General features: G+C 33.9%; 6 protein-coding genes across 6 annotated transcripts; 2 read left to right on the top strand and 4 right to left on the bottom strand.

The window, feature by feature from the left end:
- Positions 1–8,826: 8,826 nt before the first annotated feature.
- Positions 8,827–9,507, bottom strand: LOC143532581 (uncharacterized). The gene has a single exon (XM_077027600.1). The coding sequence runs from the start codon at positions 9,505–9,507 to the stop codon at positions 8,827–8,829; it is 681 nt and encodes a 226-aa protein (XP_076883715.1).
- Positions 9,508–9,936: 429 nt separating this feature from the next.
- LOC143532582 (ethylene-responsive transcription factor 9-like) lies at positions 9,937–10,401 on the bottom strand. The gene has a single exon (XM_077027601.1). The coding sequence runs from the start codon at positions 10,399–10,401 to the stop codon at positions 9,937–9,939; it is 465 nt and encodes a 154-aa protein (XP_076883716.1).
- An 18,214-nt stretch (positions 10,402–28,615) lies between these two features.
- Positions 28,616–29,089, bottom strand: LOC143532584 (ethylene-responsive transcription factor 9-like). The gene has a single exon (XM_077027602.1). The coding sequence runs from the start codon at positions 29,087–29,089 to the stop codon at positions 28,616–28,618; it is 474 nt and encodes a 157-aa protein (XP_076883717.1).
- Positions 29,090–40,941: 11,852 nt separating this feature from the next.
- LOC143532585 (uncharacterized) lies at positions 40,942–42,102 on the top strand. The gene has a single exon (XM_077027603.1). The coding sequence runs from the start codon at positions 40,942–40,944 to the stop codon at positions 42,100–42,102; it is 1,161 nt and encodes a 386-aa protein (XP_076883718.1).
- Positions 42,103–52,437: 10,335 nt separating this feature from the next.
- On the bottom strand, positions 52,438–52,815 carry LOC143532586 (uncharacterized). Its single transcript, XM_077027605.1, has one exon. It carries the CDS (start codon positions 52,813–52,815, stop codon positions 52,438–52,440), a length of 378 nt encoding a protein of 125 aa, XP_076883720.1.
- A 2,911-nt stretch (positions 52,816–55,726) lies between these two features.
- LOC143532587 (putative myosin-binding protein 5) lies at positions 55,727–58,307 on the top strand. Its single transcript, XM_077027606.1, has 2 exons — positions 55,727–55,803; positions 56,480–58,307. The coding sequence occupies exon 2, from the start codon at positions 56,622–56,624 to the stop codon at positions 58,305–58,307; it is 1,686 nt and encodes a 561-aa protein (XP_076883721.1). The 5' UTR covers positions 55,727–55,803; positions 56,480–56,621.
- Positions 58,308–72,089: the final 13,782 nt, after the last annotated feature.

A 72,089-nucleotide genomic window follows, 5' to 3' on the forward strand; every position in this document is an offset into this window, starting at 1 on the left:
ACCCATACCCATCGGGCATACCCCACCCATTTGTTTCAGGTTTCGGGTATACCCGTCGGGCTCGGGCTTTTTTGCCATTCCTGTTTAAGGTTAACAAGTTGTCTCAAGTTATCCATGCACCAATACTACTCATTGAAGTGTTCTCAAGCGCCTCATTCGGTATCTTCATGTCTCCATACACATGTGTATTTTGCCACTTCACAAATCACCATTACAACTTCATACATTTATTGATGCTGATTAGGCAGGTGACAAAAATAAATACCAAAGTATCACTTATTACATTGTATATGTAGGCTCAAATCCTATTTAATGGAGCTAAAAACATCAAAGTACATAAGTTTGTTCATTAATCGAAGCCGAATTGTGCGGTTGCGTTGCCGATATATATGGATCAATTCATTCCTGCATGAAGTTTACATCGGTCACAGCTCACAAGTCCAACATTTTTTTGTGACAACTTCATATTTCTTTCCCGCATGAACACCTAGTACCTGACTTTCATTTTATTCGTGAGAAGGTCCATGATCATCGTAGGAGATGACCAACTTGCGGATACGTACCCTTACTAAACCCCTCTTGTGGTCAGTATTTCATCATTTAATTTATAAGATTACTCACTACAAGACCGCCATTCGTGCGGGGATGTTAATGGAAAAGGATAATTCAAATTATTCCCTCCGCTAGCTATTATATATTGTATACTAGGTTAGCTACCCGTGTAGCACACGGGTTAGAATAAATAAATTTATTTAAATAATAACATAATGTAAAATACAAAAAATATGTTTAAAAGATATAATATATATTATATGATAGAATAAATTACACATTACACAATATAGAAATAAAAAGTTAGAAAATTCATAAATCTTTGAATATTTCTTTGTACACAATATTTGTAGTTTAATTTGTAATTTTATTTTCTATATCAAAACTTAGTAATTGCACATTATTTCTGTTTATAACTCTAGATAATACAACACATAACTGACAATGAGTTAAAATAAATTGTCTAAAAAACAAACCAACCATTTATAATGATTGACCTTAGCTTTTATTAATCTTCAATGTAAAATAAAAAAAAGATGAAAATTTCATACTTTGAAATTAATAATTTTATCTAATGGTATAGGATTTTTTTAAGAATAAAAATACGAGTTCTAATATTACTTTCGGATATGATTTCCCCTTCTATAACGCGGTTATCATATTATATGTTCATATGTAGTTTAGTTTCATTGCATAGACCAATTTTCTAGTTAATATGTTAAGCAACATCACTTCAACATCAACTTTTAGGACTAATCTATAACTTGACAACCTTAAATTTTGAGGTCATTTAAAACATCAGAAAACTAACTTTCTTGTAACGTATCACTTTATGTCTGATAAATACCATATGAAGAATGATAATACTTTTTTATCTCACGAAAACATGGATAGCAAACGCTTGCTAATTTCTTGAATGACTCATTTTTCGCTGCAAGTATACCTCGCTCATAAAGAAATCTATATTTTTGAAATCTTCAATAATAGAAGAATATGCAAAGTCAATTTATCATATGATTAATAGTGTGCTAATGTCTAACATTTGTATTCCAAACATAAGTTGTTTTACCCATCTGAAAAACCAAAACATGTAGTTTAGTGTTTATATTTTTGTGGATTTTTAAGATGATGAACTTAACATAAATGATGGGTTGATTAAATAGTAAATTAGAAAAGAAGTTGTAAATGTCTATTTTTTTAAAGCAACCCGTGAACCGAGACTCATTCAAATCATAAACTGTTTTGACCTAAACCATGTTTGATATTCTAGCCGGTTAAAGAAACCCGCTCGTGTAAGTTAACATAAACACTTAGAATACATCAATATTGAATTTGTCTTTTTAGGGTTTGAAAGAAAAAGACTTGTAATTTAGTAAATAATAATATATATTTAATAAGTTAAAGTTTATTGAAATTTAATATAAATTAATCTTGACTCTTCATCCAATAATATATATCATTTCTTATAAGACCTTAATTTTTGGATTCATTATTCAAAATCAACGTGAAAATGGTTACTTATAAAAACCTAATATTAATAACTAATATAAAAACCTAATAGTAGGGTTGGGTTTGCTATCCAAAAGGAGGGTTGCGGCTCAGGTTGTTGTCCGCATACCTGCCACTTCATTGTAAATCGTTTGGTTGTTTTTGATTATTAATGAAAAAAAGTTATTACTATTAAAAAAATAACTAATATAATATATTTATATAAAACAAAATAGCATATTTATGTTGGTATTAAATTGTTTAAATCAGGAAAAAAATATTGAAAAGAGAAAATGAAAGATTAAAAAGTAAAAAAATGAAATACAAAATAATTAATAAGAAAGAACAATGTCAAATGTATTTAATATGAGAGGGAGAAGGAAAAGTTTTTGTAAGAATTAATTTGATGATGGCATGTGACACTTAGTAAATTTTATTTATTATATAGTATAGATTAAATAGTTTCTTTGTAATTGAAGTTGCTATATGTCAAGGTCAAAGTCACGGCCATGGCCAAGGTCAATCCTCTTTTTTTTTTGAACATACAAGCTTTCCTCCTACTATTTACATTATACCGCCAATGCCAGGAATCGAACCCTGTACCTCTCACCAAAAGGCCAAAGCCTTTACCAACTTGATTGCTCTCTTTGATCGCCTTTCATCATGTATTAATGTGTACTTCATTCTTGTGAATAAACAACATTTCTTATCATATCTTCATACTAACTTGGGTACGTTTTGTTATCCGGAGAATATGAGTTAAGCTTGATCTCCTTCCTAACTTTCTCAACTGAATCAAATATATTATTGAAAAATTTAGTGTTTATTTGTTTTTACCTCTTCACATGAATTACATCATGGATAAAAAAAATTGCATTAACTACCTTTTTATGAACCATGCTTTTTACCAACTTGGCTATGTTTTGTTAACTAAAGAAATGAGTTAACCTTGATCTCCTTGACAATTGATAATTTAATTGTTTTTACCTCTACACAAGAGTTACATAGTGGATAAAAAACTTGCACTAACGACCTTTTTTATGAACCACTTGCCGCCTTGAGGTACCGAAGAAATAGTCAACAATTTCAACCAAATTGCTATAAGATGAAAATTGAATCTTTACCGTGCCTATATTTGTGATCATGCATCAAAGAAACAAGAATGAAGAGCATGGCTTATTGATTCGCGTATAAGCGTATAGCCGTATACCATCCAATACATACACACAGAAGATGGAACTTGCACTGCACCCCTCTCCTTTCCAATGCCTCCATAGTGGGAATCCTTTTTTTTATCGCCCGCTAGCTACCAAAAAAATGGCTTTTTGGGTATCCAGTTATTTAATATGCGGGTATAATTCTCATCAACGAACATTTAAATTTGTATGTCATCTGGAAGAGAGTTAACCATGAAATCTCTGGATACATTCTCTAGCCACACACATTTGTCCTTCCTTTTGTTAAAACTTGATTCAAGATATTGATGAGCGCGGGAGAAATTTTGTGTTAATTTACAATGTTTAATGATTTTGCATTTTTAGGTGATTTATCATGTTAAATGCAATGACTTTGTCTCGTTGTACAATTGTATGTGATGGAAGCTTAAACAAGTGTTTCGAAACGTGCTAGAGCGGGTTTCTCATCACCCGAGAAAGTGGAAAGCGTGAAGAAGTGATAAATGAGAATTTGGATGAAAACCCAAGGAATAAGTGAATTTTGGGTGTTGTGGCAAGAGGAATCTAAATGTGGTGATGCTTGGGCATCACGACTTGTGTTCCATCCATGGCACACTTAATGGGCATGGATGCATACGTCGGTTCGTACACGAAAAAAACCCTAATTTCACCTATATAAACTTAATTGTGAAAGCTGAAATAGCTACAATTTGGCTTTGGGGGCTACTAAAGATCATAATTTATTCTAAATTTGGGGTCGAGTTTGTAACCACTCTTAACTCTACATATGCATCATATCACTTATTTTTCTCTCTTTCACTCCATCTTACCTAAAGAAAATAGTTTAATCCTTTTAACTCCGTATCACCCCTGCTAATTGGTAATTAATATATTGTTCTTACCCTTTTAATCCGTGAAAAACATAATTCATGGCCCATGTTTAACTAATATAACACAAGTGGGGAGTAGCTTAATTCATCTTTAAAGCGTCATGTCAATTTTAATTTATGTTGGGGTTTGAGTATACCTCATGGCCTAATAAACAACATTAGTACTGTTAGGTTATGGGGTATGTACTCTAACCCGTCTTAATTCCATATAAGCTCCACATCACTCATTTTTCTCTCTTTAACTCCATCTCATCCAAAGAAAATGTTTTAATCCATTTAACTCCATTTCACTCATATTAATTTTTAATAAATCAATACATAATTACTACATATTGTTCCTTAAAACCCGTGAAGCATAATCCATGGGTCTTTTTAACAAACTTAACACAAGTGAGGAGTGGTTTAATGCATATTTAAAGTGTCATGTCATCTTAACTTATGTTGGACGTTAGAGTATACCCATGGCCTTATCGTTGATTCATTATTATCGGAATCAATGTATACCGGCATTTATTTTCATGATTTTCACTTGAAGTAAAACACCAATTTGCAACTATTTAACAAGCCAGTATACATGCATAAAATCTGCAACTATTAACAAAAATTTTATTTATTGGTGTATATATTTTATCGAACAAATGATGTTACAAAATTACCTAGCATACCATAAAAAAACCGTTGGCCAACCATCATCACAGTGGTCAAAATAAAGTTGCCGGCAGATTCAAATAAAACAGAAGAGGTTTCTTGGTTGTCTTTGATATGTGTGAATCAATAGCGGATTTAGAGAGAGAAAGAAGCTAAGAATTAGGTCAAACAACTGAACGATATCTCATTAACTAACTAACTGACTGTTAAGTACAACGACGACTAACTAACAACACTTTTACAGAATTACAAATTCAACCCTATACTTCTACAAAATACCAACAAGACCCCTCTGACTTATTGACTTTATTAACAACCATAACAATGCCTCTCCCTTCAAAGCATTTTGACCCCAAAATTAGACTCCAAAATTGAAATCTGGAAAGCGCGCCTGAAGATGTTCAACATTCTCCCAAGTTGCCTCTGAAACAGGCACATCTTTCCATTTGATTAAAACTTCCACAACAACATGATTACCTCTCTTGACCATTCTCTTGTCAATTACTGCAGTTGGAACAAACAAGAACCTGGGTTGATTTGGTAACGGAACCACGACTGAGTGATTACCTCTGGCAAGTTTGAGTAAAGAAACATGGAAAATCGGATGGATTTGGGCATCAGCAGGAAAGTCTGAACGGTAAGCCACGTTTTCCACTTTCTCAATAATAAGAAATGGCCCATAATATTTAGGGCTGAGTTTGGGAGCTTTAGGTAGTTTCAAGGAATTTTGACAATAAGGATGAAGTTTTAGGAATACCCAATTGCCAATATCGAATTCTCTTTCTGTGCGTCTCTGATCAGCAATCTGTTTCATTCGATTCTGAGATACCAACAAAGATTGTCGAAGTTTCTTAATTTGGGCCTCCCTATCACAACACAATTGATCCACAGCATCTACTTGGCAATCCTTAGGTATATAGGGCACAAAAATAGGAGGCTTGTACCCGTAGAGTGCCTCAAAAGGAGTTTGATTAATGGCAAAGTGGAAGTTAGTGTTGTACCACCACTCTACTAAAGGAACCCACTTTAGCCAATTGGAATTAGTGCTTAATGTCATAGATCTCAAATAGGATTCAATGCACCTGTTAACCACTTCCGTCTGACCATCCGATTGAGGATGGTAGGCTGTAGACATAGCTAGTTGTATCCCATGTAATCTTGTGAATTCTTTCCAGAATTTACTTAGAAACAATGGATCTCTATCAGAGACTATTGTTTGTGGCCAGCCATGATACTTGAAAATGTTATCCAAAAAAAGTTGAGCTATTGTAGTCGCTGTGTAGGGATGGCCCAAAGGAATAAAATGGGCATACTTGGTGAACCTGTCAACGACTACCAAGATGGTGTCTTTTCCCTGAATTTTCGGAAAACCTCCCACAAAATCCATTGATATATCCGAAAATACATGTTTAGGAACTGGTAAAGGTTGAAGTAAACCTGGATAAGCCACATTCTCATTCTTAGTCCTCTGGCATACTTCACAAGTTCTTATAAACTGTCTGACTTGCTTAGAAAGACCTCTCCATTTGAACAACTGTCTGATTCTTTGAATGGTGGCATGTACTCCTGAATGTCCACCCATAGGAGAAGCGTGACACAAAGTAATGATTTCTATCTGTACAGAAACAACATTACCAACCACTATTTTATTATCTTTAAGTATCAACTTACCATCCCATTTATAATGGTTCACTATTTCACCCAAAAGTAATCTTTGCAACTTAGCTTGTAACTTCTTATCGGTCTGTCATGTATCTTTGATTTTAGAAAATAAAGTGTCATCTAAGGTAGATAAGGAGATAGTGAAAAGGGTCGGACCGCTGACCCTAGACAATGCATCTGCTACCTTATTCTCAACCCCTTGTTTAAAGACGATTTCATAGTCATACCCCATCATCTTGGAAAGCCAAACATGTTGTAGGGGAGTGGTCAATTTCTGATCCAATAGAAACTTCAAACTCTTCTGATCATTCTTGATAACAAAATGACCCATAGACAAGTAATGATGCCAATATTTAACCGCAAAAATAATGGCCAGAAGTTCTTTTTCATAAACTGAAAGAACTTGTTGTCTAGGAGATAATGCCTTACTTATGAATGCCAAAGGATGGTTGTCCTGCATTAATACAGCCCCAATGCCTTTGGCTGAGGCATCTGTTTCCAACACAAAGGTTTTAGAAAAATCAGGAAGAGCTAATACCGGGGGAGAGCAGACTATGTGTTTAAGTTGCTCAAATGCTGCAGTAGCTTCTTCAGTCCAAGTAAAACTATCTTTCTTCAGTAGAGCAGTTAACGGTTTTGCGAGTATGCCATAAGATCTAACGAATCTTCTGTAGTAACCAGAGAGACCCAAGAATCCCCTTAGTTGTTTCACATTAGCTGGCACAGGCCACTTTTGAATAGCCTCAATCTTCTTTGGGTCAGTAGCCACACCTTTTGCAGATATGATGTGACCCAAATACTCCACATTAGAACCTCCAAACGAGCACTTAGAAAGTCTTGCATATAGTTTGTTGCTTCTTAATAGCTGCAATACTTCCCTTAGATGAACGACATGTTACTCTAGTGATTTGCTGAACACTAAAATGTCATCAAAAAACACCAAAATCGATTTCCTGAGTTGGGATTTAAAAGTGTGGTTCATAAGGGATTGGAAGGTGGCTGGAGCATTGGTTAAGCCAAAAGGCATAACCAAAAACTCAAAATGGCCTTCATAGGTTCTGAAAGCGGTTTTATGTACATCATCAGGAAACATTCTAGTCGGTGATATCCGGACCTGAGATCCAACTTAGAGAATATAGTAGCACTTCCCAACTCATCCAATAGTTCCTCAATTAGAGGAATTGGGTAACTGTTTTTAATTGTGGCATCATTGAGTTTCCTATAGTCTATGCACATCCTCCAACTCCCATCTTTTTTCTTAACCAAAACTACAGGGGCTGCAAATGGGCTACTACTTCCTTGAATTACCCTTGTGTCCAGTAACTCTCGAGTCATCTTTTCTATAACATCCTTTTGTGCTGCCTGGTATCTATACGGTTTCTGATTAATTGCCATATTTTCATCTTTGAGTATGATTCTATGATCAAATGCTCTAACCGGAGGAAGACTAAAGGGTGTTTGAAAAACATCCTCAAATTCCTTTAAAAGCCCTTGAATGCCCTCTTGGTCATTCAATTGAGATACCACAGTTTTATGTTGGAAATGATCTTCCCCACTAACAGTTTGTAGGCTAAACAACTGAGAATTGACCACTTGATCCTTCGAACTCAACAACTGATCCATTACTTCCAAAGAACATAAAGATAGTTTATTAGAATTACTACCTTTTAGCTGATAAACTTTGTCATCTACTTGGAACTGCATAGTCAGATCTTGGAAATTCCACACAATATTTCCCAAGGGAATCAACCATTGAATACCTAACACCATATCATAGCTAGCCAATGGTAATACGAGCACATCTGCCTTAAACCATAGGCCTTGCATTTGCCATTGGAAATTTGGACACATTTTAGCACAGTTAAGTTGAGTACCATTTGCTACTCCCACCTTCATGCCCCCAATATCCTTAGTTGTACACCTCAACTTGTTAGCCAATTGTTCATCCATAAAATTATGGGTTGAACCAGAGTCAATTAAGATGTGTAGTTGTTTAGTACCTATGTTACCAACTACTTGCGTAGTGGAACATGAAGGTACACCCATAAGAGCATGAATGGAAATAAGAGGGTCATTTAGGCCGGATTCTGTCACATTAGTATCTACAAGAGGAATAATTTCTTCATCATCACCTACTAACTCAATAACAAACAACTGCTTATTGGGACACTTGTGGGCTGGTGTGAACTTTTCAGTGCACCAAAAACACTCTCCTCTTGACCTCTTTAATTCCATTTCCTTAGTGGATAATCTTCTTGAATTAGTGGTTTTGTTCTGAACAATGGGTGCAGGTAGTAAGGGTAAATGAGAGGCATTCACAGGAGGTTTGAAAGAAGAAATAGGGGTGGGACTTAAAGTGTTAGCATGAGATGAATAGTTTCTGATAAAGGACTTAGGCATATTAGAAATGGCTATATTTGTTTCTTGGCTAACATATAAGCTTGTTTCATACTTTTAGGATCAAGAACCCTCACCAAACCACTAAGTTCAGGTTTCAACCCTCTTAAGAATATATTAACAGCATATTCTTCCGAAATAGTGACCCTTAACAGATTCTCATCAAACTTATCACAATAATCTTCTAAAGTACCAGTTTGAGTTGTAGAAATTAAGATACCCATACCATCTTGAAACAAGGTGGAAGAAAAACGATCAATGATAGTTCTCGAGTATTCAGACCATGTTACTCCAGTGATGAGTCGGTTCTTGATGAAATTATTGTGCCACTTAATTGCTTTTCCCTCCAAATTGATAACTGCATACCGGACTTTATAGGCTTCAGGGGTATCATCCACATCAAAATAATGCTCACATTTAGAAACCCAATCCTCCACATCCTCAGTACCATCGAATTTAGGAAACTCAATCTTCCCAAACCGATATAAACGATCAGCTCTTGAGCCATTGCTTGTGTCAAAATTGACACCAGAGGGACCCTCGGAATGCTTAGGGCGCCTAATTTCCTCGAGCACTTCTCGAATTTCAGCGAATGATTGGCGCGTCTCATCCATAAACGAACTAATTTTTCCCAGTGTGTTTGAATGTTCACGAACAATTTTATCAATTTCCGCCTGACTTCTGGTAGTCGTCATAGTTATGACGGAAGATTTTGATTAACAGAAGGAATTGAGACTCAGGTGAAGAATTTTGATTGAACAAATTCAATTTAGGGCAAATTGAAGGAAAATCAGAAGAAATTGATCCACAATTGATCAATTTCGGCTAGAATTGAATAGAATCAGAAAAGAATCGATCGATCAAATGATCAATTCCAAGATTTGTGAAACGAAACGAACGAATTGAGAATGAATTGTGGACGAGTTTGATCAAAAATGGTACAGATGGCCGAGAATCGGTGCTCTGATACCAATTGATATGTGTGAATCAATAGCAGATTTAGAGAGAGAAAGAAGCTAAGAATTAGGTCAAACAACTGAACGATATCTCATTAACTAACTAACTGACTGTTAAGTACAACGACGACTAACTAACAACACTTTTACAAAATTACAAATTCAGCCCTATACTTCTACAAAATACCAACAAGACCCCTCTGACTTATTGACTTTATTAACAACCATAACAGTCTTTATATTTGAATCCTGATCATTATCATTCTCATTCACCACATGATCACCTACGAATTGCTTTTCGTAACCGAAACTCAAAGCCAAATCACCTCCGGCAGGAAAGTTAATATCATCATCTTTCTTCTCAACCATCCGCGGTGAAAATGCAATGAAGCCGAAATTCATCTTCGCCTTCGCACCCCGGAATCTAAAAGCGGCCGTGTCGTATGCCAGCGCGGCCTTCTCGGCTGTGGCGAACGTGCCGAGCCACAGCCGAGTCTTCTTCCACGGATCACGCATCTCTGTGCAGTAGCGTCCCCACGGCCTCTTTCGGACGCCGCGATAGTGAAATTCCTTTGTAGCTGTTTGTGTCGGAGCGGTCTCATCGACAGAGATGCTACTGTTGTTATTTTCCATCGCTGGTGATGGGTATGAGAGTATGAGTAGAGAAAATTAATGAGTTATGTGTTTAGGGTTCCAGATGCATATTTATACTCTCATAGGTCATGCATGCATGATTATGGCCTTATGGGAGACAGAGAGGCTAGTTTTTAACTTTTTACACTTGAAGTTTTTAAACTGACCACAAATTGTAAGAATAAAGTTAGTTGTGGTTGCTATTTTTGTCGAATGGATCACCTGAGATCGTGTTTGTCAACAATGGTTTGCTAAATCTTCTGTCTTTACTCTTTACATCACGCACGTCATTTCTTAATAGTATCATGAAAGTCAACACACAAATGTACTTTATATGAAAATGTTTCATAAACTTATTTAAAATAAAATATTTTAACCTTGAATTAATTTAAAATCTTTTATATCAATATATGAACGGTTGCAATAACTGATCTAGAAGAAAAAAAAAATCAAGGGTATCCCAAATTATTATATTTATTCACCATACATTCATACAATAATGATAAAAAGAATAATAATAACTAGGGATGAGCGTTTTCGGTATGGGTACCGATTGGTACCGTCTGTACTAAGTTTTGAGTTTTCGGTATTGGTACGGTACGGTACCGGTATTTTTCGAATTTTTCATGTAATACCGGTACCGAATCGATACCGGTACTGTACCGGTATCGAACCGAACATTTCGGTACCGGTATACCAACAATTTCCGAATTTCGGGATTGGGATTTTCGGTCCCGGTACCGGTCGGTACCGGGACCATCCCAATCTCATCCCTAATAATAACAAATAAAGTTAAACAAATATCTAACTGATTCGTCCTCTTCAGATTTGTAAATTTGAAATCAAGCAATTATATCGCATGTTAGACAACCCACTATCACAACTAACACAACCCAACCTTTTTATTAAAAACTAATTTCTCTCTCTTCCACCTACACAACCCCACCCAATCTAATATTTCACTCACACTCACAATCTAACCTAAACCAATATTTTATTAACCAAATAAGATTTATGATTATTATTTATCATATAAAAAAATATTTGAGATATAAAAATAATATTTTTAGAAACTAATTAATTACTTATATTTAATATAAAACAAATAATTAAAAGTAATAATTAAAAGAAAAAGAAAAATATTAAGATTAAAAAAAAATATATTTGGCATTTGGCATCCTAGGATAACATTTAAGATTAAAAAAAATATTAAAGTAATAAGAAAATATTATAGATAATGAAATGTAAATTTGACACGAGGTCGAAGACTCGCGCAAAAATAAACCAAATACGACTAATTAGATAGTGGTAAATGGGTGTCGAACACGAAAAGTTTGTGGAATATGTGTTACTGAGTAGCTTACAATCAAACTAATATAAATGTAAACGACAAAAAAAAAAAGTAAAATTCAGGTTGGTTTGATTTGATTTTATAAAATAAATAAACTAAACGAAGGTTGTAAACAATTGATTAAATGAGCATTCCTCTTGGAGTTCGGTTATTGCGCAACTCTTTTGTTTAAGTTCAATGGATAAATTATAATATCTTGATTTCGTGTAAGTGTAATTGTTTGTGATTAATCAAGAACTAAGTACTCGGATTCCTAGAACGCGAGGTCGTTACTTGGTAATCAATCAATATAATCTTAACCCTAATTTCTTCTACTAAATCTCGATTGTCAACAACACCAAGAACGTATAGAACGAAACTAGGTTAAACGATATGGACAAATTACAAACAATCAAACAAACAACGTGATTATATTAATCTAAACGATTTGATAATCAATCCAAGTGCAAGAACAATAAACAAAAAGAGTATTGCAATAACCTTACAACCAAGAAAAATACTAGAAGTTTTAGCCACACATAATTGAGATTATCATACCAAGTTTAATCCGAAGCAATCCAAGATTATGATGTTAATCCTTGATTAGAAACACCCAAAATGTTGTTCCAAGGCACCAAAATCACCCCACAACAATGTCTAGATCGCCACTCCAATAATGGAGCTCAAAAGACAATTATAACATAAAAAACGAGTTGTAACCGCCACAGTCGTGCAGGCCCCACCGTAAGCTACGGTGGCCACTGTAGCTTACGGTGGTTTTGAAAACCACTACGCCAGGTTCTATTTGTTTACGGTAGGCTGCTACGTTGGAACCCTACCGTAGCTTACGGTGGCTACCGTAAGCTACGGTAGCCTCAACTCCAAAACAATTGTTCTTCTTTGACTTGTTGACTGCTATCACCAAATCTCAAGTCCTCTGCTCCTTTCCATCATAGTTCACTTGAATCACCATTTTTAGCACCTGTACCTGCAAACACGCACCATATACAGTAGTAACCTAAATCCTTGAAATAACATGTAAACGCTCATGTTTTGCTTAGGATTACTACATTTAAGGGTGACTTTACAATCCACCCATCAATAATTAAAAGAAAACGGATAATATAATGTAAATAATTAAAAGAAAAGAAAAATATAAAATAAAGAAACATATTAAAATAATATAATGGTTGGGTTGCAACCAAGGGTTGTGTCCACAACCTGGTTGTTCTCATTTTTTGTTTTTAAATTAAATATATTATTTTTATTTTTGTCTTATTTGCCACATTGCAATCAGTTGAGGGGAAAAATCATGATAGTGGGTAGTCTTAAACAAATACCTAAATGCATAACTAATATATAATAATTCTACATTCGCTCTCTTACGGATTTCAATTGTTTGAAATTTAGTCATTATATTGTATAGAGAACATTCCGAAACAAGGCTTTTATATATCAATACTTGTAGCAACAAGTAAAATGAGAGAGAACTTAATAAACGGTACACCGAAAGTTATTTTAATCACAGTCGTTGGTTAATAATATTTTTTTTTATCAACTGATTCAACCTACAACAAACTAAAAAAAATGACTGAATTAGTTATTGATGTTTCTATAATTAAAGAAGTTGCAATTTTTTTAAGACAAGAAAAATAGATAAAGCATGAATCGGCCTAAATGCTTTTAGAAATTAAAAGAAGTAGATTTCAAAATAGACAAAAACATATATTTACGAGTTTTTTTTCTTTTTTTTTTCATAAATTTACTTGAAAACTGAATACTTTGTCCTCAAACTATACAGTAACACATATGACTATAATATATGATCTTGGTAATGAAATGTTTTGATTGTAGAGTTTAAGTTTAAAGCTTGCGATATAGTGATACACTAAGCATTGGAAATAACAAAATAACAATAAAATATGGTATGCTTTTTACTAAAACAAAAACAAAATAAAGACTTTTGAAAATTTCATCTTCTCTTTCACAAAATCCACCGGGTCCCATGTCCGTATATCTTTTCCAATGACACGTTTTTTCTTTCTTTTTTTTTTCATCTTCTTCCATTGAAGTCAAAACTCTCAGGGAATCCTATATCAAAATTGTGATTTTGTTTGTAACCTTAAAGTGAATTTCATGTAGGAAGTCGTTCGTGTATAAAAGTAAAACACTTTTAACAAAATGATTATAATATAAGGAATCAATCTATCTAGGAAATGAAGTAAATTACAACATGAATTACATCGGAAAAAATCAAAATTACAATACAATTGAAATAAAATAATGCAAGAAAGGTGTAGAAGAAGAATGGTGTCGTAGGCTTTGTGGGCGAGGATCGTGTTTTACACGGCGCCCTTAAAACAAATTCCGGGTCTCTCCCCGTTTTGTTTCCCAGGGTACAACGACCTAAGCAATATGTACTGTCGGGGAGGGCTCTAGCACCCGAATAGTACCTTAAAGAAAATGATGAAGATGATCAAGAATGTTGGAAATTTTTAAGGAGAAAGTTGGAGAAAACACAAGAGAGAATGTGTTAATTTTGTGTTTTTTGTGTGTCTACAACCAAGGAGCTCCCTTGGTATTTATACTAGTAGAAAGTTGAAACTATTCAACCATCATTAACCAAAACTTTAATTTTTTTGACCAAATTAAAGGAACCATTAACCAAAACTTTAATTTTTTTTGACCAAATTAAAGGACATTTTAATGGCTTTGACTAATTGACTAACAACCTTGAATAAAATAATTCAAAGTTTAAACATATATATATTTTTTTTCACAAAAATTTTTCAACAATCCTCCACGTGTGAAAACAAAACTTATTCATTTCCACATATTTTCCAACATCCCCCACATGTGAAAATAAAACTCATTCATTTTCACATTGAGATCAATCCATACATGCAAGTTTCTTAGATTCAATTCAACGGTTAAGCATTGCAGGATAGGTATGTGTTACCCTTTGAACCTTCCTTTGTTAAGCATACTTAGTCTCCTAGCGGTGTGTAGACACGATGTCTTTGAACATACCCCCATTTATGTAGACGACAATACACTTCACACAACACTCTCCCTGGTCTGGCCAACCCCTCACTGTCATGTCCTATTATGGTCCTAGAACACTAGCCTGGTTCTGCGAGAGCTCTAGGATTTTTTCCCCAATATCCATTCGAACCAACCCTAGTTCTCTCTCACATAGGTGATTCTCGCTCGAATCATTAAAAGCAATAGGTTTGTTGATTTCCACAAATCATTAACCTTTATTATGCTTATCCTTACAACATGTGTCACTGATTGGAATGGACTAGGACGTGCGCGCACGCAACGCCCTTTAGTTTGGTTTGGGGTACTCCCCCACAGTGGCCACCCTTGGTTTCATGATTAAGTTATCCTATTGAACCTAGATCTTGGGATCTCTAGTCAACTAGGTTAGGTTTCCCTCATGTCCCCTTTTCCCATGGGCTTTAGTCCCATTCCTTTTGACGACTTGTTAACTAACTCTTTGCTTAAGCTTTTTGTTAACGGATCTGCAATATTATCATTTGAATTCACATAGTCAATCGTGATAACACCCGTTGTGAGTAGTTGTCGTATCGTGTTAGTCTACATCGAATATGCCTTGATTTGCCATTGTACATCACACTATGGGCTCTACCAGTCGCTGATTGACTGTCACAATGTATGCAAATAGCCGACAAAGGCTTTGGCCATATTGGAATATCTTCCATAAATTGACGTAGCCATTCTGCCTCTTCACCACATTTATCCAAGGCGATAAACTCCGATTCCATCGTGGATCTAGCTATAACCGTTTGCTTAGAAGACTTCCAAGCAATAGCTGCACCACTAAGTGTGAATACATATCCACTTGTTGATTTAGAATCTTTTATATCCGAAATCCAATTTGCATCACTATATCCTTCGATCACAGCTGGATCTCGATTATAATGGAGTCCATAGTCTCTTGTGTATCTTAAGTACCTTAGAACCCGTGTTATACTTTTCCAATGTTCCACGCTCGGATTACCAGTATATCTACTTAGCCTACTCACAACATAAGCTAGATCGGGTCGAGTACATGTCATAAGATACATTAGACTACCAATAATTCTTAAGCACTCTAACAGAACAACACCCTCGCCTCTATTTTTAGATAGATGGTGGGTCGTATCAATTGGAGTTGACGCGACACACGTGTCATCCTTATTGAATTTCTCAAGATAAGACCATTTTGAGTTCTAGTAATTTGAACCCCAAGAATCACGTCCGCGAGACCCAAGTCTTTCATGTCAAACCTCGCTTTCAACAATTTTGTAGATTTAATCATAGTATCATTACTCCCAATGATAAGCATATCATCTACATAAAGACATAAAATCACATAACCTCCTGGTGTGTCCTTCACATAGACACATTTGTCACACTCGTTTATTTTGAAACCATTGTCAATCATGACATGATCAAACTTTAAGTGCCATTGTTTTGGAGCTTGCTTCAAACAATACATTGATTTGACTAGCTTACATACTTTGCCCTCTTTCACTGGGGCGGAGAAACCCTCGGGTTGCTCCATGTAAATCTCTTCATCTAAATCGCCATTTAGAAATGCGGTTTTTACATCCATTTGGTGAATTTCCAAATTTCGTAAGGCCGCGATTGCAAGAACCAACCTTATTGAGGTTATTTGCGTGACCAGCGAGTAAATATCAAAATAGTCTAGACCTTCTTTTTGTCTGTACCCTTTGATCACTAACCTTGCCTTGTATTTATCAATACTTCCATCGGCTTTCATCTTCCTTTTGAATATCCAACGATATCCAAGGGGCTTACAACCCGGCGGAAGATCTACTAACTCCCAAGTATGATTTTGCAATATAGAATCTATCTCGTTCTTAATTGCTTCTTTCCATTGAGGTGATTCCGCGGAGGTAACCGCCTCGCGGTAGGTATTGGGCTCACCCTTAACCATGTAGCTCACGAAATCAGGACCGAAGGATTTTTCAATCCTTTGTCTTTTGCTTCGTCTAAGCTCACCTTCCTCAGTTTCGGGTCGTTCATGTCTCTCATCATGAACAGTATCGTCAATCGCTCTTTATGTACTTTCTTCATCAACCGCTCTTGATGAACTCGCATGTGTTTTCCTTAAACAGGGAAACACATTTTCGAAAAAATCGTTGGTCCTCCACTCAACAATAGTGCCTTCATGTACATTGGGATTCTTGGACTCATGTACAAGAAACCTATGCACATTACTATGGTGTGCATATCCAATGAATATACAATTCACGGTTTTAGGTCATATCGTTAGTGCCTTTGGTGGCGGAACCGTCACCTTGGCAAGGCACCCCCACACTCGAATGTATTTGTATGAAGGTTTTTTACCCTTCCATAACTCATACGGAGTCACATCCGTTTTCTTGCGGGGTATCTTATTCAAGATATAATTGGTCGACAGAATAGCCTCCCCCCACAAGTAATAGCTCACGCCCGAGCTAATCAACATGGCATTCATCATCTCTTTTAATGTACGGTTCTTTCGTTCCGCAATGCCATTTGATTGTGGAGAATAAGGTGAGGTACACTCATGTATTATGCCACTTTTTTCGCATATTTCCGCAAATGATGAAACATATTCACCACCCCTATCACTTCGCAAAGTTTTTATTCTCCGTTTTTGTTGATTTTCAACCTCATCTTTATACAAGATAAACTTGTCTATTGCTTCATCCTTACTTTTAAGTAAGTATACATAGCAATACCGAGTACTATCATCAATGAACGTGATGAAATACTTATTTCCACCTCTTGTGGGAGTGGCTTTTAAATCGCACACATCGGTGTGGATTGAATCAAGGGGTTCGGTTATTCGTTGAACCGATTTGAAAGGCTTTCTCGTTAGTTTAGATTCAACACATGTTTCGCATTTATATCTTGAATCGATTTTAAAACATGGAATGCTATTTAATTTAATTAAACGTCGAATTAAATTAAAATTTACATGTCCTAGTCTACCATGCCAAACACAAGAATTAGAATTTGACGACTCAATCATGTAAATAGAAGTAGCAATTTTATTCATAGAATTTTTGACAACAATTACATTCAATTTGAACATAGCATTGTCGGCATAACTCTTGCCGACAAACATTCCATTTTTCGATAAAATAAATTTATCCGATTCAATCATCAAGCGAAATCTGTGCTTGTTGAGCATCCATCCCGAGACAAGATTCTTGCGAATCTCGGGAACATAGAGAACTTTAGTCAATGTGAGCTCCTTGCCAGAAGTCCACTTCAAGACCACATCGCCTTCCCCCATGATGTCCGCAGTCGCTTTATTCCCCATGTAAAGCTTCTGGTCACCCGCCGGCTCTTTGAAATTCTTAAAGAGTTGTTTGTCGCCGCAAACATGGCGGGTTGCGTCGGTGTCGACGTACCACCCTTTGGGAGCGTCTCCCACAACGTTGACTTCCTCGATGAAAGCCGCTTCCTCGGTAATCATCGCCACGAGAGGAGTGCCATCCTCGTCCACCAAAAGCACGCGCTCGCGTTTCAGTTTCTTGCACCGGATCACCCGGTGCCCCATCTCGTTACAGTTGTAACATGGTCCTTGGAAAGGTGGAGGCTTCTTTTTCACAACCCCTTTCTTCACGCCAAGGTCCATTTTCGCTTTCTCTTTGTTACCTTTGCCTTTGCCCTTGTTGCCCCCTTTGGAGGATTGACCGTACTCGACTAAGTTAGCCTTGGCGGAAACATCCACTAGGCTACCTTTTTGAGCTCTCTTACTGTCTTCTTCTATCCGAAGTCGAACGATAAGATCATCAATAGTCATCTCCTTTCGCTTGTGTTTAAGATAATTCTTAAACTCAACCCAACTATGAGGCAATTTTCAATCATCGCTGCCACTTGAAATGTCTCACTAAGTGTCATTCCCTCGGCAAAGATGTCGTGAAGTATAACTTGCAACTCTTGGACTTGACTAATTACAGTCTTAGAGTCAACCATTTTATAGTCCAAGAAACGGGTGACAACAAATTTCCTTGTTCCCGCATCCTCCGTTTTGTACTTTTTGTCTAAAGACTCCCATAATTCTTTGGCAGACTTTATTGAAGAGTACACGTTATATAACGCGTCAACTAAACCGTTTAACACACAGTTTCGACATAATAATTCCGAATGCTTCCACGCATCTACCGCACTCAAAGTTTGAGCGTCGGTCCCCCCCTCCGCGTTAGTGGCTAGGGGAGCGGATTCTGTCAAGAACTGTGACATTCGTCAATTTCGGGTATTGTTTGTATTCGTTTTTGTATTTGTTTATTATGTAAACCGACCCGATTTGTAAACCGAAGCTTATGTTATAATCAAAATGATGGATTTATGTTACAATATTGTTTCACACTTGTTGGGTCTTGAAAACATCCTATTTTTATTTTTATTTTTATTTATTTTTATTTTTATTTTGTTGTTTTGTGTTTTTGTCTTGATCCATTTTGCATGAAAACTTTTGTGTCTCACACCCATATTTGACCATCAACATTACCCTATATATACACCACCTTTCCTCTTCATTTTCCCTTGCTACAACTCCAAAAAAAAAACTCTCTCAAACATCAAAGATTCAAGGTTATCTTCTTAAGTGTTCTTGAAGGTTTTTAGTCTTTCATCTTAATTAGTTTATGTAGCCTTATTAATACTTGTTTATGGTTGTGCAACATATATATAATATACACCCCTTGTTTACCTTTGGTAGTTACTTCTCTGATTCCGGTCGGTGAGGTTTCGGACCTCATAAGGCAAGGCTTCATGGAGGACTTCGTGTCCTTGATATATATACATCTATATAACTTGTTCATACATATTAATCTTGCTTATTTTAGTTTGTTGGTAATGTTTACAAGTTCCATGGTTATGGGTTTTTAAGAGTCTATGCTTCGGTTTAATCGTAAATAGCTCTAAACCGTAAACCGAACTTTGTTACTAGTTTTGTTAAATAATTGTTTAAACATACTTATTGTTAGATCTAAGTTTCTAAAATCATTTTTACAAATTCTATGGTTATGGGTTTGTAGAATCTTACCTCGATCTTAACCCGAAACACGATCTGAACCGAAAACCAAACTTTTGTTTAAATACTTTATTGTTAACTTTTGGTTGTAAAACTTAAAGTATTTTTATTTGTACATTATTATACAAGCTCTTTAGTGTTTGGATATGTGGAAACCATCTATGAACTTGTTGTGAGATGGAAACCGAACCAAACCGATTCTTGCTCGCTTAAGACACACAAGTGTGTTTTTTTTAGCCATCAAGACTTGTATATTTCTTTAAAAATAGTTACAAATTGATTTTTAAATTTTTTCTTAAATACTTGGAAATGTTGGATCCAACTTAATCTCATAACAAAGTTTGGACCGACAAAACCGAACACTCGCTTAACGTGCGTTGTTAGTTCTAAAACAATGAAACTACATACTTGGTTAAGTCTTATTAAATTTTATTGAGTTATTTCATAACATTCAATATTTTGGAAAGTTGACTTTGGGTTTGACTAATTATCAAGACCCGAACCGACAACCCGAACACTCGATAAAAAAAAACCGTTTTAGTATATTTATTCCAAAGGGATTTGCATTCTTGCATTTTACCCACCTTATTAGGTTGAGTAAATATTAAGGTTAGATACTTTAACCCGGTTTCGAGCAAACTTACATTTTTAAAGGGTTATTATTATAAATTCTTAAATAGTTACATTTTAAACCTTGAACTTTAATTAGTTACATTTCTCAACATTTATTTTGTTTAAAGACCTTCAAGACAACCTTTCTAAATTCAAGACTTCTTTTCTTTTTAAGCATTGTGCGTTAAACTCGTCGTTCCGACAAATCTCCAAATTATCATCTTTCAAGTTTACTACTTGAAGGTGAGTTCTTCATACCCCATTTTCCATCTTTTATTTTGGGGGTGATATTTCATATTTATTCAACACAATGCTTTATATTTGAATCTTAAACCACAAACGTAGTTGTATACTTTACCTAAATAATTGTTCGATTTGGTGTTCTATGCTTATATGCCTATGTGTTTATCGCTTTTGGTTGGTGGAATTATAAAATCCTAGACTATTTGGCATCCCCTTATAGCAAGGTGTCGTTAACGTAATGCAATTAACGATAACTATAAAATCCTAGACTATTTGGCATCCCCTTATAGATAGGTGTCGCTAATGTGTTTAGCGATATCTATTTATCCAAATTACCACTTTTATTTATCGTTTCGTATCCAAGTTGTGTGGCTATCTTTATTATATACTAATATGATTAAACTTATGAATTGCTCACCAACCTTTGTGTTGACAAACTTTATTTTATGAAATGTTGCAGGTTTGCATCTTGGTTGATTCATGATTGTGAAGAAAACGACATCAAAGACCTTAGGATATTAGTAAAAATGAACAATATCAAATTTGCCATTATTTTGTGATATCTTGTTTATGGTTATTTTATGGATAATTGTTATGTGACATTTTCGATGTTGTGAAATGAAATGAGTTTATTAAATACTGTCACTTTAATTAGTGTCATGTGCTTATGGACAATCGTTACACCTCGGCATGTTCCGCCGCCATTGGTCGGGGTGTGACAAGAACCTCGCAAGGTTCAAGATGGTCAAATAGAAGAACAACTTCTGTTGCCACCGTTTAAAGTGCAAACCCGAGAACTTCACGGGTTTTTCAGCATGATTAGCCATGGTAGTCGCTCCTACCATAACGGACAAAGGTGTACCGGTAACCTTGCTCGATGACGGTGATGCCATTTTTTCTGAAAAATAAACTATGCTAAGTTAGTTTTTCGGAAATATTAATAGTGGTCGCTCCTACTAAATTAAAGTTACGCAAAACTTTTTAATCCGAACTCTCGAATTAACCCACCGAAGGTGTTCTAAGTCCAACTTCGAAGGGACCGAACAATGGGTTTTTCCAAGAGTTTAGCGTTAAAAAATCCGAATTGTAACCAGTTTCTGTTTCCGCAAAGTCGCTCATTTGAATAGAAACGAAAAAAAAAATGTTTTTTAAAAACACAACCGCGTGAAACAAAACTAGTTTGAGTCACACGAGAATGTTTTGAATACACGAACGGTGATTTTTAAAAAAATTGTTTTAAGATTGTAGGAAACCGTTCGCGTATAAAAGTAAAACACTTTTAATAAAATGATTACAATACAAGGAATCAAACCTATCTAGGAAAGCAAGTAAATTACAATACGAATTACGCCGGAAAAAATCAAAATTACAATACAATTGAAATAAAATAATGCAAGAAAGGTGTAGAAGAAGAATGGTGTCGTAGTCTTTGTGGCCGAGAATTGTGTTTTACACGGGGCCCTTAAAACAAATTCCGGGTCTCTCCCCGTTTTGTTTCCCAGGGTACAACGGCCTAAGCAATATGTACTGCCAGGGAGGGCTCTAGCACACCCGAATAGTACCTTAAAGAAAATGATGAAGATAATCAAGAATGTTGGAATTTTTTAAAGAGAAAGTTGGAGAAAATAAAAGAGAGAATGTGTTAATTTTGTGTTTTTTGTGTGTCTACAACTAAGGAGCTCCCTTGGTATTTATACTAGTAGAAAGTTGAAACCATTCAACCATCATTAATCAAAACTTTAATTTTTTTGACCAAATTAAAGAAACTATTAACCAAAACTTTAATTTTTTTTGACCAAATTAAATGACATTTTAATGGTTTTGACTAACTGACTAACAACCTTGAATAAAATAATTCAAAGTTTAAACACACATATATATATATATATATATATATATATATATATATATATATATATATATATATATATATATATATATATATATATATAGTTTTTTTTCACAAAAATTTTCCAACATTTCATATACCTTAAATACGTTTTTGCATAGTTTAAAAAATTGGATCGATCTTATTGAAGTGGAGGCCTAAAGTCTTATCATGTTTATAACGACCCTTTACACAACGTTTCACCAAATTAAGAACCAGTCAAAAATTAACGTCACCACCTCTAGCTTCTAGTCCTTCGTCAACAGTTAGGACCAGCCACAAATATGAGAAACCTGCCATACAAGTTTCAAGCCATTGTTCCAAAGGTTTCAACTTTCAAATTCTACCACCTAGTAGCCTATTTGAAGACACCATTATGCTTCTCCACTCAGGCCAACTTAATTATACCAAGTCATGCAACACCCCGCAGATGTCAACATAGAACTCCAGAGACATATATGTGGTCCGTTTGAGCCGGACCACAAGAACTAATTTTCTATAACAGTATTAATAAATAATAATAAATAAATAAATAAATAAGGGGTGAGTAAAAATGTTTGTATTCACACAGGCGCACGCCTGGTTAGTGAGCGTGTTTGTAAGGTCAAATATAATAAAACCAATAATAGTTATCTTTTCAATATTTTATACTAGATTAAGGTATATATCAAAAATATAAAAATCAACTTTGCTTATATATTTGCCTATTAATTTAGTTTGGTAATCTTTTAATATATACTTTTTTTAGAGACTAGTTTTATAATAAAATATAATGTTTATATCAAGACAAGTTGAAAAACCCATCAAATGTGTAGTTTAACTTTGTTAATAGATGGTTGTCATTATTTGGTTGCATTCTAACCCAGACGAAAGAACATGAATAAGGCTTGTTTATATTTACTGTTTACCTTTTAACTGAATAAACAAATAAAAACAGAAAGATTTCTTTTATTCATATACATTTATTAAGAAAAGACACGTGTCAAAGTTTGTATATGTATGCTCATCAATGTCGTAAACGAATAAAAACAAGCACAAACACAAACACATATAAAAGAACATAACTATCACACATAGACGACATTAAAACTACACAGTAATATACAGATTAAATTATAACATTATATGATTTAAGTATATCTAGTATTTTTAAAGTAAAGAAGTATTCAGATTAAAGTCTAATTAAGTTCGTTTATATACATTAATTTAATAAAACAAAATGACATAAAGACAACTTTTAGTTCAGTTAATTACTAGAACAAACATAAACACGTTGGAATATGAGTTTACGAAAATTAAAGTAGACTACACTAGTCTACCTATATTCTAATAAAGTAAAATAAATGTGGACACTTGTCATGTTTTGGTTAATTCTTATAATTTTTTCCATTTAAAACTAATATACCCTAATATATGTAATAAATCAATAACTATTCACTTTCCTTTTACACTATATTTATATAATATCTATATATTTTTGTAAATAAAAATATTAACATATTATTTTACTATATATTTCAAAATACTTGGTGAATTCCAAAAATCAACAACAAATCATCTTTTTCAAATGAAAACTGTTTCAGGTTTTTTGTGTAAGTTAAATTTAATTTTATGGGTCAAAAGTTGGTAAATAGATTGTTTGGTACAAGTTAACTACATTTAGGTCAAAATTTGTTACGGGTCAAAAATGAAAATTTTGAGTATTTTTAAAAGTTTGAGCATGCAAATAGATTTATCGTCAAATTTGTTATGGGTTCAAAATGTTGACTTTAAAATGTCAAAAGTATGATAGTTAGAATTTTAAACATGATTCGAGTTTCAAGTTTATTTTTAAGGGCATTTTTTGAAATAATCAAAAGGTTCGGGATTTGGCAAGTTGACTATTTTTCCCTCAACTATTAAAATTTAAGAAAAGATTTCTAACACTTTCGACTTGCCATCCTCATGCCTATCAATGCTTCTAACTTTTATCAAATTTGAAATATTTATGTTAACATTAATTTTTCCTTCAATGGTGATCAGAACGTTGTATGAGAAGCATGTCATGCAAAACTATGCTAAAATGAAACAAAATATTCACAAAATCAAATGGGTTAACATGTTATTTTTTGTGTTGTCATTATGAAAAAGTCAAGAAGCCCTCTAAAACTTATCAAAATCTTTTTTATGGTGTAGCTCAGAAAAACATAGTTTTTGAAAAATATCCATTGCTACAATTTAATATCATACTTTCCTTTGATAGGTGGTAAATTAATAAATATATCAATAAAGGTAACGCCTCTTTTGTATTTAGGCTGAGTGCTTAGAACTACTACCGTATAAAAATTTTATTTTCGAAATTGGTTTACGAACAAAATTATTTCAATTATACATATATGACAACGAGAATGAATTTTTCAATAGAAAGAAGCATTCTCGGGTACGATTTTGCACGGGTATTTTTTTATTAAGTTCATTTAAAAAAATCATTTTGTGATATAAATAAAATCAATTTATGTACACATTGTATAGATACAAATACAGATGTAATACATTTTTTCATATACGTTATGTAATTATTTATTTTATTTATGATTTTATAATTTGAATTATCGCGTGTGTGAAATGGGCTCTAAACCTAGTAAATAATAAAGGTTAATGATAATAAGTTCACATATTTCCCCCCAAAACATATTTCTTTCCTCAAAAGGGAAAAAGACACATAAGATTAGTCACCTCCACTAATAAAGTCACCTCCACTATATACCATCACTGTCATCTTGAATGTTGGTGCAAACCCTTGCTCAGGAAATTAATGAAACACGATGTAGAATTTGCAATCGCTCGAAGCGGCCTCGAAGAACACTCGGAAAGCTGATTTCGTTGTCACTGCTTTATCGTCAAATTGATAAACAAGTTAATTTATACCAAGTCAAAGCAACCTCATTCATAACAAAATTAATAAATTAGACCCGAGGCACGGTTATTTATAAATTTAGACCAAACTTATGACCAAAATAGTAACAATGGCCGTAGAAGATAGGTAATATAAATGGGCAAGACTATTTATAAAATTTGACCAACTTATGATCAACATAAAAGATAAAAACAAACTTATTGTAAATTGGAAAGTAGGGTGACCACCTTTGATAAAAAAAAAAAAATCTCTCTTAATAAGTTAATCTCTTTGAAAAAGTAAATGGCCGCAAACAACCGGAATAACCAACACGGTAACATTTTTCAGTTTTGAAAATGCCACCACAGGATATAATAGAAAACACTCTGGTTATCGAGCCGGACAACAATTTGGTTGGCGAACCGTACAACGCTCAGGTTTTCAAACTGGACAACGCTCAGGTTCTAGAAGATGGTCTAGCGGATGATGAGCCGGATTACAATTGTAACGATATGGAGAATATTAATTGACCAATTGTAACACCTTAGACGAATCCCACATCAGCCATGGACATGTGTAACACCTTAGACGAATCCCACATCAGCCATGGACATGAGAGATCCTAATAAATAGTTTATTAGGAATGGTCTACCTCTTAAATGGTCACCGCGTTTTTGGCTTAGTTTACCGTGGAGGAGATGAAAACTCCATAGCTAATTAAGCGTACACAGATTCGGTATGGCAAAGTATTTCAAGGTGGAAAGCTATACAGACCCGGCACCACAGCCAAAGAACATGAGTGTCATCCCTTAACATCATGAAAAACGCTCGGACTTTAAATACACATGATCTGAAAGTGAATTCAATGATTCGGGTATCCGTTGGGAATGGAAATCAAATTAGGCTATGGCTCGATTTTTGGATTGGTGACGAACCTCATTGTGAAAGATTATCGAGAATTTTCACTTTAATAAGAAAGAAACAAGAAGTTGTTTCCAACTCGATTGTGAACATATGTGACATCTCAGTATCGAACTTATTACGACTAAGACTTCCAGATTCGTAGGATGAAAAGGTAGAGTGGCAGTATGTCAAAATCTTTTCAATATTAATGTAATGTTAACATGCACATGTGCTCTTGGGAGTGGAAATTGGATGAAGGTCAAGGGTTCTCGGTCAAGTCTATTCAATATGCGATGGATCATCACTCAAACAACACGATGGATAATCAATACGAATGGAATAATTGGGTGCCTATCAAGGTTAATGCAATCAACCGACGACGGGCTTATAAGGAGAGCATCCCTTCAAGATTGGCGGAGAATTGTTCACGCCCCTTCAAGTCTTTGCTCTTTATGCGAAACAGAAGATGAGACGGATGAACACCTCTTGGTATCATGTGAACTTGCAAATATGGTTTGGTCCGTAATTAGTGTAAGATTGAACAATTATTAGCGCCTTTTACATATAATATCATGGATGCTCACAAGTTTATCTAAAAGGGGAAAGAAGATTATCGGGCAACACTAATTAAGGGCAACACGCTGGTGCATTTAAAAAGCACATGCTAACAAGGTTTTCAATAATGAGGAGGTGACTATACAATCCATCATTGAAGGCTTAGGCACACAAGCAATGGGTTATTTATGATTTATAAGTAGAGAACATAACTCGACCATCACTTGATCCCAGTGACGTAAATTAAAGCCAATTTTCATACAATTATGTAAGTGCAATCTGTTTTTTTCCCTTAAACTATGCTTATATTATACATACAAATTTGTTATTATAAAAATGTTACTCTACATTTTATCAACTTAGAATTTTGTTAAACTGTATTAATTATTTGTATGACTAAGACTGTCCCTTGATTCCTGGAATCAGGACATACATGTCATGTGTACTCAACTATGTTAAATTATAATCGACCGTATATAAGAAACCATAAATTATAGGGTTTTTTTTACCATCACCACCACCATCATCGTTATCATCGTTACGTCGGTTTTATTTAATGAAAAAAATCTATTTGTTTTAAGGAATCTTGTTACTTGTTAGAATTGCTTTATGACGTAAGGCGTGATAGAATTTTATTTATAATTATGTAATGGACAAGTGACATGTTAGTGATTAAAATTAGTCTTTAAAAAAGAAATTAAAAGCATTTTTAAATTAATGTTTTAAACATGTTTATCATCCCATATTTGAGTTTTAATATTATATATTATTTTGATTTGTGGAAAATGCTGGGGTAGTGGGAACAAAACGCGGTTTGGTTGACATTAAGGTGGCATATATAACTTTATAACTATAATGAATAATCAACTAAAAATAACTAAATAAATAATAAATACAAGACTTATTCATTTGGATTTTTGCATAAATAGTTTCTGTCATGAATTTTATTAGATATAATAAATGATAAAAGCTCATTTAAGGTGTGTTTTCCAAACAAATGGTAATATGATATAAAGATACACATGGAGTTGATTGGCAAATCGTGTCTTATCATGTTTAACAGATTAGAGACGATGGGATTAATATAAATATTAAACGTGAAAACAACTCGTTTAATATTCGGGTTTTTTGGTGGTTATGAGCATGACGGTTATATGTTTTTATGTATAAAGAAGGAGAAATAATGAACTCTGACCAATTAGTATAAAATTATATAGTGCATTTTTTTTTTACTAAACACGTCTTATATATCGTGTCTAAATAGGTACCCAATTTCTCAGCTCTTGATGGAGGCCATGGCCGGCCCTGTGAGGGGCGGGGTGGGCAACAATATGATGATCTTCTATGGAGACTTGTAACTTTTGAAAAAATACGCACTCTTGGGTTAGTGAGCCTTGTGCGCCTGCACACATGCCTAAAGATGGCCCTGAATTTATGTCCATTTATTCGTTTGTTTTTGTTTATGTATTATTATTTGTTTGTGCATATTCATGAAATTAATGAGCGACACAATTTGGTTTTGTTGTGTTCGAAACCGTCCATTTGTCCAATAGTAGCTAACTGTGATCAGGGGCACATCTAGTATAGGTTAAGATAGCCGTGCTACCCTCAACTTTCTTGGCCCAATCCTTTTTTCATCATGTGACATGATCATTAGTTCGATGCTTGTAAGCTTAATTAGGATATATTAGTGTTTAACTATTAATCAATATAATATTACATGGAATCATAGGAATGAAGTTACTAAAACGTCGCAGGCAGGTTTAAATCAAACAGAAATGGTTTCTTCGACGTCTTTAATGTTGAATCCTCATCATTCACCACATGATCACCTACCAATTGGTTTTGATCATAACCTAAGTTTATAACCAAATCACCTTCTGCAGGAAAGTTATTATAACCATCTTTCTTCTCAACTACCCGCGGTGAAAATGCGGTAAGGCCGAAATTCATCTTGGCCTTTGCACCGCGTAATTTGAAGGCTGCCATGTCGTATGCTAACGCGGCCTCCTCTGCGGTGGCAAACGTGCCGAGCCAACGCCGAGTCTTCTTGCGCGGATCACAAATCTCTGCGGCGTAACGTCCCCACGGCCTCTTTCTGACGCCACGATAGTGAAACTCTTTTCGCGACGTAACTATCGGTGGTGTTGGTGTAGGTATTTGTGTCGGAGCGGTCTCGTCGGCGGAGAGGTGGTGGTGTAGAGTAGTGGTTGTCATCGGCGGTGAGTTGAGAGAAGATGAGTTGTTAAATTTTATGGTTTGATCGAGATGTTTATTTATACACTCACGGAGTCATGGGTGCATGCATCATTGAGGGAAACAGGGGCTAATTTTTGTATTAACACTTGAACTTTTGGAAGTTGATAAATCGACCACAAAGTATCAGTAAGTGTAGCTATTTGTGGTCAGTGACGGATTTAGAATTTTTTTTTATCTGGTTCGCTATTTTAAGATGCTCTAAATATATAAGAACGCGTATAAAAAAATTGGGTCGGGTTGACAATTCGGATTGGTTTAACGGTTCGGGTCAAGTAAATGCTCCACTACGGTTCGAAAAACACCTGGTTCGCTAAAAAAGTCGCTATTAAATGCTCCACTACGGTTCGAAAAACACCTGGTTCGCTTGACCCGGTACTCAATTAAATAAATCCGTCCCTGTTTGTGGTTCTTAATTTCTACAAGTGGACCACCTGATAACTTTCGTCAACAATGGTTGCTAAATTAATTTATACGTCACGTCAATTTTTTTAAATAAGAATCACAACACACTTATATTGTATGAAATGAAACTATTTTTCAATCGAAGTTTGTATCAAAACATGCATTTACGTTATATGTAAATATATATTTATATGTAACATTAGTATCAAATATAAAAATGAATTATCATGCAAAGCGTGGGAATCGAAGGAGGAGAAGCGCGTGATGCTAATTTGGTAATTACGCAAATCGCATTACTACGATACTAACATGTTAAACAATTTTATTACACTGTATGGTAATTTTATTACACTGTGTGCCATAGCGTAATTACGCTATTGATGTAATTAACAAATATGAGTGGAGTTTAGGATCTCGCATTAGCAGATCATGTTTTTAAATTTTCTTATCACCTAAATCTGGGTATAATAAAAACCATAGAGTAATTTAAATGTCATTATACATGAAGAGAGAGAGAGAGAGAGAGAGAGAGAGTGAAGCATGATCGATGACCAACCCTTTAAACCGTGTCGTAGAAGCAGAACGCAAGCCATAGTAAATAGTCGCACGCTATGAACAACGCGATACAAAATATTTTAAATATAATCAATGATTAACAAGTTTATCTTCAATTGGATACGAAATTTATCCTTTTGCTGTATAAGGATATATAAAGGGAGAAATAAATGACTGGGCCCAAAATTTAGGTTTAATTGATCGGTCATGGTATTGGTGTACTGCTCTTTAGCCCAAATCAACTTGGGTCATGGTCAGACATGGTGTACTGCTTCTTTAGCCCAAGTCAACTTGGGCCTGGTCTATTTTGTGAGCATAAAAAATACAAAAGAAATATTTCACAAAAACGGAAGATAGAGTACACCCAACATGGGGCTTAATATTTTTGGCACTATGGTTTTATGAATGCCATATTAGGTGAAGCAAAAGAAAAAAAAATGGTGTCTTGTGTAGTAGAACAAAAATGTAAAATACCGAAATTCCTTCGGTACAATATTCGTTTTATAAGTTAGATCAAGTTCGGTTTTGCTATTTTAAACTTTTAGGTGTGTCTAATTAAGGTGTAAATGTGTAAATTGAATTGATAACTGTAATTAGGTTTATATGATCAAGAGTTAGATACATACCCCATATTTACATAAAGTAACCTCCAACATTGCTAGTCTAGCACAATTAAACTCTATGTGTAGGAGCGGGTTTATGAAGATGTCTGATGTTTGATTTTCATTGGAAATGAATTGTACTCGTAGTTTGCTTTGTGTAACTTTTTCACAAACAAAGTGAAAATCAACTTCAACGTGCTATGCTCTTGCATGAAGGACTGGATTAGTAGCGAAGTAGGTTGCATCAAGATTATGACACCAAAAAGTTGGAGTAGAAGTTGTTCTGCCCCAAAGCTCTTTCAGCAATGCATCTAAACAGGTTAACTCGGTTGGATTGTTGATTAGAGCTTTGTATTTTTTATTCTATAGATGATAAAGAGATTGTCTTTTGTTTCGTGTGATTCAAAAGATAAGGTTGAAATCCATGTATATAGCGAATCCCTTGTGGATCGACGGTCATCCAACCAACCAACCTAATGATATGTCACAACATTTACTTATTTATTAAGTAGAGCCGTTTCTTCGAATATATAACTAAGGCTTGATAGACCAATACAACATCCTGAGAGACTATATATATTCCCAATCCCAATAAGAACATTTGAATGCACATACATTTTTTCAACAAGATTGATGGTGCAATTCAGGCTCATGATCTACACCGGCAGTACCACTACTTTTTGTTATATTCTGGAAGACATACATGTTCTGTTGATCAGTTCTTCACGTATGTAATAGAAAACATGAATGTTATAATAAACCCTTAAGTAAAACATACCTGTTACAGTAGGGAAAGTAGTAACCGCCCGGAGAAAGATGTAGACGACATGATTGTCAGCTTGACCGAGTTCCCCTTTAGGATGTATATTAGTGATGGGGATTAGGGTTCTTAAGAAACCGAATTATGGAGAGATAGGGGTCACGAATTTCTTGATGTGAGAGTTAGGTTTTTCTTATTATGATGTTAATTAATCTCTTCCATATATTTATATACACCCAAGGGGAAACCCTTAATTAGCAAGTAATGGTAATATGGTCCATCAACAATTATCTAGCTAATTATTAATAAGGTATGATTTAATTAATTTTTATCTATTATTATATAAATGATAATGATAGCCACACATAAATATATATATCTATATATTTATTCTTACATTCTCCCACTTGGCCGAATAATCATTTATTATGAGTATTAGATTAGTCTGCAGATTTTAACACTCATTTTAGCTTTAAACTCAAACTGGAGCAGAGAATACAGTCATTGAATTGAACATCAGCTCAAGACCCTCATTAATCATACTGCAATCCTTGTTTAAAACCTAAGTAGTTATGATCAAAATTTTATAAGTAAGCCCTTCAAATATTTGATTTGTATATTAATTTGTCTATATGTCATTACGCATGCAGAACATATTAAGAGACAAACAAAATCAAAACTGATGAGGAAAATTAATATTAGTCAATAATAATTGGTCATTCATATAACGATATACTGTTATACATGGTCATAAATAATCTCGTCTTTATTATAAGCGCTTTCATAAGACTTATGGGTAATAGACCTTCAGTTATAGGATCCTTAAGCATATCATGAATGTATTCTATATGAGAATTTAATTTCCTCAAATTCGTTCATAAACGAATAATTTATTTCATATCGAAATTTAATGCAGCACCTCTCGAACTGTCACTGTTTGAGAAAACATGGTAACTGACTTTATCACAATAAGTCTTCAATACATAATTTATATGGAGTTAATAAACTTATGAGTCCAATGATAAATTTTCAACAACATTTATTGACAATTGCGTTGAGATTTAATCAACATATTATGTCATTAAAATTTATATTGTTGTTATCAGTTTATTATGACTCCTCCATGAGATAGAAAATATATCCCAAAATTACATTTTCTTATTTTTTTTATGACGAAGTTTAGAGTAATTAACCGGTTTTAATTCTCACTTATTCTTTTAAATTGTAGTCCCTCGTTTCCTTTTAAATATATTTTAATACTCTTTTAGATGCTTCACATTAATCTAGACATATCTAGTGTATTGCAATTAAAGTAATATCTGAACGAGTATAGACTTGTACCTATATAAGGCTTCTACTTAATGAAGCATAAGGAAATAATCTCAGTAATCATATTATCCTCTAAAGGAGAGCGTTATTGTGTGTTACATGCACAAGGACCCTTTTAAGTTAATACTTATAGAACAAAAATAATGTCCCTTCGGGTCTATCTCAGTATATTATGATATCTATCACGTAAGAGATATCTCTTGAGATTTATCGTATCAAAGTATGTACAAACAATACTTAGACTTATGTAACATATGCTTGTCAAAAGAATGTCATCTATATAAGGACAAGTTTGTTTTTAGTTGCTCCCACTCATCTTGAGGTAGGTACATTGATCCACTTAGTTGTTGATGAAAACTATTGTATAAAGGTTTCATCACATTTCTAATGTTTGCATTAACCCATAAATGGAATATATTGACTTACAGGACTAAGTGTTATTTGACCTTCAGTTTAGAACTTCAAGTTGCTTTATGAACATGTAAATATGCAAGCCAATTGTTAGGAAAAGTTGTTTAAATGTTCATGTAATGTAGCTCTTAAATATTATAAGCTACTTGAACAACAATGATGATCCTCAAAGAAATCTTTTGTAATATGGGAAAGATTCTTTGATGATTTATTCCCTCTTGAATATAACCTTTAATAATCAATCGTGCTTCTTAGTGTCTTAACGTTTGTATTAGGATTTAGTTTAGTTATGAACACTCTTAGGTGCTTCAACCAAATCCCAAACGTTATTCTGACTTATAGAATTTAATTTATATATCTAATAAGAGTTTTATTCCATTCAGAAGATTGATTGATATTAATGGTTTAATTAGAAAATGTAGGATCAGTAAACTTTTCATCATCCATTTCAACTTTAGTTAAGGAGGTTATATAATCATCAAAGTTAGTAGGTTTTTAAAACCAAGATGACCTCCTGAGTTAATTATTGGGTTTTTTAGAAGTTTCAGTTTTTATGAATTAGCTCTTGTTTAGGTTGCTATCATTTTCAGGATTCTAAGTGTGTAAAAGTTGGTGCAGTATAGTGTACAAGAGGTGTAATCGGAGTTAAATTTGGAGTAAAATTTAATGACTCTTTTCCCCCCTCCTCTTGTACTTCTGATTAGTCATTTTAAGGACTTTTACTGCTCCCACTGACCTTAGAAACCTTTAGGAAATTAGCATGCTTAGGGTCAATATTTAAAGACCAATAGATTCTAATGGAGAAACTAGTCGTTGTAGTTTCTCTTGTTTTGAGGATTACTTTAGTTATGATAAGAAATCTGATTATGCCCATATTTAAGTATCAATGAAACTTTTGTAAGAGTATTGTTGAATTCTAAGGAGATAAGTTATGATAAAACAATTTTGTGTTAGAGCAATGTCTTGTACAAGAGGTGTAATTTAGCTAATACCAAATTTTCACCCCCCATCTCTTGCAAATCTTACAAGTTATGATTAAGACACTTAATGCTCCCACTGATCTTCGAATCTTTTTGAAAACTACATGAGAAGTTTCAATGATGTACGTGACGTAGGAACATTTCATTCATATACTAGACTTGGTTTGATTTCCTTAACGTCCATATGTCATAAGAAACTTAGGGACATATTTAGAAGGAAGCATGTTAAGTATATATGAATGGATCTCTTTAAGACCGTGGACCATAGAAGTCAGATTATATACAAGTAAATAGTCGTTAAATGACAACTTATGTCTGAATATTCCATTTGGAATAAGTTCTACGAATGTCAGTGAAATATAACTTTGGGTGGACCCATGTTTATTCCTTAAGCCTAGTATTATTGTTATGGCATTTAACACATGATTTTAAAATCACTTAGAATGAGATTATATGAAAAATCATCCTCATCAACCATGTCATGATTTCTCATGAAATTTTGGTTTCAATGGATGACTTTTATTGATCTCATTATCTTTTGTTAAAATTTTAATTTTCAGGATAACAAAAGTTGTGAAAGTATATAGTATCATCTAGTTCTAAAAAATTTCAATCCAAATATCGATAACAAATAATATGAGAGTTTAATGTAAGAGTGACTTTATGTTGGCTATGCAAACCTCACAACTGTCATAACGTAGCTTAAGTATTGATACTAAATTCTGATTAAACACCAGAATTTATAAGGTATTCTAAAGCATAACTAGAACAGTTTATTATGGTTTATGATAACTTGAACATTTAATTTTGTCACCGACACTCATGTTAGTTATTCGTTGATTTTTAGTAAGGAAACATATAAAGAACTAAAATCAACCTATCATGTGTTAATTGGAATGTAGAATTAGCAGACTTAAATATCATGAATATGTGACTACTGATTTTAGCTAACAGTTCTTTTAAATTATGGAAAATCTCATTGCTTATGCCTAGTAAAATGACATATATATGCAGTGAGGCTTCTCTTTAGAGAACTTAAAACTAGAAGTTATACTTGTATTTTGTCTATGAACCTTAGAATTGTCCTTTTTTAGGTTTTAGTGGTGGTGAGTTGAATAACATCTTATTTTCCAATACTAGATATTTCTTTTCTTGTACATATGTTGCTAATCAACACACTCATTTTCCTTTGGTACTTCTGAGTGTTATAGTTGATTCTTAAGGCATCAAATTGTACTATTGAAAAATTTAGTGTATAATGTACTGGAAAAATTATACTTATTTTCATGTGTAAGCCCTGAATTTTATGGGTCATGTCATGATATTGTACATTATGATGTATTCAATAATGCCATTTAACCTTATAGTTAGAATTTAGAAGAAATGCATGCATCTTAGGAGTTATTTTGATTATTTTCTAGATATTAGATTAGTTTTAGGGAAAACTAAATCTAGAATAACTCTATTTGATAGCATGAGTTTATTAATTATCATAAGAGACATTGTGTTTGACTCATCTCATTTATCATGCTCTAGGTTTCTTCTTTATTACTATTATTAGAAGGAGCAATTTGATGGTAATGTTTTGAGAAATAATAAAAATGAGAAGAGCTAAAAGTTAATAAACTCTTTATGAGGCAAAACATATTGAGTTTGAAATTAGAGTGGATGATTTGAATGAGAGTAATTTCTAGGAAGAAAATTATAGTGAGTAATGTAATGGGATATTCAAAGTAAGATAGATTAATTAAAATGATCATTAGATTAATAAAGGATCATTAATTGTGAGGATCATTATATTTTGTTGAAGATGTGATATGTCTATTATTAACATCAAACTAATAGACAACTTAAATTAAAAGTTCTACTTAAATAAAAAATAAATCACCTTTGGGCAGAATTAAATTTTATTTAAGTATATGTGCAAAACAATTGTAACACATCACCTTTGGGCAGAAGTGAAACAATCATTTTAATTATGCACGAGTTAGTTTTGCTTGAATTAAATGTAACTCATCACCTTTGGGCAGAAGCGATACATTTAACTTATGTTATGCTAAACTAACACGGCTTGTATTAAGACTTGAATGATATGCTAGATGTATGCATTACCTTTGGGCAGAAGTTTACATCAACAGTTTATTCAAGTTTAAGCCTTTCTATGCTTTGTAAAATCAATCAATATATATATATATATATATATATATATATATATATATATATATATATATATATATATATATATAAGTGTCTTACAAAACATTAATTAACTAATAGCAAATCGTGTTTTCGGTTTTATGAGATCTCGAAAATTGTGAGTTCTCGGTTAACACTTGAGTTTTCGGTTTTAGGAGATCTCGAAAATTATGAGTTCTCGGTTATCCCTTGAGTTTTCGGTTTTATGAGATCTTGGTTTTTTTTAATGAGATCTCGGTTTTATTAATTAGATCTCGGTTTTAACCAAGATTTTGGTTTTAATGAGATCTCGGTTTTAACCAAGATTTCGGTTATAATGAGATCTTCGGTTTTAACCAAGATTTCGTTGAACACTCAAATCCAAATTATTTAGGGTAATAATATTTTGGTTCAAATTCTTTAGGGATTAATTTTATCTCCAAGATTTGTATTAATTTTGAAATTTATAGATTCCATAATTATTCAAAATTTAAAATCATTGAAGATATGTTTATTCAATTATTTTAGGAAAAACACAATCATAATCTGAATCTTAACCAAAATATGTAATATTTTTCGAAAAACTCATGATGAACACGAAGAACACCACCGAAAAACCATAAAGTTTTTAATAGGTTTTTAATGTGAAATTGGTTATAACATTGTTTTTAAATAGTTTATATATAACCAGATTTCAATAAGTTCATAAGAATTTAATGATAATAAAAAACAGAATTCGGGTTTATCAGATTTTAGTTCATGTCTTCCGGTTTAGATCCAGATTTAGGGAAAACATAAAGAACTAATTAATCAACATCGCTCTGATACCACATGTTGATCAGTTCTTCACGTATGTAATAGAAAACATGAATGTTATGATAAACTCTTAAGTAAAACATACCTGTTACAGTAGGGAAAGTAGTAACCGCCCGGAGAAAGATGTAGACGACATGATTGTCAGCTTGACCGAGTTCCCCTTTAGGATGTATATTAGTGATGGGGATTAGGGTTCTTAAGAAACCGAATTATGGGGAGATAGGGGTCACGAATTTCTTGATGTGAGAGTTAGGTTTTTCCTATTATGATGTTAATTAATCTCTTCCATATATTTATATACACCCAAGGGGAAACCCTTAATTAGCAAGTAATGATAATATGGTCCATTAACAATTATCTAGCTAATTATTAATAAAGTATGATTTAATTAATTTTGATCTATTATTATATAAATGATAATGATAGCCACACATAAATATATATATTCATATATTTATTCTTACATGTTCTAGTAAGATATGTTAAATACTTTTAATGGAACCGTGTCAAACAACTGAACAAGAAACTTTTTTTTTGTTTTTTTCCCATTTTCTTCGTATTTTGTATTGTAATCAACATTCCTTTCAAATAGTGTTTGTTTTTTCTATTTCATATTGTATTTATTTTTAAGATAGGAACGATTTCCCAACATAAATAACATAATTCAACTCTTATAGTCTTTTATATATGCTGGCTAATGTTCGTGTTTGCCTACGCTATTGGCTTATCTAAGGACCACTAATTATGCTAGTGAAGCAATAACATCAACGCTACTATATATATTTAGTTTCCTTTTAGGTTATTGTAGAAAATACTAAAATAGGAGTAATTTTTTTGTGCTTAATATATGCAAATGAACTATAATCATGAACTTAAATCTTTTTTCATCTGCATGAACACAATACATTGTTTCCAGTTATAAGGCATGAAGGCTTGTTTTAAGTCTTGTTCTAATCCGCATGTTAGAATGGCAAGGGCTTGTTGGACGAGATATTTAGTGAATCAATCATTTGGTTCGTTGATGACTTGGTTATTCCTTCTGCTCTCTGATTGAAAGGAATACCCTTCGATTTTTAAAATCAATGACCAAATGAGCCTTTTTAGTTTTTACTAGTCAAGTTAAAGCTTTTAGTTCGTCTCCAACCACGAATTTAAGCACATACCATAATGTAGAAAATGATATAGCATGACTTTACTTTATCGAAGATTGTATACCTGAGGACGCTCGCCACATCGTCTTTATGAATTTAACTTTGATGTTCATGCTATTGAAACACCTTATAAGAATCAAATTAAAGAAACAAAAATGTCAAATTATACAAAACATAATAAAGTACAAACCTCTCAACCAAGTACGTAGAGATGGTGCTTGCATCTAATCACATAAAAGTTGAGGGGGATGAAGCCTGGTCCGAAATCACTTACAATCGTAATGATTTTATGAAAGATCTTGGGCCAGCCAACACTCCCCGCAACATATGATGATCTCAAAACTCTTAAGAAACCAAATGAATACAATTTAGAAGTTGATAGTTCTGGAAAAGAACTTAAATATGAAAGAAAAGATTCATGGCCATTAGGGAATCCTCAAAACACATCCCATTGATGATATATAAAGAAATAAAACATCCATGTGGTCAACTCTCAAGTAGATGCTTAGATTGAAATAGAAAAAGGAAAGAAAGGACAATTAATAGATTCCAAAAACTACTCATATCTTGATAAACACCTCATGTGAACCATTCATTTCAATCCCAAAAAAATTCTAAGTACCCATGAATATGAGAAGTCATTATTAGCATTTGATGCTACACTCACATGACTTTGTATAGTCAATGACAAATTTGATTAGTATTTTGGCCTTCACAATTTATCTGTTTACTAAGATGGTAAAAGTTGAAATCGTTTATTACTATACTAAAAGATATGTAAGAAATGATATAAATATCTAACACGCGTGTGTGTGTATAATTATATATACATTTATAGAAGAGTCGTATTCCAAGACTATATGCCATACCATGCTTAATTCTCAAGCTATGAGCACAAAAGTATCTCAAATCGCCTTTATTGTTCAATTGGACCAATCTATTTAATGTTGAAAAGTGTCCTGCTTTTCCCATTATTCTTTTATTTGGGGTATACTTTTCATAGATTATTTTAGACATATATAAATATATTAAGAAAAATCCAAAAATCAATAAGAAATTCAACTTTGGTAAAGAAAAGGTCTATTAACACAGTCTAAACTTTATATCAATTGAACACTAGTCAACTACAAAGTAAAACGTTAAGGGTTATCAAGTTTGGTTGGTGACAGGCTAAGACATTATGATATGGTAGTAGTGAAACTTTGTTATTGTTATGGGACACAGGGAATAAAGGTAAATAGCCTAATGAGAAATTAAGAATAATGCAAAATCTAGATTCCTAAAAGGCTTCAAGAGTATCGCATAAGCTTTCGTTAAGTTAATATGTCGAACTAAGTTAGCCTAAACATGTCCATTTTATAGGAACATGAAGTTGATCGTGCAAAAAAGAGTCCAGATCAAAATGAGCTCTCTTGAATGGATAATTTTGGAATATGTATGTATGTATGTATGTATGATGGGGTGAGTTGTTGTACAATAATGGTTTATCATACATTAAGAACGTGTCATTTCAAAGATGGAAACCGACTGATTTTGAGTAGAATCATAGCCTCAACACCCAGGATTGATAACATTCAGATTTTACCAACACTCAAGTTTTACCAACCGACGCCACCCCATTGGGTCCACCTCAATTTAATTTTTTTGTCGCTTTGTTTTAATTATGATACCATAACAAATGTAACCGTCACTAGCCAAATTTACGTCAACTCGTCGTAGTAGGGTTGAATTTGTGTAGACTCGCCTCCTCATTGGCCGGCAACAACATGCTCGGTTTTTACTGACTGACGCCCATTGGTCCACCTCAATTTTTTATATTTTATTTTTTAGTTATGGTACTGTAATGAATGCAACCAACTCCGACCGAAAATTCACATCTTGTTACTGCCTCAACGACCAAAAACAATGCTTGGGTTTTACCACCATTGAGTTTTCCTGACCAAATAAACATCATTTGAATTTTTTTATTTTTTATAAGTTAATCATTTTATATTTTTATTTGACGAATTTATTTTTTTGGGTTTTAACGCTCGGGATTTACCAACGTTGTTTATTCTGCAACGAACGAGCCAAATTCATAGTGACACGTCGCTACTGATATATTTAATCCCGATTCGTTAAAGATAAAACCGAGGGTGGCTAGGTCGATCTCAATGGGAGGATAAGGAGGAAATCAAATTCAAATATATTAAGTTTTATTTATGTTTATCTTTTATTAGTTTCCTAGTTGTAGTCAAATTGTTTTACTAGTTTCCTATTTCTAGTCAAGTTATGATTGTTAGCCTATAAATACTTTTGAAGTTTTTATTAATAATAAGAAGTTGAGGTTTTAAGTTTTTGAAAGTTAAGAAAACCTCCGGTGCCTTCCTTCCGTATTCAATTATACCATCACAATTCACACATTTATATTATAATGCCCCACTTACAAGTTCACGTTGACCAAAAGCAATTTCACCCAGCGGCTACGTCAAAATTCCGGTTCCGTATTCAAGTTTCACAATCCAGTTTCTCACCAATTATTCTCCGACAATTGGTATCAAGAGCGTAGGCGATCTACGATCTTTGGGAAGTTCAAGAACGGTGTGAGGCGACTAACCACATCAAGTCGGAAACTCGAAGATCGGGTATCATGGCGGATGAAAGACCGGTTGTGCAAGCAAGGGAACCAAGTTCAACTTTGTTGCAGTGTCCGAAGTTAACAAAAACAAACTACAACACGTGGGTTGTAATTATGGAATCAATCCTTAATGCTCAAGGATTATGGGAGGTGGTGAACGGAGAAGCCATAGATGACAGAAAGAACAAGATGGCTAGGGCTATTATTTTACAAGCCTTACCGGAAAACGTGTTGATGCAAGTTGCAAGAACCTGTGATGCTCAGGAGATTTGGGAATCACTACGGGTAAGATTCCTTGGGGCTGATCGTGTGCAACAAGCTCGCTTACAATCATTAAAGCGAGATTTTAATCAATTGAAGATGGGTGAAAAAGAATCCGTTGAAGACTTTGCCGGGAAGATAACAGAATATGCCTCGCAATTTGATAGCTTGGGTAGTCCGATGGAAGATCTTGAACTCGTAAAAAAAGTGCTCGATAGCGTTCCAGACCGTTTTATTGCTATTGTAGCAACTATCGAACAGTGGGCCGATCTTAACACTATGGTGTTTGAAGATTGTATAGCAAGGTTAAAGGCTTTTGAAGAGAGAATCAAAGGCAAGGAAGCAATGGTCGAGATGGGAAAACTATTGTATGCCAAAAACAATAATCAAGGTAAAAAGGACACTGATCATGACCGGAAAAATTATGCTCGGGGTCATGGCTCCTCGGGTTATGACCAACGGGGCCGTGGAAGAGGCCGTGGAAGAGGTTCGAGTAGAGGACGGGGTCGGTTCAATCAGAACTATGATAACCGAAGAGACGGTAACCAACCGAACACGAACAACCAAGGCAGAGACGGCAATCAAGGTAATAATCATAATAATCAAAATCAAGGTAGAGATAAAAGCGGTGTTCAGTGTTATAATTGTAATGTTTTGGGCCACTTTGCGTGGGAATGTCCGAGACCACCGACTCAAGAAGCGAATCTGAACCAAACCGAGGCCAAGCCGCCGATTCTTATGATGGCCTCAGTTGAAGTTGATAAAGAACAAGTTATGTTGAACGAGGAGAAGGTTCATCCAATCCGTTATGCAAACAACTCGGTAAGCGATTCAATTTGGTATTTAGATAATGGGGCGTCTAATCACATGACCGGGTGTGAAGCCCACTTTCCCAAATTGATTATCGAGTGAGCGGTTTGGTGAAATTTGGAGACGGGTCCAAAGTGAATATTAAAGGGAAAGGTTCCATTATTTTCGATTGCAAGAATGGTGAGCAGCGGGTTATGAATGACGTCTATTACATACCCGACTTATGTAGCAACATATTGAGCATTGGTCAGTTAACCGAATAAGGGTGTAAGGTTTGGATAGCAAACGACCACTTGTGGCTATACGAGGAAGGAGATCGCTTGCTAATGAGAGTCCCGAGAAGTCCAAACCGTCTTTATAAGATCGAGCTCAGAATTGGAGCCCCGGTATGTCTTTTAGCTTCCATTAAAGAACAAGGATGGCTATGGCACGCTAGACTTGGGCATGTTAATTTTGATACATTAACTAATATGAAGTCTAAAAATATGGTGCATGGAGATATTCAAACTTTGCATGGTGAGCATGTTTGCAATGCATGTATGCTAGTCAAACATAGTAGAAACCCGTTTCCTAAAACCACCAAGTTTCGTGCCATGAGACCATTCGGGTTGGTTCACACCGATTTATGTGGACCAATCTCACCTCCTACTTTGGGAGGAAACCGGTATTTTATGCTTCTTGTAGATGATCATATGAGGTACATGTGAGTTTATACTAGTAAAAATAAGAATGATGCTTTGGGTATTTTCAAAAAGTTTAAACAGGAAGTAGAGTTAGAGCGTTCGCTAAAGGTTAAAGCTCTAAGAAGCGATCGAGGTGGCGAGTTTCTCAACAAACTTTTCACCGAATATTGTAATCAAGGAGTAAAAAGAATGTTTACGGCTCCTTACTCTCCTCAACAAAACGGTGTAATCGAAAGGCGAAATCGAACAGTCGAAAGCTATGGACCTTCCACAAAACTTATGGGGAGAAACGGTGAGACACTCGGTTTACGTGTTGAATCGGGTACCTACTAAAGCATTGAAGACAGTAACCCCCTATGAAGCCTTGAAGGGCCGAAAGCCCAACATAGCACACTTACGAGTGTTTGGGTGCTTAACATACATGAAGATACCCACCGCCAACCTTCAAAAATTAGATGATCGAAGCATGGAGGTTGTACATCTCAGAACTGAACTGGGATCAAAAGCTTACAGATTGTACGACCCGGCTCAAAACCGTATTTATGTGAGCCAGGATGTCCATTTCGAAGAAAGTCAAAAGTTTGACTGGTCCCTACATACCGACTCGTGTTAAGTCGGAACCGGACCTGAGTGGGTTGAAATTATAATCGAACCGGTCCAACAAGAAGTTCAACAAGAAATTCCTGTTGAAAATGAAGACCCAACAGACCTTAACAGGCCTGAATTTGAAGACCAACCAGAAGGAAATCCCGAACCTGAGCTGCGAAGAACTGGTCGTCAATCGGTCCCTCCTAAAAGGTTTGAAGATTATGTAATGTTTTGTGAAGGAGAATGTCTTCTCCTAGATGAAGAGCCAGCTACCTTTGAAGAGGCAAAGAATCCAAAAAATGGCGAGAAGCAATGAGATCCGAATTAGTCTCAATCGAACAAAACAATACGTGGGACTTATGTAACCTACCACTGGGTCACAAGGCGATTGGTGTGAAGTGGGTGTTTGAAACCAAACGTGATGCAGACGGGTCAATAACAAATTACAAAACAAGATTAGTCGCGAAAGGGTATGTGCAAGAGCACGGGGTAGACTTTGATGAGGTTTTTGCCCCGGTGGCGAGAATGGAAACCATACGTTTGATTTTAGCAATTGCAGCAAATTATGGTTGGTTCGTTTACCATTTGGACGTTAAATCGGCGTTCTTAAACGGCGAGCTGAAGGAAGAAGTGTACGTGAAGCAGCCTAATGGTTTTGAAGTTCCCGGGAAACACGGTATGGTTTATAAGTTACGAAAGGCTTTATATGGTCTTCGCCAAGCCCCACGAGCTTGGAACGAAAAACTCGATAAAACGTTGAAAGGTTTGGATTTTATTCGATGTCCGAGAGAACCAGCGGTGTATAAGCGGAATACAAGAACCGACATTCTCAATGTTGGTGTATATGTTGATGATCTTATCGTGACTGGTTCGAGTCACGCCGAGATTGAGAAATTTAAAAGTCAAATGAAGAATGAGTTCGATATGCAAGATGTCGGAATGCTTTCTTACTATTTGGGCATCGAAGTAACACAAAAGAAGCATGAGATAAAGTTGAAACAAGAAGCTTATGCTAATAAAATTTTAATGAGTGCAGGTTTAAGCGAGTGCAACCCGACTCGATTTCCTATGGAACATCGGTTGCAAGTAACGAAAGATGAAGAAGGAGAACCCGTTGATGCAACCGAATATCGTAGAATAATCGGTAGCTTAAGGTATTTAACACACATAAGGCCTGATTTGAGTTACTCAGTTGTAGTTGCTAGTAGGTTCATGCAAGAACCGAAACAATCCCATATGCAGATTTCTAAAGTATATATTACGATATGTACAAGGCACGAGTGGATATGGTTTAACGTATGGATGCGGCAGTAGAGAGTTGATTGGTTTTTGTGACAGTAGTTATGGTATGGATCAAACGGATGGACGAGGTACCACCGGAATGGCGTTTTATTATGGTGGCACATTGATCTCATGGCTCTTACAAAAACAACAAACTGTAGCCTTGTCGTCGTGTGAACTGAGTACATGGCAGCAGCAACCGCGGCTTGTTAAGCTATATGGTTAAGGGGATTGTTGAGCGAGTTAACCGGGCATGAAGAAAAGGTGGTGACGTTGCATGTGGATAATAGATCTGCTATTGATTTGATGAAGAATCCCGTGTTTCATGGAAGAAGTAAGCATATCAATATTAGATTTCACTTCATTTGTGAATGTATTGAACGTGGTGAAGTCCAAGTTGAGCATATTAGTGGAGAGAAACAAAAGGCGGATATTCTAACAAAAGCTCTACCGAATTTAAAGTTTGAAGAGATGAGAAAATTGCTCGGGATTGAAGATCTGAAAGGAACGAATCAAGATTAAGGGGGTGAATGATATATTTAATCCTGATTTGTTAAAGATAAAACCGAGGGTAGCTAGGTCGATCTCAATGGGCGATAAGGAGGAGATCAAATTCAAATATATTAAGTTTTATTTATATTTATCTTTTATTAGTTTCCTAGTTGTAGTCAATTGTTTTACTAGTTTCCTATTTCTAGTCAAGTTAGCCTATAAATATTTTTGAAGTTTTTATTAATAAGAAGTTGAGGTTTTAAGTTTTTGAAAGTTAAGAAAACCTCCGGTGCCTTCCTTCCATATTCAATTATACCATCACAATTCACACATTTATATTATAATACCCCACTTACAAGTTCACGTTGACCAAAAGCAATTTCACCCAGCGGCTACGTCAAAATTCCGGTTCCGTATTCAAGTTTCACAATCCAGTTTCTCACCAATTATTCTCCAACAGCTACAACGTCCGAGTTTTACTGACTGAGTTTGTCACGTAACGCGCGGGTGAATAACTAGTTTTATACAAACTACACCTTTCGGGAAAAAAAAAGTATAAAATCATCTAATTATCTTAAATGAGTTTATGATAAATAGCTGTATTATTGTATTAATCATTTGGAAAAACAAGCATCCAAAACAGTGAAACACATGTAGCCGTCATTTCTAACTTTGATGGCAAGAGGCCACGAACCATTTATTTGGTACCAAACTACACTCAACAACTCTGGTTGTGATTTAATACAACAATTAAGAGCACTAAAGCATATTACAGATTTTCATTACATTTCTTTCTACTATTACCGGCATTCAAAAATGCTCTCTAGATTGATACCATTCAAGTGTTAGATATATATTGAATATTGATCCATAAAAGCTCGTAAGGCATATTTCTTATCGGTGTCATCATTCGTATGTGTGTCACTTAAAATCCTACATGTCGCTCTGAGGTCGCTCCCCACCCCCTCTAAAGCCACCAGATTGCTTGATTTCAAAATGGAGAATGCTTAAATTTCGTGGATATCCATGGGTTTGAATCGGGTCAGTAAAACAAAACGGGTTTTGTTTTTTCTCTCTTCATGTTATTCTCTTCATGTTCATCTGGCGATGCCTCTCCTTCACTCCTCTCTATATTCATCATCAAGATTTCCATCGTCTCCACAAAGGTATCAAAAAATCAAGTTTAATCGGCAGAACGGGCGTTTAAGTCGTCGCCTCCCTGATGCATCAATTCCTACGTTGGTTGTGAAATCCGCCAGAACTTCTTCTCCTAAGGTAATCCCCTCTCTATTATCATAATCTCGTCATATACGTCTATTGATTTTTAAATTAGGCATGCGAATCTGTCAATTGTTTGAAAAACATCATTAATTATGCTCAATAGTGATTATTAAGTTGATGATGTTAATATGGATAGTTATACTCTAGCAATGCCGTACGACGGCCACATCTGAACTGATAGTGAGCAGAACACTTAATTATTTTGCAATTTTGAGCGAGTGGTTACATACGACACAAAAAGACAACATGCAGCTTCTTAGGTTTGTTTTTTGGGCTGTGACTTTCGATTTAGGTATTGGTTTCTTCGTCTTTCTAATTTCGTATTTTTTGATGCTTGAAATTGTGCCTCGATTGCTTGTGTTGTCTTTAGTTTCTTGATTTACACAGCCCTAAATTAAACTTGTGAAACTGTAAATCTCAATTTCAGCCAATTTATCTCATCAAGAAATTGGGAAGTACATCAAGATTCTTGGGGAAGCTTTACGTTAACAAATATGCACAGGTACTATTTCAATATATGGCTTTAGATCTGTTTTATTTTTGTGGTTTCATTTACAAATTCCTTTTTTCATGAGCTTGCAACTTATATTGGTGAAGTTGTGATCAACAAGTGTTTCTGTACGCATAAGAATCCGAGCAGCATATCTGCTGCTGCTATAAATTTAGCCTCACAACTTGAAGATAAATGCAAAACTCAACCAGAAATATGTAAGGTCATTAGACGTACAGAATACACCATTTTTTAAAACAACTTTATCAAAGTCATTTTGATCGAAATCAAAATGACCATTTAACAAACATAAAATTGTATGTTCTTTAAATCCGAGACCGCCAATTTCTTTGTTGCCTCGTCTATATCTTTGGTGCGACAATTGCAGCATCTTTTAGAATTATTTGGGGGAATCTTTCACTCCTTTCAAAATTATTTGATTTCATATTTCTTTTAGTTTGAATCCACTTTTAAAATGTTTAGAATCTTCTATATGTTTATGTGTACGATATATGTGGACTGAACTTTCAGTTGAAACCTAAAAATCACATATAGATAGGTTAACTTTGTTGGGCTTTTGGCTTCCTTTTTGTTTTTTTATCAATAGTTGTTACGCTTTGCTTTGTTAGGTTGACTTCAAAAAAAGTCAACATGCTTGAAAAAAACAAGGCATCGCAGGTTGACGGGTCAAACCTAACCTGAATACAACACGGACCCGAAAATTACGTCAATCACGTTTACACTTGCACAACAAATAATTTAATTTTAAATTCATAAATTACATATTATTTAATTATTATTTTTTAGAAGGAATTATGCTTAAAGTATTTTGTTTTTGTTAATTGATTCATTTTTCATTAACAGTTTGTAGTGGAATTCACTTTTCGTGATAATTGTGAGTGCATTTGCACCTTCTGGCAATCTGGTTTCGCGCTTAGACAATCTCAAGGTTTTTTTTTTTAAACTTATTAACTGTATTGTTGTTAGTGATTGCTATAGATTTTGTTCTTATGTGCATTAACATTATACATGTCGTGCCTGTGCATTAGTGTATATAGGTGCACTATTTTACTTTTTGGCTTACTGGTTTACTCTAGAGTATATTTATAATAGCTTTATAAGATTTCATTGTGGCACTTTTGACCCTCAACTGGTCAAATGAGTACAATTTTTTAAGGAAGTCAAAATTGAAGCTTTGTTCATTGATGGGAAATTTTGTAATATTAAATAACGTTTTGAATTCTTTTTAAAGTTACTATATGTCGTGAAGGTCAATTTGTTAATACAAATGATTTGGCTTGTCATAGCCATAGCAAAGAAAACAGCTTAATTGCGCACTTAGTAACACCTGTAAATGTTGTCAATTTAGAAACTACGTAAATATTTTTTAGTTTCTTTTCAGTATTGATGAATAAATTAATGTTTGATCTGCGTTGTATCTAACCAAGCAGTGCGATGCTAACACCAAGAAGCGTTAGAAGTTACAACCTAAATAGTATAATAGGTAATTAAAACCTTTATCCTAAATGTTGCAATATTGTTGAGTCCGCTAGCGGGCCGAAACTGATTGGGTCCGCTATCTGGAGAAAATTGGTTGGGTCGGATAACGTAACAAAACTGGTTGGCTCTGTTTACGGGCCAAATGTGGCTGGGTTGGATAACAGATGGGTCGGCTAATGGGTGAGGAGATGTTGGATTGACTAACGGATCAAAACCAGTTGGCACGATTGGCTAATGATTAGTAATGAATTTATATTCAAACAACATGATTAACTACTTAATTAATTCAATCTTTTTATCAAAATGGTGAAAATATAAACAAAGAATAGTAGTAACTTTAGAGCCGTTATGCCAGTATAAACTTAAATAGTGCACGAGTCTTTGTTTTCTAATCATGTTACAAGGGGTAGCTTTGATATCAGATGATTCCTACATACGTTTCATTCTAAAACCAGATGATTACACACAAACCAGTACTATTGAATTTTCCTTGGTTCCTCTATATAATTGAGTACTTTTGTTTATGTATTGGAAATATGGCTAGGTGTTTAAGATGGAAAATGAACTCAAACCTGCATGTCGCAGATCAGCAAAACAAATGAAACAGGGCCAACGACATCAATACATATAACAAAAAATGTCTCGCCATAGACTCATAGAGTGTGCTTGCTTTAAGGTCTTCACCAAAAGAAGCGTATCCAAAGAGAATTTTTTTGGACAACTTTTTTTGTGTTTTATTTTTACACAGCCCACAATTATTCTATCTTTTTATTTATTTATTTTTATGGTATGCTTTATTGATTATTTTTGTTTTTTTCCACTTTATTTTATGCTGATGATAGCAAATTCGAAAAGGGATCAGCAGATACACGAATTAAGTTGAAAATTTGAGAGAAAAATGCCACATTGTCGTCGCTATGGAAGAAAAAATGGAAGGACTGGGAAGTTGAGAAAAGAGAAAGTTAGATGGTCGATGTGATTCTTAGGTAAAGTGCCAAAGTGATTAATTTTTCAATTTGGGTAAGATTGCTTTGTGTAAAACGTGAGTCTGTTAACACTATATGATAATTTTATTATGTATTATATTTCGTTTAATTAATATTAACAATATATGATAATTTTACAACATTATTTTACAGCTTTTAAATGTCAACTTTTGGCAGGAGTGTTTAGGAAGCAATTGTGCATGCTTATGATAAGGACCATATTTACCTTGAGGAGACTGCTCAACTTATGGTCTAAATATTACATACTATTATTGTATTAACACTGATTGATTTTTTTAATTTTGTTAAAGCCTGTATCAGAAAAAGTTCATCCACTCAGCAACAGCTTGAGGAACTGGAAAGAAAACATGTTAGTTCGTTTAAAACGTGAAAATGTTCATATTCATTTATGAACATTCATTTAAAATCTATACGAACATGATTGAACAAACGTAAACGAACATAAATGAGCATATATGAACAAATGTAAATGAACACAAACATAAACTAATTATGTTAATGTTTCATTCAAAAATGAACATAAATGAGCTTAAACAAACATAAATGAAATATATCAAAATTAGTCCAAGTATATAAATTCTGAATAATAAATTAAATTAAAACAATTACAATTAATTATAAAAATATGTAATTGCAAAATAATTTAAAACAAAAACCTATATAAACCGTCCATTAAACTCAATTTCCCTACACCATATGCCCGAACAAACCTAACAAGACCAGACAAACGTATAATAATAAAATAAAATAAAAAAAAAACTAAACTTAAACTTCAACTACAATCATAACCTTTGATTACAAGAAAATTATATACTCACAATTATATAAAAAAAATCTAAAATAACCCGCATAACACGCGGACTAAAAACTAGTAAGTATATAAAACATAAATAAACAAGTATAGAATACCATACAGCATATTACACTTTTATATGGATTTTTAAGTTACACCAACATTCTAAAATAGTTAAGTTGTTATTTTTACATAATTTAGTAGCAATTCCAAAGCAAAACATTTATTTTGATTCTTATGATTTTAATTTAATCTTTAAAAATAATTATATTTTATTAATAATCAAGTATTATTATATATAATAATTAAGATGTTTGGCGACGTAAACGTTCTCACGTGGTTTGTCGGTCTTTTATTTGTTTTTTTATTTTAAATTCGTGTCGGTTCGCTGCCGTAAAATACGGGATTTTTTTACTGTTGATACCGTCAAATTGTTCCAGCCAAATTTGCGTCAGCTCGCAATCGCAACCTAAGGTTTTTTTTCCCGTGAGCTTTTTTTGTCCATCAATTCTAGACGAATTCGCGTCAGGTCACGGCCAAAATGCGCATATATTTTTGGTTTTCGCCATGGTTTTTTATGTAAATATGTTAATTTGTTGTATTTTGAGTGTTGATGAATTAACTTATTGCTTTAATTTCGGTGTCGTAACCTGATACCAACTGAACTTGACTGAACTTGTGTCGGTTCACCATCACAACACATGGTTCTTTACGTACGATTTAGTGCCGACAACTTCGATTCCGATTGAATTCGCGTTATGTCGCAAACGCAATGTGCAGGTTTTTTTATCACTTTTTTGTCCCTTGATTCCAGAATCAACGAATTCGTATTAGTTCGCAACTACAACACTCGGTTTTTTTGTTCGCCACGTTTTTAATATATTTTAAATATGTTAAGTTGTATTTGGATGTGGACGTATTTATGATTTGCTTTATTTTTGGCTTCGTAACTAGATACCAACCAAAGTGTATCGGTTCGTAACCGCAACGCATGTTTTGTTTTGTTATGTTAATTTGTTGAATTTTTGCGTAAACAAAGTTATTTGTTCGTAACCGCAACGCATGTTTTGTTTTGTTATGTTAATTTGTTGGATTTTTGCGTAAACAAAGTTTATTTTTTTATTTCTTTTTGGGTGTGGGGGGGGGGGGGGGTTATTATTGGTTTCGTAACCCGTCACCGATCGAATTCACATCGACTCTCAGACGCACTGTACGATTTGATAAGTTGTACATGTACGACTGTCAATACATCAGCCCAGCGCAACGCGCCGGGAATCTTCCTAGTTTTTAATAAATATGCATACCATCATAGAAAATAAGGCACTTTTTGTTTCAAATTCTAAAAAAAATGTCTAATTTTTCAAAACAAAATCCAATAGAAGATTAGAAACCCATCCAAATGATCACCAGCAATTGAAGATGGGGTGACCGGTGATGGGGTCATAATCAGCGGTAAGGGTATTTATGGTCTTGTTTCACTAGTTACATTTAAAAAATATTCAATTATTAAACATCATATACATAAAAGGTAAACCAAAACCACATAAAAAAAAGAATTTGTAGCACTTAGGGCAAGAGGGGTTCTCCACTAAGGTATTTCAACACTCACCAATCCCTTAATGTCATATTATTTTCATTTCCACTATCTACCATAAACTGAATACCAATGGGGGCACTCCACTAATCAAATAGGGATAAGCAAATTCGGTACCGGTATCGGTACGATTTGGTACCGTCGGTACCGGATCAGTACCAAAGTTTTGAGTTTCGAGACCAGTACGATACCGGTATTTTTCGAATTTTTAACTTCTATACCGGTACTGTCTCGGTATCGAACCGAATATTTCGGTACCGGTACCGGTACTAAGAATTTATGATTATCGGGACTGGGATTTTCAGTACCGATACCGGTACGGTACCGATCTCATCCCTATAATCAACTACCCAAAACCTTTTTTTTTCTTTAAAAAAAACATATTCCATTAAATTAACCTTTATTTAAAATAAAAAAAATACATAGTTCAAATAAAAAAACCTTAAAAATGATAACATCAATAAAAAAAACTACTCTTGTTTGAGTTCCTCGTCCTCATCATGGTGCGGAAGATCTAATGTTTCAAGATGTGCTACTATATCTATTCGAAGTCGGCACTATACTTCATCATCCATCAACTCTCCAAGGACATTATCGTCAAGAACAGGTTGGACCGATGGATCCAGAATGTGTACCGGTGATATCGCATATCCGTCGTCCTTTATGATCATGCTTTGCAACAGAACACATGTATAGAAAACATTCCTAAGCTTCTGCTCTGTCCTGGCTCACATGGGTCGCTTAAGAATACCCCATTTTCCTTTTAGAACACCGAAAGCCCGCTCATATTTTCTTGCCGATTCTTGAGCCTTTTTGAACCTCTTTTCAGGTGTCTCAATGCGAAACGAAAAGGCTTTCACAAAAGTCGACCCAGCGTGGTATATCCCGTTAGTAAGGTAGTATCCCTGTTTATATAATTGTCCGTTAACAAGAAATGGACACTTAGGGGCAGTTCCATTCCTTTCGGTTAGAAAAGGTGGAGATTGTTGAAGAACCGTGATGTCGTTGTTTGACCCAGGCGGACCAAGAAACAAACGCCAAAACCATACATCTCGTGAGGCCACCGCTTCAAGCATAACCGTAGGGTATTGGTGATCACCTTTCATATATTGGTGCGCAACTCGACGGGACAAGCTCTCCAAGTGAGATGTGTACAATCAAGACTGCCTAACATCTCGGGAAGGTGATGTCTTACTTCGTGTGCTTGGTGCACAAGCGTAATATCATGGCTAGTCGGCATATATGTAACATCTATGAATTTCCATGCATAAAATCGCTAGTCTTTTATACTCGTATTTAATAATGTTCGTGTATTAGTTCACCATCTATATTATTATGGAATCATATATTATTTATTTCTAGTTAGTAACACTACTATTATATGCACAATTACATAATTCTATCTTCATTTCATCATATACATGCTTAATCGTTAATGTGACATGTTTAACCGGGAATGCCTAGACTAATATTTTATAACATGTAACATTAAAATTTTATCATTATTAATTTAACTTAAATCAAAAGGAATCTTCTATAATATTCTATTCTTCATTTCCAATATTTGCCTTATCCAAATTTTGAATTCAAAACCTAGTCAAATGTTATCACTAATTCATCATAATCTCTTCTCTAAACATTCCTATAAATAGAATTCCCTAACACCCTCAAAATTCATTCCAAACCTGCATATTCCAAAACCCCAAGGTTGCAAAGTCTTTATCCTCATCCTCTCAAAGATTCACAAGTCATTCTTTCCTAGTAAGTTTTGATTTTCGTTTAATGTTTTATTCATTCATTCTGCAGAAAAACCTTTTATTTCAACGCTTAGATCTCGGTCATAATTATATCCAAATCACGAGTTTCAAAAGCCTAAGTTTTTTCTTTATGTGTCTAGTATCACTGCAATTTTTGGTGTAAAATTTTATAAAATTAAAAACATTCTTATTATTTTTCTTTAACAAAGGGTCTTGCTAAAAATCCTGATAGATAACTTTGGTCTCAAAACGAATGTCATAACTCACCCATTCTTACGAATTATGACCCATTTTTGGATATATTGTAGAACTTTGAATTAAAAAATTATCCATCTGGAATTGCATTAATTCGTTAAATTATTGATTTTTAGTGATTTTTCTATTAAACTGATTCAGAATCAGACCTCACGGTAATCTACGAATTATATATTTTTTTATTAAACATTTAAATCTTACAAAAATATATAAGTTAAACAACTCATACGATTACACAAAATATAAAATTTTTGTAATCTAACTCAAATGTTTACTATTTTTAAAAATTCGTGTATTGAACAGCAAGCAACCAATTCTTTTCTTGAAAAGATAATATAAAACCATAAACCAAAAAGTTATCACATGAAACCATAAAATTCAATTGTACTTCCAAACAAACACCAACTCTATAGATATTCACCAAGGGTTCTGTCACCAAGACTACGTCATAAGGAAAAACCAAGTGGTGTGTCCGGGCGTGAATGGACCCACTTACCTTCTCCTGGGAACCCAAGGTTGAATATTTTTATTTTTTTCCATCGAAATAAAGTAACATCCTAAAAACAACTTTATTGATCATTAGGACTCTAAGCCAAAGTGTTGCAAGTCTCAATTCATTAACATCAAAGGTGAGTTCATAGCCCTTTTTACATGCTTTTAAACGTTTTATACTTTGGGCTGGAAAATATGCATAATCAATTTGTTTTACATGCTATTTTATTCAAGCTTTATTTCATGATATTCATTGTGTGTGATCATTACAAGTGTATACTTAATCGCATGTACAACCATTAACTTGTTAAGCCTGTGGTAGTATGATGATAGATCTATTGGCCCAAGGCCTGCGTGTTTAGAATCCGACGATCGTTAAACATTAAACATAATAGTCTAATCGTGGATTAGACAACTCGCTAAACATGTCAGAGGTTTGGTTGTAATCACAAAGCATACAAGTAATTTAACACATATGGATTGCTTTCAACTTAAAACTAATTTTATTAAAACCTATGTTCTCACCAACTATTTTTGTTGAAGATTACTTGGTGCAAGATATAGGATTACACGATTGGACCCAGCTTAATATAAAATAATTTATTTCATTGTATCTCTGTATTGCTTGATATTGAATTGAATTAAACAACTTTTGTAATACGTAGTATCATGTGCTATGAGCAATCACCGTCTCACCTCGACGTATTCCACCGTCGGTTGGGGTATGACAGATTGGTATCAAAGCCATGGTTATAGGAAATTAGGTTATTTAAATTTCACTGACCTAGACTATAGCTGTCCCCTTATGTGTTTGTATTGCATTATAATATGTGTTACATTGTGTACTAATTTGCTATATTAGTTGATCTACATTATACGTCACATGTAATCTATAAATATGCCAAAAACTTCCATCTGTTTCAATCTAGGTTTACTCATTTAGCCCTATTTTTAAACTATAAGTAGCTTAGAATCTTTATATCTCCAAATGTTGTCAATATTCAATGACTTATTTTCGAAAATCAGCTTGTCACACACCCTCCACACACAACAAATAGCAACCATAACCATCGATTGGACCATTTTCCTTTTGTGCCTAACTTCAAGAACTTGTTTACAAATCGAAAGAATGCCGCTAACCGATTCAACATCAACAGGCTAGATAGTAGTATATTACACCACAAGTTAAGGCGTTGCCACATCACTGTCGCAACAAAGCATGACGTAAAACATGGTCAACCGACTCCCCATCCGCCATCCAATTGCTGCAAATTACCTGACCAAAAAGAATATATGATTTAAATAAAATTCAGGGATATAATAAAATAAACTTAATATAAGAATTAATGAAATTGTAATTAATAAAAGGTCTGGTGAAGAAAAGACAGAAAATATACAGTGATGTTGACAATCATCGGTAGCATCCTGAAAATGAAATCGAGAAGATATTATTATTAAAATTATTAGGGGATGGATGATATTAAACCTATAAACCAACATGACCAAATGCTAATAATAATAATAATAATAATAATATTTTCACCTCCCTTTGATCTCCGATTGCTTCTATCCTCAACCGCCATTATCAAGGTATTCAATTTCAACCCAATTCATCTTCCAATTCATCAATTGTATACCTAATTTCAATACCCACAAGTTGGAATTCGTGATTTCGATGGTTGCGTTAAGATTTAAGCGATTGGTTACGAATTTAATTCACTAATTGTATTAATTTGCCCAATTTATGTTTGAGATCATGAATTTGTATAAATTGCTTAGGTTATTTGATTACCCACGAGTTAATGCTCGTGATTTCGATATTTCGGTTAAGATTTAACTAGGCGTGTGAACGAATGGAACGAACACGAACATGGTTATGTTAACGAACATGAACGGATGCTAACGGACATAAATGCACGAACAAAAAATGGATTCATGTTCGTTCGCATAATTAAAGGAACAAAAAGTTTCGTTTATGTTCGTTTGATTATTAATTTTTATTTTATTTTTTTTGTTTGAACTGCGAATTTTGTTTAAGTTGATTACCCATGAGTTAGGGTTCATAATCCGATATTTCCGTTAAGATTTAAGTAGGCTTATAAACGAAACGCTAACGAACATAAACGGACGTTCATGAACAAAAAGTTTTATTCATGTTTGTTTGTTTATTAAGTAAACGAATATAAACGAACTTCCCGCCAAACAGTTCATAGGCGCGATTGTTAACGATCATAATAATTTTATGTTTTGTTTGTGATTTCTACAGCCTTGGCTCCTTTATGGTATTTGATTGATCTCATTGAGGCCGTTTCGAGCTACCGAGATGCATAATTTAAGAAAGTACCTGTTTTGATGTGCTCAATCATAAACATACCATTTTGGGGGTAAAGGTTCGGTTCGGTACAATCATGGCTGCCACAAATGAATTCATGCATCACTTATCAATGGCTGCCTGTGAATGGTTCTTGATGTTGTTGATGTATCTTGAAGCTGCATTGGGTTTGATCCTCACCAGATTTGCTCATCAATGTGAATTACAAACGCCTTGTTTATATTGCTTCCGGTTTGATCATGTTTTTGGTGATAAACCTGATTCTTATTTTCGTCATTTTTGTAATAAACACCAAGCCGAGGTTTCGTGTATGATAGCTTGTGATCTTCATCATAAACTCTCGGACGTAAGAGAAATGTGTGATGATTGTTTCATGTCAATCGTGAAAGAAAAGCGTGATCAAGTTTCCAGGTTTAAACCTTTCTTGAACAAGAATCTTGAGCGTGCACCTTCGAGTACCGGCTTGTGTTCGTGTTGTAAACGACCGTGGAAACCGAAACCGAGACCTCAAGTAAAGTTAGGGGTTAAGAAACTATCCATGCACCATCCTCCGTTACCGGGCCGGTACTGCCGTCAGAGTTTTATAAGAAAGGCCCGTGATAAGATCTCAGGCACCATGACTCCTTGTGGTGTCGAGAGTAGTATCCACGTGGACACTGACATTGACGCGTTATCCAGTTCGGGCTGTGCTGATCTTAAGTTTAACTCGTGTTCTTCTGAATCTGGCGACTCGTTTTATGAAATCGAGTGTGAAAATGACGGTTTCGAGGATTTTTCTTGTGTTATTATACAAAAAGCAAAATCTTTTAACACGACCCGCAGCAAGAGTATAACGAGTTCATTATCTTCTACATCGAGTGGTTCAACCAAGCATGGTGTAGAACAGAATGGGTCTCCAGAATTCAATCTGGATTTGCATTCTGTTAAAGATGACGTTGAACAAAATGGGTCTCCAGAATTCAATCAAGATTTGCATTCTGTTAACGATGATGTGGCGTCAAGTTATTCATCAGATAAACATGAAGGTTATGAATCACCGGGCACACACAGTGTAAGTGAAGTCAAGAATGACTGTGACATAGAAAAACTAAAGCGACAGATGGAACACGATAGAAAACAGTTGCGGTTATTACACAAGGAATTAGAGGAAGAAAGAAACGCAGCTTCAATAGCTGCCGATGAGGCAATGGCCATGATTACAAGATTACAGGAAGAAAAATCTGCTTTGCATATGGAAGCGTTACAGTATTTAAGAATGATGGATGAACAAGCAGAATATGATATGGAAGCTTTAGATAAAGCTAATGATCTTATCACTGAAAAAGATAAAGAAATTCAAGATTTGGAAGCTGAGCTGGAGTTTTTCAGAAGCCGAAACGATGATGAAACGGTTAATTTCAAAGAAAATCATACGGTAATTGCAAAAGCTATGAACTTGTTAGATTCGAGGGTTAATGATAACAGCCCGGTTTTGAATCTCGAAGATGAAAAGAAGTACATTTTACAATCTTTATCAGAGTCGGAAAAGAAGTTTTCTAATGGTAATATTGGTGATAAGTCGTTACAGCAAAGCGAAATTGAGAATGAAATATCGGATCTTAATGATTGGTTAGAAGCAGTTGAATCTGACCGGGATTTTCTTGAGCATGCATGCAACACGGTACAGAGTCACGTGGGATCAGAGTTTATTCAAGAAATAGCTCGGCATTTGCATGATTTGAGGAGGGCTCGGTTTGATAGGAGATACCAAACGGTTGATTGAAGCTACATTCTTCAACAAAGTTGAGGTATGCGAATTATATTAGTTATGCATAAAGTAAATTACACTTTTCGTCTTTTAAGTTTATTCCATATTTTCAGAAATCGTCCTTAAACTAAGGAAATAACTAGATATATTTTTTATGTTTCGAGAAGTTTGCACGTTTCGTCCTTTCTACTAATGAGCGTTAAATTTGTCTGTTAAGTCCATGGCTCCAGGCATGCGACTTGCATATGAGGGCTTGAGAAAAAAAAAACTATTCTTCAAATAAAATAAACAAAGCGATAATATAACATTTATTATCATCTAATTAGCAACAAAAGTTCTAAAATATTCAAGATTCAAATGCAATTCCAAACCTTGAATGACAAAATGTTCAAAGTATAGTACCAAAAGTTCAAATTACCAAAATGTTCAAAACATGAAAACCAAAGGTTCAAAAAGTAATTAATAGTAAAGGTTCAAATGCTCATTGCCTCATGCCCTCATTGTTCTTCATCTGTCATCAACACCGCCAAATAAAAATTGAGTAATTTAGCATCAAATAAAAAAACCGAATCAATCAGTATTTAATGAGTATAGAATAATAAAAAAAATACTGAATCAATCCGTATTTATTGCGCTTGCATAGCTGAACCATAGCCTAGGAACTAGAAACGCATTTAGTACCCCTCGCCTGGAAAATGCGCCTAGGGCAAGAAACGAGCGATTTTAATAACTGTGGTCCAGGCATGTGACTTGCACATGAGGGCATTTTTGTCTTTCACTTTTCCACGGACTACTTCCTTAGTTTAAGGTCGAAATGTGCAAACCTTTTAAAACATAAAGGATATAGGTAAGGCTTGCTAACATCTCACCCTCCCCAGACCCTACTAATGCCTTGCCATTGATGGGGACTTTAACTGAGTATGGTTGTTGTTGCTGTTTTTGATTAACATTTGTGGATAGATTTGGCAGATGATCTTGATAAGTAGTTGATTGTTTTACTTTATCATGGTTAACATATTTATCTTGTGGGTCCCATTTGTAAGGGTCCTGGTAACTTTGCAAAACAGTGATATGGGCCATAATGGTTCGGGCTCGGGTTCGTAGAACATATTTTGGAATTGTTGAAAACGGGCCGGTGGATTCTAGAACATATTTTTTGGTATTGTTCAAAGAATCAAAATGGGCACAGTTGGGTTTTTAGAACTTATTTTAGTATTTTTAAAAACAGGCCTGGTTGGGTTAGAGCATATTTTGGTATTATTCAAAACTAGAATATATTTTATCCCAAATTTTCAAATAATTTAATGGTTAATAGGTCAGTTTGTCTGATATGATCACCAAAACTTTTTTACATGAACAAATATCAATGATCACATTTTTTGAATAACATGATTTTGAAGGTTTACTTCATTTAATACACTTGTCAACTTTCAACTCGTTTCACCTGTTTCATTCAACCAAATTCCTTTTCGACAGTTTTTGAATAATAATCTTATTAATTTAATAAAATGATTTAGAGGTTGGCCCACGTGTTTGACATGCATAAAACCGTTAAATGATGTTTCAGATTCATGCCGGAAAGGGGTGAAGATGGATGAACTTTTTCATCTTGCTTATGATTCTTGATGCGAAGATCTTGTTCATTAAAAAGATGATTATTTTTTCATCAAGAAGAAGTTGGGGAAGCCTTTACCTTGTTCTTGATCCATTGCAGTAGTTTATACTACAAAAAATGTTAACGTAGCGCGTATATTCTTTGAAAGATGGTGTATAATTTTGTTTCTATTGAGTGTTCTCCATATCTTATTGTCGGGCTTCTTTCATTATAGAATGATATCTGCAAATGCATATGATGTATAAACACAAATTCTTTCTTTTTGATCGAGAATCTAAAGTTATCTCGAGTGATATTTCAAGTATGTTGTACATATATAGTTAGAAACATATGATTAAAAGATAATTTCAATCATAGAATGATCATGGGCATCAGGGCATGTCCTAATTTAAAAGGCCACCAAATGTAGGTCAATTTGGCTTATTTCTAACTTCTAAATGTAGAAACTCAACAAAAAGGTTTCTACTTTTGCCAACCAAAATGGGAACATTTGAAAAAAGTTACATCAAAAGTACATTCTGTTAATGTTCAACTGATTCACAGTTTTTTATGGTAACCGTCACCGAAAAACTCACTGGATCATAATAGTATTACTGCATACCAATACGCCAACCGTATACGCTCTATTTATACCTCATATTAACTGGGAGGATGGTTTCATGTTATTGGATGAAACTCCCACCACTAGAGAGTAGAGACCTTTGGTGTGGTCGTGTGCATGTGGGTGGGTTCTAATGAAATGTGTTTGGAAGGACTATCTGTATATGACTGAGGTACAGACTAGTAGGTGCAAATTTGTGATCACATAATTCCTACTAGAGAAATAATAACAAATAATCTTATTAACTAACTATTTGAATTTTGTTAAATGAATATATAATAAAACTAAAGAAATAAGAAATAAAAAAACACTAATTTAAATAAATATAAATTTTTGACACGCATATATTGTTAATCTAGCTAGTAATAGTCTTACAAATCAACAAAAATGAGAAAAAAAAAAGAAGGTTTTTTCAAACTTAATTTGAAACCGGGCCTTGTGGAATTTGGAAATTCTTATGGGCCTCTATTCGCCTGTGGTAGCCCAATTGATTCGAATTTATTAATTATGTGATACAGTGATAGTGGCGACCCAAAATTAGGACCGTTCAAACCGCTCGACGCTCGAACTCGCTCGCCGCTCGTTCGGAAAATGCTCAGAAAATGCTCGCTCGTTTTTTCGCTCAATTGTAAATGAGCCGCTCTGCTCGGTTCAGTTTGTAAATGAGCCAAGCAATGAGCAAAGGTCTGCTAGGTTTGGTTCGGCTCGAATATTTTTAATTTATTTTATATATAATTATATATGAACAAATATATAAATATATAAACAATACCCATAAAATATAAGTATACAACTTTTTAAACTCTTTTAAATTTTTCCGACTTCGCCAATTTTATAGTTTTATTAGTTTGATTCAAGTTTTCAGAATACTAAAAGTTTTTTTTATATGTTCATTATATTTCAATTCAAACTTCTTTCTTCTAAAAAATTACAACCTATTATACGTTTGTCTAAAAACTACTAATTTGTTTACAATATATATTATTTACAGCCTTCAAAACTTGTTTCTTATTCAAAATTTTAAAGTGAAAAGAAATAAAAAATGCTCGAAATCGCTCGATGTTCGATCGAAAAATGCTCGGTTTGATTTTGACTTGTTTCGTTTTTGGCTCGGTTCGAATTTTAGCCTTTCGTTTGGTACGGTTCGGTTGTAAACGAGTCAAGCAACGAGCAAGCCTTCGCTCGGCTCGGCTCGTGAACAGTCCTATCCAAAATCAAATGTATACGTGGACACATGACAGCTAATCTCCCAAACGTAGCGTACATGTCGACAAGTAATCTCACTACACGTAGCATGTTGAGTCTTGATAACTACACAACTTATTCTATTAATTCTTCATACGTAGCTGTTACAAACAAATTATGTTACATTTTATTAGGTTATATTCAAATCTAATTATAAACAAACTAGTTTTTTTAACCGGCGCAACCAGTCAGATAACGGGCCAGACAGGTCGAATATGTTTATGTCACGTTGTAGTTGTGCATTACTGTGGGTTAAGTTGATAAACATATAAAACATTAAAATATAAAAAACGACATTTGTTCGGTCAGTAAAACCCAAGTGTTGTCGGTATCGGGCGCTGCAACAATGAGTCGGTAAAACTCAGGCGTTGGTAAAACCTAAGTGTCCTCGGGCGTTGCGACTGTGAGTCGACGCGAATTCGGTCAATTTCGATTACGTTCGTTACGGTATCAAGATTAAACAAAAATGCCAGTAAAACATGAGCGTCGGTAAAAACCTAAAGTTATCCATCCCAAACGTTTCATCGGTGAGTTAAAACGATTAACCGTTTAATTATTAAATTTGAAAAAAAAAACATAAAAACAAAATATTAGACCACTTTGGTGCCACCACGTGGCCCAATAGGAGCATAGTGGCATCAAAATTATATTTTATATATATAATAAAAGAAGAACTTGTTGGAACACGTGTCAGCAGAATATTAACTTTACTACCGTGTTCGCCACTTAGGTTATCCACGTTCTCCCCCTTCGTAGCTTCCTTCCTATGGAAGCTTCACCCTTACAAACACTCTTTCTTCCGTAAACTCCAAAATTGAAATTGAAATTGAAAGCCTGCTGCTGCATATGTTTTTGCAATTTCAAAATTCAAAACACAAATCTATACTTCTCTCTCTCTTGAAAAGTTTTGAACACTCCTATTTTTGAGTCCACGATTCTCTAATCTCTGCTTCAACACTAACATTACACTCAATCTCAGCAAACCCTAACTCAATCGTTTGTTTTTCATTGTCGTTCGTTTGGTAATCCGAGCAGTTGCTGAGGTGAAGAAGTATGAAGGGCGATTCGGTTGAAAATTAGTGTGGAAATCGTCGGAGAAGGTTAAAAAATGTATGATTTGTGGAAATTATGGTTGAAACTTTGTGTTTATGTCCTTAATTGGCACAAATTTTGATTGATAGGCTGAAAGAAGATATTATTTTAGGTCATGTTTTCCCCAAATTACTGAATTGGTTATGAATATCTTTGAAGTAGATTTCTTTTTTGGTTGCAATAAAGGGATGAACATCTTGCAAAATACAAAGTTGGAATGAAAAAAGTTTTTGATAATTCGGTTTTTAGTGGAAAAAACATCTTGCAAGCATGGGTTTGTATTAACCGGTCAGTTTTCGATAATTCAGTTATCGGTTCTTGGTTAACCGCACGAAGGTTGATTTGGTCAATTTGTTTTAACCGGAATAATTTATTAGAAAATTTTTAACTAATATTATTTGACTATAAACTAATGTTCTTTTTAATTGCCTCTCCTTTATACGGGTGCTTGAACTATTTTTCACAAACAGCTATGGGGGACAAACAAACAATTCAATAATGCCATTTCTTTTATGGAAGTTATAAAAGATTATTAGTTGTTCGCTTTGAGTTTTTTTTTTGCAATCATGTTTTTTTTGGGACTAATTGGGATGCTTGTATTTGGTATAGTTTGCATAAGCTAATCCCTTGAAAAACATTGGGTCACAACTTTATGTCTTGAAATAAAATGAAAGCATACTAATCAACGTTCTTAATTTCAACATTTTGCTTCCCTTCCGTTTGGCTACTTAACGACCAACATTTTTGATTAAAATTATGTACAATATTATTCTTTTAGGTGTAGCCGGTATGCTTACAAATGTATGAGTATTTGTTAGTTTTATGTGAGTATATGACTTTATGGACTATCAATATATAAACGTGAGTTTATCAATTAGTTCTTATTGATGTAGCAATATGCCAGTATGTGTACAAATTCCCAATTGGTTTGCTTTTCAGGACAAGAGAACGGGTGATGATGGAAAACCATTGATGTGGGGGCAAACAATCAGAAGCTATTGGATTATGAGTTCTATTATGCTTAGACAAAAGAGGGCCACCGGAAAGGTACATCACCGTTGATTTTTTATTACTTCATATTTTTTATCTTAATACATTTATGTATTTCAAAGGTAGATGATTTGTCGTTCAATATGATTCGACCCATTAACAACTGATGTTTTAAAGAGTTATTATGACTTGCATGGAATTATGGATAGAGCACTAATATGCTTTTTGACCCATATGCATTTTACAATTGAAAATTGAAACATAAATATAGTCATAGTAACTGAACTTTTATGCGGCCATTTGGCGATGGAACCTAGGCCTTTTAGCATTCGTACGCAAGGGTATATAGGTCTTTTTTATGTCTATTATTAATTTGAATATGCAAATATATTAAAAGACTGGCTTATTTTGGTCATTTTTTATTTCTAAAGTCTGGCCCAATTTGGTCAATTCGAATGCAAAGGATGCATTAGTTTGACTGTTAGAGGTCAACATTCATGAATATGGTTTGTTTTGTGAAGACAAAAGGAACTATTGTGATTTTTTGAGTTTATTCTACTTACTTGAATCCTTCCTTTGTAGGGAAACTTGGTTACAACTGCATTTTTAGCCAAGGATGGAAACATCTTGATGAAGTAAAGTTCAAACTTTTGTACATTCGAAGAATTGCGTCCCTTTTGAAGTGGAGTTAATGTAGGTAAATAAAATCGTATTTTGTAATATGTTTATGATTCTTTCTATATAATAGTTGCTTAATCATTGTAAGTTTTTTTTTTTTTTAAAAAAAGAAATCCATATATAATACACGGGCCTGAAGCTATTATATTACTTTGTGTTGTAAATTTTTAGTTGATTGTAGTTGTTATGTTTTCATTAAAACCCGTAGTTTTAAACAAATACAACAACCAATATACTCGGTTAGCCAATTAAGTATATATTTTAAACTTGTTAACATTGTAGGGCATGTTTGATTATGAAGTTTTTGAAACCTAATTTGGGTTAATTTGTTGGAATTGAGAGTTTTAACTTTTTTGGTTTGATATTTGAGTTCATGAGTAATTGAGATATGGGTCAATTTTGGTGTCAAAAGAGACTAGCCCTAGCGACTATGAAAGCCGGGTCAATATAAGAAGATTTATTTTTTATTCTAATACTGTTTTGTTTTTTGTGTTTGATATGTTTAAATAAAGCTTGGTGCAACAATATAGTTTTGGTGTGAAGGAGAATGTTAAAGAAAGCTATGACCTATGGGAATGATGAGACAATGTTCTTTCCAAACAGAGAATAAATAAAAGCATCAAATATCAATTTTTGTTCTATGTTCAGTGCTTTATTATTTCACTTCAACATTAGTTATAGAGTATGTATCTTTTGTCATTTGTCTTCTTTTATATCGGCTATATGTAAATACATAAACACGCCCGTGCCTCGCAACGCACACCCATTCAAGTGTATCAAGCTTTTGATGGAAAACAAAAGCAAGATGATTAAAGGTGTGTTTGGGATTCCTTATTTTACCTCCTTATAACTTTTCATTAAGTTAATAAGTTACAAAAGTATAACTTATAGAACTTTTTCTCTCACAAAATAAGCAATCCCAAACACCTTATTACTTTTTAAAAAGTTTATATGTTATAAGTTGGTGAAAATAAGCAATCCCAAACACCCCCTAAGTCTGACCCGTTAAAGCATACAAAAGATACTTTGTTTAATACATGCATTAATATTTTGGGTTGCATATTTTGTTTCATTATTAAATTTTCATATATTATATTTATTAATATGTTATAAATATATTTTTTACACGGGTATACAGACTAGTGTGTATATATATATACACGTACATTTATATATGTATAATTACTTTACATTTCAAGATCTAACAAACAATTAAATTACAATTTTAGATATTGCATATTTTCTTATCCTGACACGCTTAACGTGTTTTCATGCGCGTGACTAGAGGTGCACAAATTGGTTTTAAACCCTAATTAAATTAGTTTGAGTTAAAACTAGTTTAGTTTAATCAACACTTAGATACGTTAAATGATGTTTCGAATAAACCAAACTTGAAAGTAAAATCCCTTACGTACGTAATGTGCAAGTGTACAACCTATACTCTATTTATACCCATATATTCTATGTTCCTCAATGCGCGCACATTAAGAATGTCAACACATTGTAAAGCTAATCATCCTTCTAATTTATTAACTTATTTCATATGATTTGAACAAACTAGCTTTTTAAACTACGTACCCATGTTATTAACACAGGTAAGAATGCATGGCCGGAGCTTGTAGGGGCAACCGGAGAAATGGCCGCGGCTATAATCGAGGAAGAGAACCCACGGGTCAAGGCTGTTGTGTTACCAGAGGGAAGTGCTGGCACCTTTGACTTCCGGTGCGACCGTCTGAGGGTGATTGTGAACTCTAAAAGGAGTAGTGACTTACACACCTTATATTGCATGACTTAGGTTAATGTCAATAAGCGTGGTGATCGTCGTATCAAGTTTTATATATAAATAAATGGCGTGTACGTGTTATATATTTTTTATGAACTGGTGCTGCTTTCGCTTTGTCAAGCTACTATAGAAGTGCATGATGTATGAATGCTTTAATAAATAATATGCATTTGTAGCATATGAGTTTTATATCTATCACTAGCTTATTATTATAATTAACTTGTTTTTGGAACTATGGACTGATCCAAAATGTTTTCTGGTGTAAATAAACAAGCTAGGAATTAATCAATTATATTGTCAGGGATCTATAATCAGAAAGTAAAAATTACGTACTACATAAAAATCTTAATTAAAAGTTTTGCCAAAATGTAATTTTTATGTAAACTAATAAAATTTATATTTTCTTTTAGAATATTACGTGATAGTGGTGACTTAAAAGTTAAGCAAATGTATACGTGGAAGATGACAACTAATCTCGCACACGTGCATATATTGACAACTAATCTCGCATGCATGAGATATCGTACACGTAGCATGCTGACTGCTCAAATGTTTATTCATTTTTCCCTTTTTGGTCGTTTGAATTTTTTATTAAGGTAAGGAAAAATGCATGTGAATTTTGTATCAACATGATTACGTATATTGCATTATCGTTTGACCTTTAATTCCTTATAATTAGATGCATATAACTCAATATAATAATGTCATTTAATTTCTTTTAACATTGGATACAACACCTGATTAAAATGTTAATATTATGTTCACGAATGCAATCTGAAAAAACAATCCCATTAAATTTGGTGAGTTGTACTTTAACAGTAAAATTGATCGAATTTCGTCGATCAATTTTTTTTAATATTGTTTTAGGTTTTTTAAGTATATTAGATAACCACGGCCTAGCGATTACCCACTGTTTAATGCTTTCATTTTGTGGGAAACGCACGCGCGTACAGTTATTTTAGCAATAACGTGGAAAATGAAGAACCATACTGAATTGGTTATTAGAAAAGTGAAAATTTAATTAAAAAGTTTTGACCTCAGCAATCAAGAAATTTACCTTTTTACCACCCTATGTGGGAGAGGTTAAACTTGAAAGTAAAATGCCTTACGCAATATATGTACAACCCATACTCTATATATACCCATATATGTTTTCTATGTTCTTCAATCCACAATTAAGAATGTCAAGTGAATGTAGAGGTAATCTAATCCAGGGGCTCTCTTCTAATTTTATTAATAATTTATTTCATATGATTTGAACAAGCTTTCTTGATATATATATAATATACTTGTTTGTATGACTAATACAGGAAAGAGTGCATGGCCGGAGCTTGTTGGAGTAAGTGGCAAAATAGCAGCCGCTATAATTGAAGAAGAGAATCCATGGGTTCATGCTAAGGTGTTACGGGATGGAAGTCCTACCACCATGGACTACCGTTGCGACCGTGTATGGGTGTTTGTGGACGCCAAGGGAGTGGTGGTTGATACACACCTATCATAACATGATTGAGCTTAAGGCCACTATGCATGCGTCATCGTCATATCAAGTTTTATATTTAAATTAAATAAATGACGTGTTTTAAGTTTTTTCAGTAAGATCGGAGTGTATGATGTACCAACGCTTTAATAAATAATAATGCATATGTAGCATGGGTTTCATATTTATCACTTTATATGCGTTAATTCGGCAGTTTAATACAACTTTTGCTTTGGTACCGTAAGAAATGGACCGGGTCCATAACAAGGCCATTTTTACATTGTGTTTTTGTGTGTTAAGTTGACACATGTCCAACCAATAATTATATTTTTCTCTCATGCTTTAGTCATTGCATTTTAAAAGCACAAATTATCTCACCTCTATTCTCTTTTAAAAACCTCAATTTCATCTCCAACTCTATAAATATTCTTACCCTATTAACTTTTCACTTCAATGCATATCCATTACACACAATATTTATATAAAACTTATTTTTTTCATTTTCGTTTCATATTTTCATAAAAGCACATGCCCTTGTGTAGGGGCAATTCTCCTAAGGACAATACCCTTCAATGCTAAGGGTTCCCGGTTGGCTTTGTATGAAGAAGCCTATAGCCTTCAAATATTTATCTCCTAAGGGTCCACTGAAAATAGTCTTACAAAGTAGTTTTTAGGTGTTTATTTGAACTAATTCGCACCGTCTCTCTTTCATGTCACACCCTCTTTCATCCACATCACTCCCTCTCTCTTAAAAACACACCTTTAAAAACTAATATTGTGAATGCTTACTAAGTTTTCAAATAATTTAATCGGCAATTTGTCTTATACGATTTCCAAAACTTAGCTATGTTATCAACTATATATCATTATTATTACTATATGTATATAAGGGCATTGTTGGCGTCCTGGAAAAATTGATAGGACTTCATAGCACCAAATCGCCATTGATGCTTGCTTGTTCAAGGGTTGGATAATAGAGAGTACTAAGGGCGTGCATTGGTCGGTTTGGAGTGGTTTTAGGTCAAACCCATAACCATAACCGATATGTCGGCTAATGGGTAACCATAACCGATCCGTTATGGCGGTTTCGGTTAATCGATTTTGGTGGTTATAGCGAGTCGGTTATGTCGGTTAACCATAACAAAGACAATGTAATTGAGCCTAAAAGTTTGGTACCAAATATTCAAAAACACTACATGACATAATCCAACAAAATATATATTCGGTATTATTAATACCAAATATTCAAAGAAAACGACTTTATATAATCCATGAATTAAATTCAAGTTATATCGATTACTAATGTTGAACCAAAGACATAAAAATGTATAATCCGAGATGCTTGGTGAAAGTTAATCCCAAACATATTGTTGGTTAAATAAATGGTTCGGTTCGTTTATGGCGGATTTGGAATTATCTTTAACCAAAACCGACCCGTATTTGGCGGCTTTCAACAATTCATTAAACCGACCCTTTGGTTATGTTGGTTATCGGTTAAAATCGGTTTGTTATGATGGTTATGGTTTGATTAATGGTTATGTTGGTTAAGTTGCTCACACCTAGAGAGTACTCACGGTTTAGTACACGATCTAATAAAGTTTAACCATAACTAGATGTAACTCTGCCGCGTTGCGACGACGACGCAACTCTGCGAATTTTGTCAACCTATCTTCTCCACACTTAATCAATATTTGATAGATTAACCAACCCCAAAACTCGTTGTGAATTCGGTTGATCACATTGACTTTGAAATGGAAACAACACTGAATCAAAAAAATAAATCCGTAAACGTCCGAAATAATATTGGTACACATACAATTTATGATCAAAGTGAGACAAACTGATTTGGTATCAGTTGACTTTGTTATGACATTGACACTAAACAAAAAAAAGATAGTAAACATTCAGAAAAGTCGTATAGTTTATATTACAACAACATATTTAAAATGATGTTTACCTGGTCAATAAAACCCGGACGTTGTAGCGGCGAGTCGTCACGAATTGAACGGTACCGGTTACGTTCATCACGGCACCAGAACTAAAATTCACCAGCGCCTAAACAAATTAACATATTTAAAATGAAGAAATAAAAAAACAAATACGCAACGAAAATAGACAATTAAAAAAAAACAAAACAAAAACTACACGATGTGTCAGCTGAATTTGTTATGGTATTGGCACTAAACAAAAAAAATATGTCGAAAATTGACAATTAAAAAAAAAAGCTGCACGTATAGTTGTCGTGAATCGACGTGAATTCAACCGGTATTGACGATGTCGGCACCAAATCATAAAAGACACGTTTAAAAAGGAAGTATCAAATATAAACAAAATAACCGACCAACTACATAAAACAAAAAAAAATACTTCTTTTCATAGCCAAGAATCGAACCCATTGTAGACACCCTACTCAAACCATAAACACACCCACAAAGTAACCACCCAACTACAAATAACTTTATGTTAGTATTTCACAATTGTCGATCAATTATATATTAGAAATTAAGAATCAAAACTTTGTGACGGCATTCTATTTTACTATACATACATAACAATGCTAGTCACAGTATATTCAAGCGAATGACAATGTACAAGTAACTAGAGAACAAACGTGTTATTTATTATATTTTGTCTTTTCTCTTGTAGTTTTAAAATTACGATATTTTATAATGTTGAGTAACTTGTTACAAATATATGTCTCGTTGTAAATTTTACTAAAAATCAATTTTCGAACAGTAAGGTACCACCAATTTAAATTTTCCTCTTTTTTTTTCCTAATTTAGTTTTCATTAGTATAATTACTTTTAAACATATTTTGTTCTTCTTATATAACTTTTAACATATTTATATAACTTTTAATATATGATGTTTGTATTAATTCTGAGTATGTTATTATGGCATACCTATTTTTATCTATGCCTCGATAAATTATATTTAAAACCAAGTAGTAAGGAGTAATGTATAAATAATCGAAGCACAACCGTATTATTTTATTATACATTTTGTTTCGCTCTTGTCACTTTTAAAAGACGTTTTATAAAATTCTATGTATGAAGTTGTGGTGTGCTTATTTTTTATTTATGTCTTTATATTAATTTTACTCGAAACGGATTTGAGAATAGTAAGATATAAGTGATAAGCACAAATGCTTATTTACTTTGAGCATATAAGGTTTAACCAGATAAGAAATGAGTTTTTTAGGAAGAAAAAACTAGGAGTGGAGTATATCAAATAAGATAAATTAAGGGAGAATGAGACGGTATAAGATGGTTTGGGCATGCAAAGAAAAGACAGGTCAAGACGTCTGTTAGAGCAGTGGGGTAGTCGATGTCTGTGTGTGAAGGGGGGGGGGGTGTTAGAGTTTGCAAAGGCCAAGTGATTTTATTATTAGGACTACATCGTTGTTATTAATTTTAAAAAGTAAATTGTTTGTTACGTACGCTTGTTAAATTTTAGTCATTTAACAAGTTTTTAGGATGAGCATATTGGTTAACTTTTAATTTTGTAAAACCCAGATTAGAACGTGACTAGTAATTGGTAGTGATTTACAGCAACAGTTTGTTTTAGAGTTGGCGAGTGAATCAGAAGGACTCATCTGTCCTGTTTTTAAAGATTTGTGTATAGTTTAAACTGTAAAGCGTCATATTTTTTTTAAACTGAACTAAAAATATCTTAAAATTATTGCACAAAAATGTAATTTTTATATAATAAAATAATAAAGTTTTGTTTTGTTTTAAAATATAACGTGGCAGCGGTGCTTCAAATAAAATGCTTACATGGGAGCATATATGACAACTATTCTTACACACGTAGCATGTTGACAACTAGTCTTGCATGCATGTGAATTTTTGCATCGTTATCTATATTGAATTATTGTTTGATCTTTATAATTGGTTACTTTGTCTAACTGAAAAGTAAGAATTTGATTAAAATGTTTTGACCTTGGGAACTTTTTATCTTTTAACTATCCTTAATGTTTGAGAGAGTGTTTGTAAGATGAGATGTAAATCGTTCAAACTTCAAAACACATAACTCACACTCTTCTACCAATACCTTTAAGGAAGAAACCCACTATCTTGAAAAAACCAACTTGAGTCAGGTTTTAAACCTAAGATCGTAAAAACTTAAGCCTTAACTATCATTTCCATGCCATTAGATCAAAATGTCAACTGCTTTTACCTTTTGAACTAATGATTTATAGAGGTAAAATGCAAGTCTTTTACCGAACGAACTAGTGTAGTTATAAAAACTAATTACTAATTTAGTATGGTTTAAAAACTATTTACCATACTTCTTAAAGCTTGTGTTTCTCTCAC

Source organism: Bidens hawaiensis, unplaced genomic scaffold (assembly GCF_021521415.1).
Source record: "Bidens hawaiensis isolate Kalapana, Puna unplaced genomic scaffold, B.hawaiensis_p1.1 tig00009479_1, whole genome shotgun sequence".
Lineage (NCBI taxonomy): Eukaryota > Viridiplantae > Streptophyta > Magnoliopsida > Asterales > Asteraceae > Bidens > Bidens hawaiensis.

What these genes read in the sequence shown, in the direction of transcription:
- LOC143532585 (XM_077027603.1), top strand. Translation starts at nt 40,942, where the DNA reads ATGGCGGATGAAAGACCGGTTGTGCAAGCAAGGGAACCAAGTTCAACT.
- LOC143532586 (XM_077027605.1), bottom strand. Translation starts at nt 52,815, where the DNA reads ATGAAAGGTGATCACCAATACCCTACGGTTATGCTTGAAGCGGTGGCC.
- LOC143532582 (XM_077027601.1), bottom strand. Translation starts at nt 10,401, where the DNA reads ATGGAAAATAACAACAGTAGCATCTCTGTCGATGAGACCGCTCCGACA.
- LOC143532581 (XM_077027600.1), bottom strand. Translation starts at nt 9,507, where the DNA reads ATGACGACTACCAGAAGTCAGGCGGAAATTGATAAAATTGTTCGTGAA.
- LOC143532584 (XM_077027602.1), bottom strand. Translation starts at nt 29,089, where the DNA reads ATGACAACCACTACTCTACACCACCACCTCTCCGCCGACGAGACCGCT.
- LOC143532587 (XM_077027606.1), top strand. Translation starts at nt 56,622, where the DNA reads ATGGCTGCCACAAATGAATTCATGCATCACTTATCAATGGCTGCCTGT.